The 72,089-nt window shown below is 35.5% G+C and overlaps 1 pseudogene; it reads left to right on the top strand.

The window, feature by feature from the left end:
* Positions 1–46,693: 46,693 nt before the first annotated feature.
* On the top strand, positions 46,694–47,234 carry LOC112932179 (large ribosomal subunit protein eL18-like; annotated as a pseudogene).
* Positions 47,235–72,089: the final 24,855 nt, after the last annotated feature.

Genomic DNA, 72,089 nt, shown 5'->3' with positions numbered 1-72,089 from the left:
TGAAACCATTACTACCTGGAAAATCTTATGGTATATTCTATCCAAGGACTTTCTGTAAGGTTGATATTGATCTGCAGCTCGTTCTGTCTATAATGAACACATGATCACAATTCAATTTGTAAATAACTATACTCTGCATTTTTTAAGTATAGAAATACATTACACAGTGCTGTTAAGAGAAAAAGAGAAAAATCAACATGTGCTTAAATTAAACATGACTTTTGAATGTCAGTGTAGAATTAGAATAGCAAAATTATGCAAATTTAAATAATCAGAAGCAAACCACCCTAGGAACAGTTTTTGAATTGTTTTATTGTTAACAATACATTCTGCATGTATACTGTAGTTACTAAATTGCAAGTCTGCATTACTAAAATGAAACTAGAAATGTGAATGTCTTTTACGAGGCATTTTAACCCTTGGAATCAGAAAGATATACAATAGTTAATTGCATGAAAGGTCAGATTGTAAATTATACAGGCTGAAAACCGAGAGGCATAAAATATGAATACTTTAAAAGATGTCTCATTTCAAGGTACCTGAGAATCAAAAGTATAAATTATAAGAGCATTCCCTCCTACACTTTAATCAAAATACTGCTGCAAAGGAAGAATTTGTAGCACAGAAAAAGGGCTTAGAATGGAATAGAGCGTTACTGAATTATCTACTCCTTTAAAATCAATATAAAGTAAGGTGGGAATCAGTATGAAAAATGTGGGTGGCATGGTTTCAAGTAGTGAAGTAGTTCACACAGCTGTGATGATCCCAGAAGGATGGAAAGAGTTTCAGAAATAAGGCATCGATTCTGTGTTCAAAGAAGAAAACAGAGAACAGATGGTTCTCTAGTCAGCTGGCGCGTTTTGAACATCACGCTTCCTGTTGTGTGATCTTGTTGCTGTGTTGAATTAACTGAAAGCCAGTGATTTAAATACAGGACATTTTGCAACCTTGGTGCGGGCCCACCAGTGGTCAGTAGGTCTCCCGATCATAGTGACCATAGCTCATGGTCCCTAAACATGAGCACAGGAGTAGGTAGGAGCCTCTTTACATTAGGGCCGCAGTGGAAAGAAAGCAAACCAAAATGTCATACTTAGAATGAACATATTTGCTTTTGCATTTTTAGCTTTATAGTTTTAAACAATTTTTGATCATAGGAAACTGCCAGACAAAGTCCAGAGGGGTCTCATATGCCCTTTACCTAGTTTCCCAATATGGTTACATTATACATGATTATCCCCAAACCAGGAAAATGAAATCCACACGATGTCTGTGCTTAGTTCTATGTCATTCCTTCACTTGTATAGATGTGTGGAAGTGCCCCTGAAATCAAGATACGTATCTCCTTTGTCACCACAAGATTCCCTGGTGCTAGCCCCTCAGTTACACGTGACACTTTCCCCCAAATACCTACTCATTGGCAATCACTGTTTAATTTTCCATTTATAATTTTGCCATTTCAAGGTATGCTCAGTATAAATAGAACCATACATATGTGACATTTCCATGTAGGCTCCTATTATTCGGTGTAAATGCCTTGAACTCCATCCGGGTTAGCACGTACAAACATCTGGTACTTTTCATTGCTAGTAGATTCTGTGGTATAGATGTGCCACAGCTTGCTTAGCTACTCACCTTTAGACAAATTTTGGATGTTTCCACTTTGGGTTATTACAAACGGTTGATATGAGTAGTCATGTGAAAGTTTAATGCAGAAATAAGTTTCCATTTATCATCCAGTACTGTGATTGCTGGATCATGATAAGTATAGTTTCTTAAGAAATTGCCAAACTATCTTCCAATTTGGCTTTTCCACTTTACATTACCCTCATTTATTGTCAGCACTATTTTTTTTAGTGTTAACTAAACTGTTCTAATAGGTGATATTTCATTGTACTTTGCCAGGTCCTTTGGAAATATTTTTCCTCAATGTTATTCTGATTTTTTTATCCTGTTAACAGCTATTTTCATAATAAAAGTTTTAAATTTTGTACAGTTCAATTGAAGGATGGAAAGGAAAAAGTAAAATTCTATTAATACATGATGTAATTGTCCATGTAGAAAATCTTAGGGAATTGAAAAAAAAAAAAACCTATAAAAATAGACAAATTTAGTAAATTAAGAGATTGAAATGTTAAAATACAAAATTCAATGCAAAATATTGGAAAACTGAATTTTAAAAATGCCATTTACAATTTCATGAAAAACAGAATAATTAGGAATTAATTTGATAAAATTTTGTAATATGTCTGCACTGAAAACATTCATAAAAATAGTATCTAATAAAAAGATGTATATTTTGTTGATAGATTGAAAGATTCAATATTGTTATTTTGTCTGTTGTCCCAAAATTGATTTAAAAAAATCAATGCAATCTTGATCAAAATCCCTACAGATTTCTATCTTAGAGGTTCACAATGTGGTTTCATAAAAATAAAAATTTTTAAATGGGTCTCTAAAAATTTTTGTTCTCTGTTTAGTTTGTTCTGTTTCCTTTTTTTTTAAATTTTCTGAGTTTTTTGGATTATTTTTTATAAATCCCTTTATGTCCTTTTTATTTTGCTCTTATTTGCGTCAACCCTTTGTGTATTATTTTAGAGCACTCTTAGTACTTACCTTCTACACATTTAACTTATTAAGATCTACAATCAAAGATATTATGTCACCTCGCATATAATATAACTTACAAAATACATTTTCATTTGTCTCCTCTTGGCCTTTGTGTTTTTATCGTCATAGACTTTACAGTTATGTCTATCATAAACCTGACACTGGACTGTTGCCACATTTTGCTTTAAAAAGATAATTATCTTTTTTTTTTTTAAAGATTTTATTTATTTATCATGAGAGACACAGAGAGAGGCAGAGACACGGGCAGAGGGAGAAGCAGGCTCCATGCAGGAGCCCAATATGGGACTCGATCCCAGATCCCGGGATTATGTCCTGAGCTGAAAGCAGACACCCAGCTGCTGAGCCACCCAGGCATCCCGATAATTATCTTTTAAACAAGTTTAAATACTCATTTGTATCCAAGTAATCACCATTTCAGTTGCTCATCATTCCTTTGTGTAAAACCAGATTTCCATAAGGTATCATTTTCTTCTGCATAAATGGCTTATTTTATTACCTACTAAAATGCAATTCTGTGATGAATTCTTTTAGGCTTTGCTTGCCTGAAAAAGTCTTTAATTAATTCAAATTCTTTTTTCAAGGATATTTTGTTGGGTGTAAATTTTCAATTGACTATTTTTGTCTGTCATTGCTTTAAAGATGCTCCAATGCCTTCTGGCTTATACTCTTTTTTAATGATACTCTACTGTCATTCTTATCCTTGTTCTTTTGTATATAGTATGTCTTTTTCCTCTGGCTACCTTTTATTTATTGCTAATTTTGAGCAATGTATTATAGTTAGCTATGCTGTATTGTTTTTCTCCATGTTTCATCTGCTTATATTGCACTTAGCTTCTTGAATCTATACGTTTTATACCCTTCATCAATTTGGAAAAATTTTACCCATTATTTTTTCAAATATATTTTCTGTCTCTTCCTCTTTCTATCCTTCTTTTGAAACTCTATGCACACAAATTCTAATTTTCTTGATCTTTCCACAACATATTGCTGCTGTTTATTTTTCCAGAATTTTTCTCTTATTTTGGATTAATTCTATTACTCTGCTTTCATGTTCACTACTCTTTCCTTATACAATGATCTAATCTAGTGTTAATTTTGTTGACACAAATGAACAAATCCTTTTTTTTTTTTTATTAAAAAAAATGGAGAGTTTTATATGAGCCCAAGTTAGGACAGCTGTCTAGGATATACACTCTTTATCAAAAAAAAAGAGTGCTTTGGGGAAGGAATATTTAGAAAAGGGTTATATAAATTTTTTCATTAAGAGTTGCAAATCATGACAAAAAGCATTCTAGAAATTACAGATCTTATCATAAGCTTTTAGTACATGAAGGAATGCCTGGCTCCAATCTTATGGGGACTAGGAAGGTTTTACTCTTCATGTCTGGAATGTTTCTTTTTAGGTTATTTGTTAATGAAGCATATATATAATACGTGCTCAGGGCAGAAGTAGAGGCTGTGCTTTGAGGTTTTCCTGACTCTAGTAATGACTAAAGTACGGCTTCTGTGAGGGTCTGTGAGCAGGATCTACAAATATTAGAAGTCAAAAATTTTCTTTATCACTTCCATTCATCTTTTTTATTTTTAATGATCTTACACATGTTAATATCTCAAGAAGTTAGTTCAACTTGGTCTTTTATATAAGTTCCATGTGTAAATAACATTATTTCCTCTAACTTCTTCAATATGTGAAGCAACATGTGAACATATGAAGAATAGACACACATGGTAGAAATAATTGAAAGATTAATTATAATGATATTCTTTTAACTAACTTTTCAATTATTTCTACCATGTGTATCTATTCTTCATCATTTTGTAGTAACTGATTTTCCTTCCTATTATTGATTGTGGTTTCTAGCTTCTTTGTATGCTTAGTAGTTTTTGCTTAGATCCCAGATATTGTCGATTTAAATTTTTGGTAGCTTATGGTATTTTTGTATTTCTATAAATACTCTTGGTTATTTGGCTTGTCCTATTTGTATATTCCATGAGTTAAAAATAGTTTTTTTATATATATTTTTAAGGGTAGGTATAAAATAAAAGACTACAGATAGCCTTCAAAATATAAAAATATTTACTGGATGGTCATTTAGAGAACAGGTTTTCTGAGTCCTGCTCTACCCGATGCATTACAAATTTGAGGTTTTCCATTATGGCTGGTAGAAACATAGTTTTGTTTTGTTTTATTTTGTTTTGTTTTGTTTTGTTTTTAAAACATATATTCCTCATTCTATCAAAATTGAAAAAAAAACAGCTCTAAGTAATTCAGAATCACTTTTATGGCACAAAGACAGTATTGCATGGATTGTTATTGATGCACAATATTTTTTCCTTCTAATTCTCTAAACTGTGTTTGCAAATTTCTATAACATTGGCAAAAACACTCAGATCATGATAAACAGGCATATTTTTCTTATGGCTGATCTTAGGGGGGTGCTTCTATAGTTTCTTCCTCAGCTGAAATTCTCAATAAAGGATTTTGGTATATAATCTTTATAATACTAGGATATTCCTTCTCTGCTCCTCATTTGGTCAGAAGGTTTATTATAAGTATTTATTGAATTTTATCAATTACTTTCTCAGTATGTTTGACATTGTCTCCTTTGATACATCAGTGTAGTGAAAACAGTGATTCATTTTTTTCTGTTCTTGTTCTTGAAAACATGCCTTTAAAGTGGAGACTTTATTAGGACTGGGTACAGATCATGGTACAGTAGTCCAGGATTGGTGGCAACAACAATACCAGGACTTAGAGATGAGGAATTCTGGAAGTCTTATAGAAGAAATTGTCTACTGATGGTTACCATTAAAGAGTTTATGAGTCTTTCCTGAAATAGCGGGTATAAACAATCAAATCATTTGCTTAAACTACACTGAAAAGAAGTGCAATTGAAGACGTCTAATAGCAAGATCAAGTTAATGTAATCAGTAAGGTGGGGTTTTGGTATTTAGTGTCCAGACTGAGTGAGAGTGATAGTTTTGGTCCTCAAATTTATTCCCTTATTGTTACTGCATATCAACGTTTCCTCATGTCAATATACCTTTTATTTCAGAGTATAGCAAACTCACTAGTCCTTAAGTTTGATTATTTCATTATACAGAGGATGTTAATTCACTCAGTAATTTTCTCTTTTATCTTGTGCCTGCAGACCTAGAATTTTTATGTGCTTTGCCACGTAGGAAGAAGGCCCTAGACTAAGACACATATCAGGCTACATTTTTTTTTTCAAGCTACATTTTTGATGCAAGTCACCTAATGCACATGTAGATGATCTCCACACACTTGTTCCTTCACTGGCTCCTGAATACATTGATCACATGTGAGTTCCCTGTGGTGACTTAGTTTCTGAACTCCTGGCCCATGCCACAGGAGTCACCAGATGACTCCGTATCTTTCACTTTAATTTCATACTAATTCCTTGATTTGCTCTGTTGGATTCCAGTGTTTCATCCACAATTTGTTCTCTTCTACAATAATACATATATATCTGCTATATCCATTAAATTCCATTAGAATTATACATGTTTGTCTTTTGCCCTAATTTTCTGGATTCTGAGAGTTATTGCACACTCTGAACAATACTCTACTACTGTCTCAAGGAAGACATTATCAGCTAACTCTGAGAAATATTTTCTTTTCAGGGAGGGGAGAAACTCTTAAATGAATTGAAAGTTTTTGTGATCTTAGATGCTGTTTAAATTATTATTTGGTTTAGTAAGTTTTTCAACTTTTAAATTATTCACAATAGTTTGTCAATATCAGATATAAATAAGACTGTTTACTTGTTTAGTCTTCACATCTTCTACTTAACAAAATGCAAAAACACGTTGGGTTTTTTCCTTAAGATTCATTTATTTTTGAGAGACAGAGAAAGGGAGAGCACATGAGCAGGGGGGAGAGATTGTGGGAGGGGGAGAGAGAAAATCTCAAGCAGACTCCCCACTAAATGCAAGGTCTAATGCAGGACTGAATTTCATGATCCTGAGATCATGACCTGAGCTGAAATCAGAGTCAGACACTAAACTGACTGAGCCACCCTGGCAGCACAATGTTGTTGAGTTTTCTTAATCCATCATTCTGGGATGCTCAGAAATGTATTTAAATGCTTTATTTTTATAAAAAAGACAGAAAAAGATGTCTCCTTGTACTCTGTATCAAAGAAGTACTTGTTTATAGAAGTTCTCAGAGTTTATTGGAGCTCACACAGTTTAGCTCATTTGTTCCCCATCACAGCCTTTTGAAGCCAAGAGGGTATCGTGACCCTCTTCAAGTGACAATTCTACATACAAACAAATAAACCTCTACAAGTAAGAGATTATGTGTTTTGTCTTAACTCCCACAATAAATGATTTCCAAAGCTAGGACTGTGTGTTAGACACTAATTTTAAAACTTAAACACTGTACAAGATCAGGACCATATACTCTTCCCATTGGAAAAAAATGTTTTCCAAATTTCAAAAATTTCCTTTCACAGGTAAAAAAATAAAAATGAGCAATAAAATCTACTTACTAAGATTTAGATTGTTCTAATTTGAGAGGCTTAGACAATGTTTAGAGAAGAACATAATTTCCCTTTGTTAGATTAATGGCTCCATTTAAAATCCTAAATTTTGAGCAAATGCCTTCAATTCTGCAAAATTGCAAAGAATTAAAACAATTAAACTCTTTAATCCACTGCCAAGCCAGAATTTAACACAAGGCATTTTAAATTCTACCATTGTTTACTGTTGCTCAGATATTTTAGTATCTTCACTTCTAATTGCTATTGCTTTACTCAGAGCACATCACTCACTTTACGTCCTAACATACTCAGCATGGCATTTTCCCTAGAATGTGCTAGGTGACATTAAAAAGCAATGATAGCAACTGTGTGATAAGTATTTGATATTTTAGTATCATGTATTCATAGCATTTATCTAAAAAGCTGTTATAAAAAATATATGCCTCTCAAAGTATATCACTTACAATTTAAAGAGTATCAATTTATCCTGCTGCCCATACATTATTCATGATAGTTATGCACACCACTCTGTAACTATGACTGGAAGGTAAGTGCAACCGTAAATGACTCTGGGTGCTTAAAAATATTTCTGTAGAAGTTAAAACACTTAACTTTTTTTTTCCCCTGAAAACTTGTAAATGTGTTGTTAGAGTAGGATTGATTATCTGTAGTTTGAAAGTGTGGATTATTATAGATAAGAGGTATCCACTATCAACACTAAAATTTAGAAGTGGTATTATGACTGCTAGCATTGATTGTGAAGATGCACATCTTCCAGGAGACACTGGTATCTCTTCATATTTCCAGCAAGAAAGATTTGGGGACAGCCTTCCTGTTATTTGAGAGAGAGGAAGTAATCACCATGCAGTGAACTTGCCCCATCCCTACTGCACTGTCCTCCTAGGGCTAACTCTGTTGGTCCTGGGACATAGAAAACCATCTGTTCAGAATATGAAGAAGATGCCCAGGAATATGCCTCATGTAGTTTGACAATTTGGGTCCTAGTTAAAAGTTGAACTTGTAAAAAAAAAAGTTGAACTTGTGGTTCAAAGGGGAAAAAGGGGACCAAAATTGTTTTCAGTTCACCAAGTACTTTCACGTTTTTCCTCCCACTCATCTGTCTCCTTGGTGATGCTGTGGAGAGGCTGAGAGGGAAGTTGAAGGGAGCAGACTACATTCGACAGGCAGAGAAAGTATGGAGTCCTGGGTGCCCCAGAGGAGTTTGCATCTATTCTGAAGCAAAGGGGGAATTAAAGCATTATCCCTCCCTCATCCGCCACCGGATTGAACTAATATGCTTCCCTAAATGTCTACTCAATTTCAGAGTTGTGACTCAGCCACCAAAGGTAATGGACTCAAGGACACTTTAAATCAGGTTTATTGCTTCAACCTTTAATTTTACACTCTAATAACACTATCTTTTACTTGCAGAGGTAAATATCTTATTGATTCTCTTCAACAACTTTACACCTTTAGTTTACTTCACCTGTATCTACAGATGAGCACAGAACATAAAGTGATTAAAAGTCAGGACATATGGCTGGACGAAATAATCTGATGTTCAATTGTGTTTCACATGAAATAAGTTAAAGCCATCGATTTTCCCATGAGTTCTTATAAAATCTTCATTAACAAAGTTCCAGATATGAAGTATGCCATTGCCAAAAAAAAAAAAAAAAAGTTTAGAGAGTGCAAATTCTGTTCTAACTAGTTACTAAGAACATCTTTGGAGTATCTTGTGTGTCTGAAATCACAGGGCTAGCTATGCTTTCCATGCTGACAGGATAAGGCTCTGACTCCTGATTTTGGCTCAGATCATGACCTCAAGGTTGTGACATCAAGCACCATCTCAAGCTCCACACTGAATGTGGAGCCTGCTTAAGATTCGCTCCCTCCATCTCCCTCATCCTCTTCCCCCCCCAAAACAAACAAACAAATAGGAGAATATTTGCTTTATTCATTAGCTTTTCATAGTGACTAGGTTCATATCTGGAACAATGCAATAAGATTTTGTATGATGCAGTCATATGTTGAGAAATACAGCCGTAGAATGGAAAATTGAAATTAAGTTTGTAAAATGAAGTTTTCAATGATTCTGAAACAGGAAGAAGAAAATAATAAGCAATAATCCTACTTAAAATTTTTTCAAATGAGCATTCTTCTCTAGATATGAAAAGGAAAAGACACAAATAGGAAAGGACAAATCTAGAAAATATTTTTTAGTAAAATCTTGCGAATGAATGTTTGTCTATTTACATCCTTTCATTATTATCTTTTGGGAAGCGTCTGGGGATTTTATTTATCATGTCACATATGCTATATTTTATACTTCTAGGAATATTTTTCCTCAATAGTGCTCAGCGGAGACAGTAAAATGAGATTCAATATTTTAAAGGCAGTTCCAGGAGATTTGGATGTAAAGGGATGAGATTTGGAAGAAAGGCAGGCAGGGACAGGGGAACCCTGTCCTGAGAGGAAACCACCCTTAAAAGGATTTTACACCATCTTGGAAGGAGCCCTCCACCCTTTCCCATATGTAGGTAGATGACAAAAACCTGAGTGGCTGACAGGCTTATGGAGGGTTAATCAGATTAAATAGCCCACCAACAAGTCCATAAAAACCCTTAGACTTAGAAACTCCCATGCAGCCCGTTCAGGTCCCCTCCCTCTTTGGGAGTTTTATACTATCACTCAATAAACTTTGCTGGCCATCACTCTTCTTCTGGTCTACCTCTTTGTTCTTTGAAGCCACGGGACCAAGAACCCTGGGCACCAAAGGAAAAGAAATCCTGCGACAGTTACACAGAAGAAAGACAAACGGAGGCTTTCACAGAATTCATGAATTTCATGATACAATTTCATTGTGATTAAAAATGTGATTTGTCATGGCAATATGTAGTCCAATAAATAGAAGTTATTTAAGAAATACAAAACTAAAGTGAAAAAAGGGAAGGAACCAATCAATAAGACCTGAGAACATGTTAAACATTTGCAGAGTCCCCAGCATCAGTGTGAATTACCAGCTGTGGTTGTTGTTGTTAAAGGCCTCTCTTCCAGTCACTAACGCAATATGATTGACGTCTCTTCTGTTGACAGTTTGCTTACCACCATCACAACATTTGGTTCATCCGAATATATATTCCCTTATAGTAAAGATTTGATATTTACTATTCTTCAAAGAAACCATGATTCCTGGCAAAGAAGGCAGACAGAAAAGTAGGCTATTTTTGGCCAAAAGCAACAACATACTTTTCAAAATGGAAAACAATGATTACAAATGAGTGGAACACATCTAACAGTGGCAAGATGTGTGAGCAAGGTTGATTCAGGATATGATGGGTTGGTTGTGAAATAAATATGTGTTTCTAATTTGGGGGTATATTAAAAAATATAAACTATGCAAAATATCTAGTGTACTATTTATTGAGTAACTATTAGTATACAAAAGGCCAAAATCAAATAGGCTGTTCCTATAAAAAGAATGCATAATATTCATGTAACTGGTATATTAACATATCATATTTTATTGCATTTAATCATGAATACCAACTATTTTTCAATAACTACACCCCTAAAATGATGTATGGAAAATATTGCCTTTCTCCTATTGAGTAGTAGCTCACTAAAAAGTTAATTGCTGGAATCCATCAGCTCTTAATCAGTTTTGATTATTATAATTTACCTTGTAGTTAATAACTACACCATTTCAAGATTTTAACTCCAAATTTGCTTCAAACCTTGCCTCTTCCTCTTTACCTTCTCTCTTTTTTTTCATTATTTATTTATTTATTTATTTTAGAGCGTGAGATCATGAGCAGGAGGCACAGAGATAGGGAGAAGGAATCTCAAGCAGGCTCTGAGTTGAGCATGGAATCCAACCTAAGGCTCAGTCTCACAACCCTGAGATCATGACCCTGAAATTACAACTTAGCCAAAACCAAAAGCCGGACACTCAACTGCCTGGGTCACTCAAGTGCCCCTTCACCTCCTCCTTTTTAAACAAACCTTCTAGGCATTAGGCATAGGAGGAGAAGCTTGACCATATAAAAGAATATATGTTACCTTCACATATGATATAGTCTTATCATTAAAAGGGGATGAGTTTAAAGACAAATCCAAGCAAGAAATTTTTATTCTTTAGGGAATTATTGTTATCTTATATAAATGTTCCTTTAAATTGAGCATAGATGATGAAATTAATGAAAGGACAATATTTTTATTTATATTTGTAATACCCAAACCACATATTTAAGTAGCATTGTATTTCTAAGTATATACAGCCAAATACCTTTCTGTTTAATTGAAAGATGCAAAAATGAACCCTAACAAACCAAATAAGTCAATAATAATCAACCAATCAATTGTACCTATATTAACTTAGGTATTTTTATTCTATATTTTTGCCTATTTAAAAACCTTAGAAAACAATATATACATATTTTTTTTTCTTTTTTCTGTACATTTAATGCCCTACCATATCAACATACCACATTTTATTTATTCTTTGCCTACTAGCCAATTTTTTACTATATATGCTCCTTATCTCATGTGCCCTAGTGCTTCTCTAGGGTAGACACAAGAATTATAAATATGTAGATACAGGGTTTGCCCAGGTTCAGTGTTACTACATTCTTCTAAATTATCCTTCAAAGTGATATACCAATTTATATCAAAGGCAAAATTACCCATTTTCTCATCACCAGCACTTAATATTGTAAAAGCATTCATTTATGTTGACAATAGATGGAAAAAGCTCATTACAATTTTATTTTTAAAGACTTTTTAAAAATTTATTCATTCATGAGAGACACAGAGAGAGAGGAAGAGACGTAGGCAGGAGGAGAAGCAGGCTCCCTGCAGGGAGCACGATGTGGGACTCGATCCCGAGACTGGAATCACACCCTGAGCCAAAGGCAGACACTCAACTGCTGAGCCACCCAGGCATCCCTACAATTTTAATGCCTAATATTCTTGTGTATAATGAAATCAAGCAAAAAGTAAAAATAAAAAATAAAAAAATGAAATCAAGCAACTTTTAATTATAGCATCAGCTATTTAAGAGCCATTTTGTTCCGACTTGCTTCATCATAACATTTGCCCACTTTTCAACTTATTTTAATTTGATTGCTTCTAATTAACTTGAAATGCTATAAGACAAGTTTATGAGTATTTTGAAGTATTTATGCTCTTGTTATGCTCATTAATTTGTCTCTAATGCATAAGTCTGTGTGTCTTCTGTATCCATGTGTGTAGTTTATGCAGCATATTTAGTGTGTGTATGTGTAGTCTATTTAACCTTTTTCAACATAGTTTTATGAATAAGGCATTCAATTATTTCAAAATGATTTATTGGGGAATATCATTCTATTTCTTTAAATAGATTCAAATTCCTGCTGCAATAGATAGGATTATTAAATCACTCACCCTACCTGTCTTTATTTAACTTTGAATTCAGCTTATCCAAAATTAGATGAAGTATTTGACTGCATAATCCTTGTGGAATCAATGCTAAGAACAAATAGAACTGCAAAATAATAATAATAATAATAATAATAATAATAACAATAATAATAAAAATATTTACAGTAATAATATTGTTAGTGGTAGCATTGGTATGTTTGTTTTCATTCTTTGATTTATGATTTTTTGGGATAAAGCAAATTTAGTAATTATCCTATCATCATTGAGAATGATAATTTTCTGCAGAGGAGATGAGAAAGGTGTCAACTGAAGGTGAGTGAGATTATGCGAAAATACTCTAGTCCTAAATTTGACCTACAAGTGTCATGATGTAGAATATCACAAATATACATACACAGAAGACTTTCACTGATAGGAGGGAGAAGTCTTTGGCAAACTAACCATTATACCAAGGATAACTCAAAAAGTAGAATGAAACACAAACATGTTTGCAAATGTACAAGATTTGCTGAATCAATAAATGCTAAAGGGCCAAGAATCTACAGGGAGACCAAGCTGAAAAGGTGAGATCACAGTCTTCCCTGCTTTTCCCTGAGGACATTTGCTGACATTGATCACAACTAAGTAGTTGAGCATCCAGATTTTCACTAATTTTTCCAGGAACAGTCACTGCTGGAAACAAGAAACCAAAAAAGATTTTGACTATCTCTCAAAGAAGAAAGACAAAGATGAAGACCTGGACATTTCCTCTGAGACATTTGCCAAATTCTGTATTCTCTAGAAAAAAGGTCAGGGCAGCCCTGGTGGCTCAGTGGTTTAGCGCAGCCTTCAGCCCAGGGTGTGATCCTGGAGACCCAGGATCAAGTCCCACATCGGGCTCCCTGCATGGAGCCTGCTGCTCCCTCTGCCTGTGTCTCTGCCTCTATCTCTCTCTGTGTGTCCCTCATAAATAAATAAATAAAATCTTAAAAAAAAAAAAAAAAAAAAAAGAAAAGAGGTCAAAGCTTTGTGGGTTTGGGTTAGGGTTCAAGGCTTCCAAGGGAAGGGGCTGATGTGAGTAGCAAGAGGAGTAAATCAGCCTAGACTGAAATTAGCTAATCATGAAAACATTTCTAGGACTAACTTGACTGGACCTAGAATGGAGAATTGTGTGCCTACCAATCATGGTCTTCAACCAGACGCACACTTTTGATTCCTAGTCATGGGGCCAGTGCAGTATAAATCAGGCAATGTTTCCATGATGTGGATGCCTTAGGAACTTGTCTCACAGTTACTTGGGCTTTCATTGTCCCCAAGGCCTATTTTAAAAGTATTCAGTCATTGGGCCAGTATCCTAGCCAAATTAATGACAGAACAACTGAAGTTTTCCACAGAGTTTTACCATTTCTCAGTCTTGTTATAAGCCATGAACAGAGTAATCCAAAGTCTGTTCTGACATTTCTTCCATAGAAGAGGGTTTCCTCTCTCAGAAACACTCTTGCATCTAGTAGTTCACCAGTCTAGTCTGAGCACAGACTCTAAAGTTTGGGTCTTGTGATCCTAGAAACCAAAAAACACTAAGCAGTGGAGGGCCAGCCCTATTCAGGGAGAAAGCATGGTTTTCCATTGTTGTTAAAAATGTTAGCATCTGGGCAGCCCACGTGGCTCAGCGCTTTAGCACCACCTTCAGCCAGGCCTGATCCTGGAGACCCGGGATCGAGTCCCACGTCAGGCTCCCTTCATGGGTCCTGCTTCTCCCTCTGCCTGTGTCTCTGCCTCTCTCTCTCTCTCTCTCTCTCTCTCTCCCTGTATCTCATGAATAAATTTTAAAAAAAGTTAGCATCTGTCTTTGTCATCTTGGACTGCTGCAATAGAATACTATACACTGAGTAGCTAATAAAAAAATAGAAATTTATTTCTCACAGTTTCTGGAGTCTGGGAAGTTGAAGAGCAAGGCATGAACCAACCCACAGATTGGGTGTCCAGTGAGAATCTACTTCCTGATTTATAGTTTGGCTGTGTCCTTACAAGGCAGAAGAAACAAGGGAGCTCTCTGGAGTCTCTTTTATAAGGCACTAATTCCATTCATGAAGGTGGAGCCATAGATTACCTTTCATACAGTTCATATTGGACTTTATCACATGAAAGTGTTATATATAAGCTGTGTTTGTTGATCTGGAATTATTCTGGTATTGAAAGTATTTTAAAAGAATTAAAATGTTTCAAGGAACTAAAGATAGCTGTTCATCTAAAACTCTGAATTTTAAACCTGAAAGAATATTAAAATTTCAACTAATACCTGCATAGTAGCCAGCACCAAACCAGGATGTGTTCTGGAGAGTGTCAGTGAAGGCCATGTGTCTCTTGCTCTGTTGGAATAGCTTGATGCAAAATGCTCCCACTAAAAAAGAATAAGAAAAATGAGATAAAATGCAAAGTAAATAATAAAAATGTCCTAGCTATCAAAGATATTGAGAACAAACTTATAAAGAGATGTGATTAACATGTTATAAAAGACAGATTACAACATGAAGAATGTAATAATAAGGGACTCAAAGGATGGATTTCATAGCACAATGAACACAGCAGGGGAGAAAATTAATGAATTGGAAGATAGGTACTGAACATGTTTCCAATAAAATCTATTAAATTTCTTTAGCTATTACCAACACAGTGAATGTAATTTAAGAAAAATTAACTAAGATTGTGCATTTGTATATTTTACTCATTTCTAAAGGATTCATATTTATCCTTCTATTGTACTAAATCACCCCGGATTTTTTCAGAAAGTAAAAGCCATACATAATCCTAAAAATAATCATTTGGATGTATATCTATACACAGTATACATCTTTACTATCTTAAATAATAATTTAATACCAAAATATCATAAAATATATATGACCATATCTTCTACTTAATAAAACAAATTCAAGTTTGACTACAGGTCCATATAAAAAAGTCAAATTTTTCACTTGGCCACTCCATTTAGTGACTTAGTACATGGTTTTTCTGGGTTGTTGTTGTTTGTTTGTTGTTTTTTGAGACATCTTTTTTTTTTTTTTAAGAATTTGTTTATTCTTGAAAAACACAGAGAGAGAGAGAGAGAGAGAAAGAGAGAGGCAGAGACCTAGGCAGAGGGAGAAGCAGGTTCCCTATGGGGAGCCCAATGCGGTCTCCTTCCCAGGACCCCGGGATCATGCCCTGAGCCAAAGGCAGTGTTCAACTGCTGAGCCACCCAGGTGCCCCTTGAGACATCTTTGAATCCAACCAAATTATTTACTTTATCTTAATTTTAACTACTCAGCCACTTCAAGGTCTATTTGAATAAGTTGCTTCATTTATTTCTCAGAATTATCCTCGTTCTTTTTATATCTTATTTCCATTTACTTTCAGTTTCTGTTCAACTTATGATTCAAGTGTTTCTCTATTTTAAATCAAATTTAGCACTCTGAGCTTTCACTTTTATCTTTGTGTCTGAGTTCAGGTTGTGTCTTTGTCAGTTTGGCCTGCTACAACAGAGTACCATAGACTGGGTGGCTTAAACAACAAACATTTATTTCTCATAGTTCTGGAGGCAGGAAGACCAACATCAAGGTGACGACAAGGTAGAGTTTACTCAGATGCCTCTTTATCTGGAATGTAAGTGGCCACCATCTCTCTGAGGGCTCATACGACCTCTTTTTTTCTGCTTGTTTAGGGAGAGAGAGAGTGAATTCTGACTCTTGTCTTCTTATAAGAATGCTAGCATCATCAAAGAAGTTCTACCTTCAGGACCTTACAATCTCATGACTTCCCAATGGCTCAATTTCCAACTACTATTGATGTAGGACCGAGTTAGGGGCAGATGGGGCTAGACAGGGAACGATAGGGTAAAGGCCCCAGAGTTAGGTTTCTGCCCATCCCAAGAAAACACAGATCGGAAAGTAAAAACAAACAGAATAAACCGGTCTCCCTAGCTCCAAAATATTAAGTAGCATCATCCCCCCTTTTAATGGCTACTAAGAGATCATAGAAATATGTCATTAAGGTATTATGAATAGTCCCTACTCAAACCAAGATGGCACAAGAATCTCAAGGCCTACCTGACTAGTCTCACAGAAATCCCAGATATAGTAAAATGTTATGGGGGAGATTTTTTAAAAAGATTTTATTTATTTATTCATGAGAGGTAAAGAGAAAGAGAGAGAGAGAGAGAGAGGCAGAGACACAGGCAGAGGGAGAAGCAGGCTCCATGCAGGGAGCCCAATGTGGGATTCGATCCCGGGTCTCCAGGATCACGCCCTGGGCAGAAGGCAGGGGCTAAACCGCTGCGCCACCCAGGGATCCCAGGAGGAGATATTAACCAGAGAGAAGGGAATACTTTGTATGGGCCATTATATTTACAAAAACACCTTGTTTGTTATTATGATAGTTACAAGTCCACAATGTTTGTTCTAAATGTCCACCCTGATATTGACAAGAAATTTACCAAGTGCTCTGATCAGGTTCCTATAAAAGAGGCCATAAAAGCCCTCAGTGGCAACTCTGTCGGGGCCCCTCTCCCTTTTGAGAGCTTTTCTGTATCTCTGTTTAATAAACTTCTATCGCTTTGCTCACTCTCTGTTGTCTGCAAGATTCATTCTTCAACTCCATAAGATAAGAGCCAAGCTCTCCCATATCATTATCATATTGGGGATTAGAGCTTCAAGATATGAAGAGAAGTGGGGCAAGTCACAAACATTCAGAAACTAGCACACTTTCTCAGTAATTTGACCTATCCTTCTGAATTTTCTAGATTTTAAATAACTGTCAGTTAATTCAAGCTGTTGTTTCAGCTATTATCAACAAGACTAAATTTTCTTTAATCCTTCTACACTTGTAAAGCAAGAAAGAAAATAAGTAGTTTGCCAGTTTAATGTGCCTCGTAAAGATAAGTTGGATAAATTCATAAGATATTACTTTGTCAGGAGGCACATTATTAAGTGTTCAATTTAGGTCAAAATTAACTGGGCTTCAAACATTGTGTGGGTCATTGATCTAGGTATCACTTCGTGTCATTATTAAAGTCTTTGATTCTGTGATTCCCTGAGCACTTATGATGACCACAATACTATGACCCTGGAAGAATAATAGAAAAACAACAAATATTACTAGAATTAAATAGAAATGGATGCACACTGGTGAAGTATAAGCATACCTTATTTTATTGTGCTTCACCTTATTGTATTTTGCAGATACTGATTTTTTTTTTATTACAGACTTAAGTTTCAAGACTTCAGTAATTGCAGATGTGATAGAAAGAGCAAGAGAACTAGAATTAGAAGTGAATCTGAAGGTGTGACTGAATTGATGCAATCTCATGATAAAACTTTAATGGATGAGGAGTTATTTCTTAAGAATGATCAAACAAAGTAGTTTCTTGAGGTGGAATCTACTCCTGGTGAACATGCTGTGAATATTGTTTAATTGACAAGAAAGGATTTGTAATAAACTTAATTGATGAAGTAGCATCAGAGTTTGAGAGGATTGAGTCCAATTTGAAAGAAGTTCTACTGTGGATAAAATGCTATCAAACAGCATCACATGCTACAGAGAAGTCATTTGTGAAAGGAAGAGTCAATTAGTGTGGCAAACTTCTTTATCTTCTTCTTAAAATAAATTGCAGCTTATCTCATGGGACCTTGGGAAAATGTGGAGGAGGAGTACCCTAACTCATGTTTACAACCGGATATCACCTATATCAAAGTCAATAAACCGAAGAGCAATCCAAAGACTGGAAGAACAATCTCCACATCTAAATACAGAGAAGAAATTTCATCTGAATTATTAAAAGGGAAGGTCAGAAAGCCATTAAGGAGGTTTCCCATAAAAGGGAGGGACTTGCATGCACATAGTGGCAGAAAAATGGGCCCTCACATCAAGATGCTCACAGGGAAGCCTAATACCCCTAATATTCAGCTTTAAAAACCAGAGGGGCTGAATTCTGTGAGTTTGTAAAAGCAGTGGGACTTGGAGCCTGGAACTTTAAAAGTCAGTTGACTCAGCACTGGGTGAGCCCAGACGGTGAGTGGTAGCTGGGTATCTACCATTAAAGAGACAGAAGCCTGTGCTGAGAGGCAACATAAAGACTGTAATTTACACACCAGGAACAAGTGGAAGATAAATCTCTTCCTACAGATTTCACAACATCACAGCATCTTGGGCAGGAGAGACTTTCCTCCCCTGCTCCCAGCATAAACACAGAACCACCTGCAGGAAGTAGTGCTGTGCAGACACTTGCTACCTAACATGCCAGCAATGAGTAAAGCCTACAGATTCTCCTGAGGACTCACCCACTCCAAAAATTACTGTTAGGTTGGCCCTGAACTATAGCAAATCTGTTAGTGCTTGCAGCATGCTCTCAGTCCACAGCTGCCTCCATGCAACCTATGCAGTTACCAATCAGCACCCTGCTGCTGCATCACACCCAGCTTTGCACCCCCAGTTACTCCAGTGCATAGCCCCAGGAGCTGCACAATTTCAGGAAATCTGGCATAGGACTAGTGGCCCAATGCAAATTTTGCTAATACCACCAGTCTGCTCCCAAGTTCCCTGGTGGGCATGTTCCCTTAGAGCTAGCCTGGCTGGGTCCCACTAACACCACAGCACAGTCCATAACAGGCAAAGAGTCACTGCAGACAACTGCACTGAAAGGAAAAGTGACTCAGACACAATAGCAGGGAATAAGCAACAAACGTAGGATATTCTCCTGAAGTGTCAGGGTCTGATGAACAGGGTTATACTGCATTGCAGGGCACTCTAGGATCCCTTTTTCATCACATCACCACTTTCAAGAGCAAAAGATAAGCTGACTTTCTTACCAGAGATAAACAGACACAGAGAAGGAGACAAAATGAAGAGACAGAAAAATTTATCTCAAATGAAAGATTAGGATATAGCCAATATCTAAGCAAAACAGATATAAGTAACATGCTTGATAGAGTATTTAAAGTAATATACATAGTTAATGTAATCCCTATCAAAATGTCAGCAGCATTTTTTACAGACCTGGAGCATACAATCCTAAAATTAGTATAGAACCACAAAAGACCACTAGCCAAAGCAATCTTGAAAAAGAAAATCAAAGATGGAAACATCACAATTCCAAACTTGAGGGTATATTACAACGCTGTAGTCATCGAAACAGTATAGTACTGGAACAAAAATAGACACATGGATCAGTGAAACAGAATAGAAAACCCAAAAATGGAGCCACAACTCTATGGTCAACTAATCTTCAACAAAGCAGGAAAGAATATCCAATGGAAAAAAAGGACAGTCTCTTCTACAAATGGTGTTGGGAAAACTAGACACCTACATGCAAAAGAGGAAAACTCAACCACTTTCTTATACCATACCCAAAAATAAATTCAAAATGGATGAAAGACCTAAATATGAAACCCGAAACCATAAAAATCCTAGAAAAGAGCTCTGGTAGTAATTTCTCTGACATCAACAGTCTTTTCTCTTTTCATTTTGGTGAGTCTGGCTAGGCGGGTTACCAATGTTCTTCTTTCAAAGAACCAGCTCCTAGTTCCACTGAATCTGTTCTATTGTTGTTTTGCTTGCTTCTATATCATTTATTTCTGCTCTGATCTTTATAATTTCCCTTCTGCTGGCTTTAGGCTTCAGGCTTTAGGCTTTATTTGCTGTTCCTTTTCTAGCTCCTTTAGGTGTAAGGTTAGGTTGTATAAATTTGAGACTTCTCTTGTTTTTTGAGGTGATCACTTTTGTTTAATCCCCAAAATTTGCTGCCTCCCCAAAATTTTGGGCCATCATGGTTTCATTTCCATTTGTTTCCATGTATTTTTTTTTTATTTCTTCTTTAATTTACTAGTGAATCCATTCATTCTTTAGTAAGATATTATTTAACCCTCATGTATTTGTGGTCTGTCCAAATTTTTTCTTGTAGATGACTTCAAGTTACATAGTGTTGTGGGCTGAAAATATGCATGGTGTATTTTCAAAATTTTTGTACTTTTGAGTATTTATTACCCAGCTTATATTTTGGAGAATGTCCAGTGTGCACTTGAAAAGAATGTGTATTCTCTGCCTTAGGATGGAATGTTCTGAATATATCTGTGAAGTTCATCTGGTCTAGTGTGTCATTCAAAGCCATTATTTCTTTGTTGATTTTCTGCTTAGATAATCTGTCCATTGCTGTGGGTGGGATGTTAAAGTCCCCTACTATTATTGTATTATTATCAGTGTGTTCCTTTATGTTTGTTTTTAATTTATTTGTATATCTGGGGGCTCCTGAGTTGGGAGCATAAATATTTACAATTGTTAGACTTTGTTATCCAACCCCTTCATTATGATATAGTTCCCTTCATCATATCTTGTTATGGTTTGGTTTAAAATATGTTTTGTCTGATATAAGAATTACTACTCAACCTTTATTCTGATGAATAGCCAAAGTAATATTGAAAAAGAAAAGCAAACCTGGCAACATCACAATTCCAGACTTCAAGCTATATTACAAAGCTGTAGTCATCAGGACACAGTATGGTACTGGCACAAAAACAGACACATGAATCAATGAAACAGAATAGAAAACACAGAAATGGCCCCACAACTATATGGTCCTTGACAAAGCAGGGAAGAATATCTGATGGGGAAAAAAAAGTCTCTTCAACAAATGTTGTTGGGTAAACTGGACAGCCACATGCAGAAGAATGAGACTGGCCCACTTTCTTACACCATACACTAAAATAAATTCAAAATGGGGACCGTGTGTGGCTTAATGGTTGAGCATCTGCCTTCGGCTCAGGGCATGACCCCACGGTCCTGGATCCAGTCCCACATTGGCCTCTCTGCAGGGAAACTGCTTCTCCCTCTGCATATATCTCTGCTTCTCTATGTGTGAATCTCTCATGAACCAATAAATAAAATCTTTAAAGAAGTAAGATAAATTAAAAATGGATGAAACACCTAAATATGAAATAGGAAACTACTGAAATCCTAGAGGAGAACACAGGCAGAAACCTCTTTGACATTGGCCATAGCAACTTTTTACTAGACACGTCACCAGAGGCAAGACAAATAAAACCAAAAATGAACTATTGGGACTTCACCAATATTAAAAATTTCTGCACAGCAAAGAAAATAATCAACAAACCTAAACGGTAACCTATGGAATGGGAGAAGATATTGGCAAATGACATATCTGATAAAGGGCTGGTATTCTGATATGCCTGAGCGGCTCAGTGGTTGAACTTCTGCCTTTGGCTCAGGGCATGATCCCAGAGTCCTGGGATAAGTGCTGCATCAGGCTCCCTGCATGAAGCCTGCCTCTCCCTCTGCCTGTGTATCTGCCTCTCTCTGTGTGTGTGTCTCTCATGAATAAATAAATAAAATATTTTACAGAAAAAAGGGTTGGTATCCAAAATCTGTAAATAACTTATCAAATACAACACCCGCTAAACAAAAACTACAGTTAAGATGTGGGCAGAAGACAAAAACTGACTTTTTTCCCAAGGAAGATGTACAAATGGCTACAGACATATGAATAGATGCTCAACATCACTCATGACCAGCAAACTACAAATCAAGGGATGCCTAGGTGGCTCAGCTGTTGGGCGTCTGCCTTTCGCTCAGGGTGTGATCCCAGAGTCCTGGGATCGAGTGCCACATCAGGCTCCCTGCATGGAGCCTGCTTCTCCCTCTGCCTATGTCTCTGCTTTTATCTTTCTGTGTCTGTCATGACTAAATAAATAAAATCTTTAAAGAAATGGTTTTCAAATCAAAACTACGATGAGATACCACCTCAGTCAAGATGGCTAAAATCAACACAGGAAGCAACAGCTGTTCGTGAGGATGCAGAGGAAGGGGGATCTTCTTACACAGTTGGTGGGAATGCAAACTGGTGCAGCCACCCTGGAGAACAGAATGGAGGTTCCTCAATAAGTTAAAAATAGAACTATTCTATGATCCAACAAGTGCACTACTAGGAATTTATCCAAAGGAAACAAATATGCTGATTCGAAAGGACACATGCACCCCAATGTTTGTAGCAGCATTCTCAGCAATAGTCAAATTATGGGAAGAGTCCAGATGTCAATTGACGGATGAATGGATAAAGAATAAGTGATGTATATACACACTCACATACATATATAATGGAATATTAAACAGCCATCAAAAAGAATATCTTGCCATTTGCAATGACATGGATGGAGTTAGAGTGTATTATGCTAAGGGAAATTAGTCAGAGAAGGACAAATACCTTATGATTTCACTCATATGTGGAATTTAAGAAGTAAACCAGATGAATATGGAAAGGAAGAAAAAGAGAGAGAGATGGAGGCAAACTATAAGAGACTATTAACTATAAAGAACAAACTGAGGGTTTACTGGAGGGGGGGAGTATATGATGGGCTAAATGAGTGATGGTATCAACAAGAGCATTTGTGAGGAGTACTGGGTTCTATATGTAAGTGATGAATCACTAAATTCTACTCCTGAAACCAATATTACACTGTATGTTACCTAACTAGAATTTATTTATTTTTTTTTTTTTAATTTTTATTTATTTATGATAGGAACACAGTGAGAGAGAGAGGCAGAGACACAGGCAGAGGGAGAAGCAAGCTCCATGCACCGGGAGCCCGACGTGGGATTCGATCCCGGATCTCCAGGATCGCGCCCTGGGCCAAAGGCAGGCGCCAAACCGCTGCGCCACCCAGGGATCCCCCTAACTAGAATTTAAATAAAAATTTGAAACAATGAGACATGGGTGGTTCAGTGGTTGAGTGTCTGCCTTTGGCTCAGGTCATGATCCCTGGGTCCTGAGATCAAGTCCCACATAAGGTTACTACAGGGAGCCTGCTCCTCCCTCTGCCTGTGTCTCTGCCTCTTTCTGTCTCTCATGAATAAATAAATAAAATCTTAAAAAAAAACTTGAAACAAAAATAAAAATAAAAAATAAGAATGAAGAGTAGGCAGAAGACATGCACAGACATTTCTCCAAAGATATTCAGATGGCCAACAGACACATGAAAAGATATTCAACACTTACCAACAAGGGAAGTACAGATCAAAAGTACACCTGTCAAAATGTCTAAAACCAACAGCACAAAAACCAACAAGTCTTGCAAGATATGGAGAAAAAGGAACACTCATGCCATTGGTGGCAATGCAAAGCGGTGCAACCAGTATGGAAAACAGGTGATTCCTCAAAAAGTTAAAAATAGAACTACCCTACAGATCCATTAATCATACTACTGCATATTTACCCAAAGAATACAAAATATTAATGCAAAGAGATACATGCACCCCTATGTTTATAACAGCATTATTTAAAATAGCCAAGACAGAGAAGCAGCCCATGTCAATTGATTGATAAATGAATAAAGAAGTATATATACATACATATATATACACACACACATGCACACACATATATGTAAAAAGAATGAAATCTTTCCATTTGTGTTGACATGGATGGAGGTAAAGATTATACTACTAAGTGAAATAAGTCAGTCATATACAAATGCCATATGATTTCACTTATATGTGGAATTTAAGAAACTAAACAAATGAGCAAAAGGAAAAGTGTGAGAGAAACCAAGAAACAGATTCTAAATTATAGAAAACAAACTAATGGTTACTATAGGAGAGGGGGTAGGGGGTTGGGTAAAATAGGTGTTGGGGACTAAGGTTGGGTTGAGCATTGACATATAGAAGTGCTGAATCACTATATTGTATACCTGCACTAATATAACACTGTGTGTTAGCTAATTAGAATTAAAATTAAAACTTCAAAAAGAGTTTTTCTCTCTTTTTTAAAATTTATTTTAGAGAGAGAGAGAACATGAGTAGGAGGGGTAGAGGGAGATAGAGAGACAGAATCTAAAGCAGACTCTGTGCTGAGTGCAGAGCCCTATGCAGGGCCTGATCTCATGATGGTGGGATCACGACCTGAGCCAAAACCAAGAGTCAGGTGCTTAACCAACTGCATAACTCAGTTGCCCTCTCTTCCCCCAGAAAACACTTATCTCTTAATGAAAGAAAATAAATAAACAAACAAACAAATAAATAAATACTAAAATTGAAAAAAAGAAATCATCATAGCCTCCTCAATCTTTAGCCACTACCATCCTGATCAGTCAGCAGCCCTAGATATCGAGGCAAGTCCCTCCACCAGAGGAAAGGTCACAATTCCATGAGCTCAGAAGACAGTTAGAATTTTTTAGCAATAAAGTATTTTTAAATTAAGGAATATATATTGTTTTTTAGACATAATAGTATTGCACACACACCAGACTGCGGTATAGTATAAACATAACTTTTATATACACAGGTAAAGTAAAAAATTCATTGACTTTGTTGTGATATTTGCTTTCTTGTGGTGGTTTGGAACTGAATCCACAATTTTTCAGAGCTGTGCCTTATAGTTTATTAATATAGTTCTAAGAAAACAAGAAATGTTGTTTCTTCAATTTAAAAAGTCTAAGAATAAATTGTTATGTTCCAATGTGGGAGTTTTATAGCTTACACAAATATCAGTATCATTTAATAAAGTTCTAATTTTATTTGATATATTTGAAACACCACATTTGATTAAAAGGTAGCTAGAAGCTAGAATGGTAGCCTTAAATATTAATAAGCTATATAGATGTTTATATGCGGATTTATTGCATACACTATCTACTAGAAATAAGCATTCTGGGCCATTTTGTAAGCTTTCCTTCATGTTAAACATTTAATTAAAATTTATCAAAGCCTAATTAAATAGTTGGATTTAGATGATAAATGGAAATTCAAGCATTATCTCATCAATGCAATTCTGTAAAATTTAATACATGCCCACACAATACATTTTTAAAACTACACACAAGAAAAGATCTGATTTACTTGTTTTAGTCTGTGAAAGCTTTAACACACTGTACCTTGAGAGAAGAGACTGAATAAGTAGTAAATATTTTTGTCCACAGATGTCCCCACATGTCTCAGTCATTGGTGGTGTCTTCCTTCATTATAAATGTGATGACCCACGTTTCCTATCCACATTCAACATCAGCAAACTCAAGGTCAGTTTATTCTGAAATAATTTTGAGTTTTCCTCTAGAGCAGACCGGGGAAGGGTGTTCTCCTGTCAGATGTGACCTGCCACAGAGGCTGCTCTATTTTCATGGTGGTCTTGGGCTTCTCTTTGATCAGGTCTTTCTCTCCATACTTGCTCTCCATTTCACACTGCTGAGAATTTATCCTGAGTCCTCAACTGTCTATGCATACTCCCCTCATGTCACAATTAACCCATGTCTGACAACAAAGAAGTATTTTTAAGGCTTTTTTAAAGTACTAGGGTAGGGAAGAAGCAGAGATAACAGAAATTATCTATCCAGAGGAGGGAAAACAAATTTAATGGTTCTTCATTCATTCAATTCTATTCATTCTGCCTCCTATGGGTCAGCGCTGTGGCAATAATCTGCCTAATGATGGTCATTATCAACATCTATAAGGAAGAAATCGTTAGTACCACTTACGGTGTTAGGTGTTAGAGTTGTAAGACTTGTGTCAAAAGTTGGGTCTCCCACTGTCAGCTCTTTGACCTTGAGTAGCTTATTTAAAATTCCCAAACCTAAATAATATTTCCTGTATTGGTTAGTGATACCAGTAAAAGCAATCTTGTAAGAGTGTTAGGAAAAGTAAAGGACATAATGTATAATGTATTCTTAGCAGTGTCCACAACAAATTAACATTTCATAAATGTTAGCTATTACCGTTATTTTATTTTATTATTCTAATAAAAAAATACAGTCATCATTATATAATAGATGCTGGTGAATTCCTTTTGGTCACTGGGTTTTCTACTGTTAGTTGCATGCATGAGTAAATTGAACAGTATTGCTGGCTATGTCAGCACAGAGCTCTAAGAATAGGGTGTCCTAGACAACTAAAAAGCCTTAGGACCTAGCCAAGAATCTTGACTTAACCAGAGGAACTTTCTAAGTTGATCCAGAAAATAAACTGTGCCACAACAGTCCATCCCATCTACACAGGTGAGCTGCAGACATACGTGTATCAATAGCAACAGTCACTTCCAACAACCTCCTCCTTTGTTCATGTTCCATTTGGGTCTTTTATTTCTCTCTTTTTAGTCTTGATTCTCCCTTCTGATTAACTAGCCACACCAAGTTTTTCCACCTTATCTCTGAAAACTGTCTCTAACTCAAGCTTTGGCTCTTTCAAAGGCAACTTAGTTGCTGTGAGTAGGATGTTTTGCCCTGTCTGAGGTACTTGTTATTCAAATCTTGGTCCTAACTCATGAATACAGCTTAGCTCCCTTAGCCATGAATGAAGAGGTAACGATGGTCAGGCCATAGCCACTGCTTCTAGTGAGATTCCTTTCCAACCTAGCTCTGTTTTTATTCAAGAACTAAACCTTTTATTTTTTTTGAACTCACCAATAATTATCTCTTCACAAATTATCCATAACAATACTGTACATTCTGTGAAGCAGAGACTAGTAAAAATACCCCTTTATAAACTCACCTATGTAATATTTGTCCTTTTGGTAAATGACATACTGTAATATTTGACCAACCATTAAGAAAGTTTGTGATGAATACTAAAATATATACAATTTCCCATGTAAACATTACAATTGAAATGCAAAAAAATAATTTAACTTAAAAAAACATTCATATCTTAAAAATTACCAAAACTTGAAGAAAATGTTTGTTGTACACTGTTGGCAATAACCAATTTTGCAACAGACACCCTCTTTGTTTTTTGTTTTTTTTTCTTACCTTATTTCTTTCATATATGTTAGCCATTATAGGAAGCAGGACTCTAGATTCAAAGTGCTGCTGATTATTATGCTCTACTCTATCAGTTTACATATTCATCAACCTTTCCCTCCTTGTCTTTCATTTCACAGTTCAGGAGAGGGAGCATCCATATACAATGCCCTCAGAGTGCTGGTTTAAAGTTAACCACAATATCCTTCTTTATTATGGTTACTTAATAAAATCAGCATTAAGTTTAGCATGGCAACCCTGAGTAAATGACCTGGAGACCCACCTCCTTTGCGCCTGTCCCTGCCCCTCCTGGCACTATTTGTCGCACTGTGGTGTGCCTTTTTTTCCGCATCTGTGCAGAGTAAAGATAGCAGTGTCTGCTCACAGATCCCAATATAAACACTGAGAAGTGTTTGTAGACAGTGCTAGGTTTTCTGGTTGGTGGTGTTATTATAGAAGTGGAATAGAATACAGTTTTAAGATAACCAGCATGATGTCCTCGATTTCTTCAAAGAAACTTGCTATCCAGAAAAGTTCAATGATCTGATTGTCAGAGGGAAATAAGTAAATTTATGAGTAATGAAAACAAATTATAGTGGTGTTCTCATCGCATATGTTACATTTATTGGTGAATCTCTTTTCATCAAGAAGCTTTAAAATGTCATGAAACATTTCAAGTATATTTTATTGACTTCTTACATTTTGCATTAGACAGATTGACTTGAGGGCCAATTCCTACATGTAAGGAACTAAGGAACTAGCTTCTCACCTAAGGCCATTAGTAGAAGCATTGGGAGCATTTTGGACCAAATGGAAACAATGCAACTATGATATGTTTTGAATAAATGGAAAACTGGGAAAGATTAAGAAAACTAACTAGCACAAAGAGCTAGAGATTATGAGAAGTGAATTTTTTTTTTTTTTTTTTTTTTTTTTTTGAGAAGTGAATTTGAATGTGCATTCTGACACTAGCTGGTCAGGTCAGAGTTGATATTACACCTGAATACATTCTCAAGATAGAAAAGGAAACTGCCACAGGAGAAATACTCCCATTTCTTGAAGGCTGCTGAATGTTCTGTACCCTTAAAACAGTTTTCTACAAAGAAAAGCCTGTGTATGGTAAGGAGAGCAGATGTTGTTGTCAGAAAACACTTCCAATTACATTTCATATGCTCCTGTGTTGTAGAAAATTTGAGACTGTTTTGTAGGTTATGTGGGAAAAAGGAAATAGAAATTTGCTTAACTTACCCTCTGGTCTAATGATTCGAGGTCTACAAGCCTAAACTCATAAGAAAGAAAATTAAGTAAACTATGTATGATAATGATAAATGAACATAATGCTAATTTTCAGCATTTAACCAATGTGAATAAAGGGAGATACAATATTTGATGGTTTAGCAGTGACAGAGTCATTACTTTTCAGCAGATAATTTATGTATACCAGTTAAGTAGGGGAAAAAAGTCATTATTTTCTTTGATGAAAAATCTCATAAAGTCAATATTATACCTTTTATAAAATTAAATAAAAATATTTGAATGTGCCCAGTTTGAAAGTGGAATGGCATATTGCCATTCTCATAAAGCACAGTTGTAACTGGCTTTTTAACCAATTGAATGACACACACAAATATTTTTATCTGACATGTGGTTCTTGTGTACCATCACTGACCCTGAATCTTTGATTGTCTGATAGCCACTGAAGACGCAGGGCACTATTAACACAGGCATGATTATCCCAAGATATAGATTGTATCTGTGAATAAAAAGAAATAAAATGAACCCCCTTAATTCAAATTAAGATATAGCAAACAAACCACATTAAACTGCCTGAAATAGTTATGAGTAATATAGTAAATTTTGGTTTGACATGGCAGTCTGTTATGTTATCAATTATAATTTGTGTTTTCAACTAATGAGACAAAAATGCTTTATATAACTGCTACAGATTGAATGCTGTATCAGGTACAAATGGGCAGTATTTACAATACACACTCACATGTGCACATATCCATACAAGTATTAAACTACAAGGAACTTAAAATCCTTTTGAAAAGACAAAATATAGACATATTTCAAGTGTTAAAATGATCAAATCACCATATTAATATTGTTATTTCTATATGATTTCACATAGGTTTGATCTTCAAGCAAGTAAAGGATCTAACACGAATGCTGTATATAATTAAGTAGACATGTAAAATAAACGCATTCTCTTATTTAATTCAGTTATCTTTCCATGTTAATCTCTGTAATTACTTCCTAGCTGTGAGGAATATCAAGAAACTCAATTTCAGTCATAATTAATTTTATTTTTTCTTTTAAAGGTTATTAGTTTCAAAAAAATGTGTCCCTGCACTGGCCATTAAAAAAAATCAATATTTCACTTTTTAATGTAATATTTTTGGTGTTTAAGCATGTCAGGACCACAAAACTTGAGTCTCCTACATCTGTTCCAGATTGCCATGGGCCTCTGAATCCACGGATTGAGACGTAAAGCCTGCAAAGCTAGGAAGCATGCCTCTGCAGGAATTGTACTGCTCCTTGGCATAAAAGAAATAGCAACGACAGCACTGTGGCATCCAGTACTGATTTCTGTTTTGCTTTGGATGCTACACTTGCTACCCCATGTCTTTGCATAATTTTCTTAGCATCTATAAACTTTACCTGTTTCATCTGTAAATGTGAAATGACCTCACCTCACCTGCTCATTTTTCAGGGTTTCATGGGTGTGACTGTCAAAGCATGAAAATCTATCTTAAGGTGATTAGTTTGTCCTCAATAGAATGTAAGCCTCACACATGCACAATATGTGGAACATAAATGTTAAATAATCGAATTTATTAAAATGCGAGTCACATGGGAGAGTGACCTAAACCATTTGTGGATGAGGTAAGTTTATTAATTTAGTTTAGGATAGGAATGCTAATCATATATCTAAGTGAAACAGTAGAATTTTCTCAGTAGGCAATTGGATGTGCGTGTGTCTGAGATAGATAGAAAGAGACAGAATAGGGAAAAAGAGAGAGAGAGACAAAATGTATACCTGTGTTGTTTGTTCTAAGACTAGAGTCAGACACTGGAGAGTTTTTTGCTTTTAAATGATCATTGAAGCTGTTGAATGATATGAGAAAGATTTGGCATAGAACCTTAAGAAACATCAAGACTTATGAGATAGATTAAAAGAAAAATATATGAGAAGATAAGAAAAAAAGCATGTATATCAGAAACAATGCAAAATTCAAATTTTTTCTTAACAAGAACTGGTCTGTAATGTTGAATTTGCTGACAAGTTCTATCAGTGAGGCTAGGCCAGGTTATGCTGTGGTAACAAGGAGCATCCAAATCTTTGAGGCACAAACAACGAAGGAGATACATGCATCCCACACACTTACTTGCTGGTAACACAGGCCTGGGAAACATCACCACTTCAGTGTTAACTTGTCACCATACCAGAGAGATGCAAATGCTCTTAGGTTTGTGCACAAGAGAAGCTGTTTAACCCAGAAACACAAAATCTCTTTAGCACACAAATCACAAAATCCCACCTGACCACAAAGAGCCCTTAGACAATCCTGACCATGTTCCAGGAAGCAGATGATGTTGAAAGACAAATTTTTAGCAAAAAAACACAAGAACTGTCATGGTCATAGAATAAGATGTGCCCTTAAAAACGTACATTGGATTGAGTGAACACAGAAATCACTAAAGACAATGGGGACACGAGTGTCCTTAGAAAACCGTCCCTGACAAGGCTGATGAAGTTGGGAGTACATTCCAGGTCACTGGCTAGACTGAGGGGAAATAACCTTGTCTACTGAAACCAGAAGGAAGAAAGAACAGATCTGGTGGCAGAAAATCAAGACAAAGTTTTGCTTATGGATTACATTGTTCTGTGAGGTAGATGGTTCCTTGAAGATAAGCAAAAAAGATCACAAATCTGAGTATTTTATGGAATTTTGAGTCACGTGGAGGATAGAAGAAAGAGAATGGTAGGAATTGCAATTTGTAAGAATTGCATCAGTCACATAAACTGTGAAATATTGAACAGTCTGGACATAGTGTTCTCTCCTGTTTGGTTTCTCTCAGTTACTTTTTAAAGCTGTTTTCATCTCTGCTTCCACAATACTTAGAAAAGTTATCACATTATAGGTTTATCAGCTTTTTCACTATGGGTGATAAGATTATTTTATGATTACATTTTCTTCTCAGCAATTTTTGTATATGATAAAGTTTTATTTGAATTTCATTTAATATACATATATAAGGTCATATATTAATTCTAATGTTTTTAAACAATTTTATAGCTTCTTTTCTTTTTAATGTAAGCTCTACACCCAACGTGAGGATCGAACTCACAAGTCCAAGATCAAGAGTTTCATGGTTTACTGACTTACTGGCTGAGCCCTCCAGGTGCATTTTAACAAGCCCTAAATTACCTGACGCAATAGTGATCATCTGAACATTATAATTGTGCCTCCTTTCTGATATATAATATTAATATATTAATATTAATAATTAATATTTATTACCCAGATGCATACATATATACCCATTTTTTTTTAGTATCTTAGAATTATCCAACAATGACCCAAAAATATCTTCCCCTTTGAGATACAAGAAATAATTTGGGGTCACTTTCAATACCTAGATTCCATCAATTTCACCTTTTATTAACAGAGATTTTTATTTCTCTTTCTCATCCCCTCCCTTTTCTCTTCCCCTCCCTCTCTGCCTCTCTCTCTCCTTTCTCATTTTAAAGATGCAGTCTTCAGGTTTAGCTTTGAATTTTACACCCAAGTTTTCCCTGATAGCTAAAATTGTGTCTTCCCAGTGAATTATCAGGAGCAATTTTTGTCAATGTACCACTGCAATTGTTAAAATGTGTGATAATCAAAAATAAATGTATCATATTCCAATTTTATAAAATTACTTACATAATAAATGATGTTCATCATTACTATGATATTTTGTGTTGCTTGGTTCACCATAGGGAGTATCATTTTTGCAAAATTGAGTAGAAATGAAATTTATAAGCTGAAAAATAGAGAAGGAGATATCATGTGAAAACTAAAAATGGATTCTTTGGTCAAATATTTTGGGAAACACGGGATGAAACAAAATTGAACAGGATTCTTCATCCCAGAATTTCTTAAACCCTTCACGTACCAAGGTGACTTTTCAAGAAGAGAAACAGATTAGTTGAGCCTCTTAGTAGGAGTAGAAATGCTCCATTTTTTTTTTCTTTTTCTTTTAAGACCATCTCTAAAAACCAATGTTCTGGAAAATCCACTTAAAAATAATTAGAATGAAACATTTTATCTTACTTAGGTATTTTTGCTATTGACTGTGTTTTTCTAACCAGGAGTTGCCATTATTAAATTCAATTATAATTGTTTCAATAATTGTAAAGTCTTTATTTTTATTTTCAAAATGTTACATTTGGATATCATATTTCATCAAGACTGGTGAATTCCGGGCAGCCCGGGTAGCTCAGTGGTTTAGTACCTCCTTCAGCCCAGGGCATGGTCCTGGAGACCAGGGATCGAGTCCCACTTCAGGCACCCTGCATGGATCCTGCTTTTCCCTCTGCCTGTCTCTACCCCCCTGCCCCGTGTCTTTCATAAATAAATAAAATCTTTAAAAGAAATAAAAAATAAAGAATAAAAAAAAAAGACTGGTGAATTCCTTTTTGTAGCAGCAACTTATTACTGCACTAAATTCTCTTTTGTTATTATTATCGTTGTTGTTTTTTCATAGGTTGTTGGGAGAAAGTACTTTTTCTTCTTCCCACCTGGGTCTACCAATAATGGGCCTGCAAATTAATGAGAATGAACAGATTAACAGGCGAAAGGACAAAGTCTATTTAGGTGTGCCCATGGGAGTTGACTAATGAGTATCTGGCTTGCTGAATAGGGAGAGTTAAAGATTTACATGTCAGCTGAACAAGAAGGAGAGCTGGAATTTCAAGTGGATAGCACGGGAGGTTCTAGTGGGCTTTTTTGAGACCAATGGTCAGCTGACTTCTTGCTTTTTGATGCGAGGGCTCAGGCTTTTCCCAAATTAGGAAACTCCCCCTCTGGGGACAGAGAGATGGCATCAATGGCAGTTATATTTCCAGCAGGCTCTGCTTAAGTATAGATATTTCTTTCTATGATTGCTGATTGTTCAGATATTTTCAATTTAATTTTCATGTCACTTCGATAGCCTTTTATTAATTTGTTTAGCTTACAGATTTTTTCTTTGATGATGTTTTTTTTCTTTTAAAAAGTCATCTGTCATAAAATTAACCAATAATCAAACTCAATAAAAACACATTCCAAGAAACAAATGTAGAATTGAGTAAGTCACTAAAAGATTCACAATTGATTTTGGTACCTTTTCCTTCTCAAATTGACATCTGAATGGAGATTATCTGCTCATCGGTGCATCGGTGCATCGTAGGCTTTTATCTGTAGCACATTAAGGGACTGAAGACAAAGGTTTTGTCCTCACCATCAGGTTCTATGACATAAAGAAGATGATATCCATCCTAGAAAGTCCAGGACAGGGATCCCTGGGTGGCGCAGCGGTTTGGCGCCTGCCTTTGGCCCAGGGCGCGATCCTGGAGACCCGGGATCGAATCCCACATCAGGCTCCCGGTGCATGGAGCCTGCTTCTCCCTCCGCCTGTGTCTCTGCCTCTCTCTCTCTCTCTGTGACTATCATAAAAAAAAAAAAAAAAAAAAAAAAAAAGTCCAGGACAGGTTGTTGTTGTCACTTCCTCCCCAAATTATGGTATTAGTGCCTCTGCATGCCCATTCCTAGAGTTCCAGAATCCCTTCATCCCTGCTATGATAGGCAGAATTCTAAGGCATTCCCATAACTGTGTCAAAATGTACAAACCCTGTTAATTTCCTGTCATGGTGTGTAAGGGAAACTCATAAATAATATGGAATAGCATTTTTATGGTTATGTGATATTATTTGGCAGAAGGGATTTTGCAGATGTAATTAAGGTCCCTGATCAGTTGGCTCTGAGTTAATACAAAAGGAGATTATCTTGGGTGGGTCTAACCTAATTCAATAAGGCTTTAAAAGGGGTTGGAGAGATTTGGGAAGTGAAAGAGACTCTCCCTCTGGCCTAGAAGACAGAACCCTGTCATGAGGGGAGGGGCTATGTGGCAGGGATCTGGGCAGTCTCTGGGACTTGGTGGGGTTCCTGGATGGTCATAGCATGAACACAAGGGTGTCACTTATAAACCTGCGAGGAAATGAATTCTGCCAACAACCAGTGAGCTTTGAAGAAGACCTCAAGCTTCAAATGAGATCACAGCCCCAGCTAACAATTTGATTTCAGTGAAGACCCTGAAAAGAGCCTTAGCTAAGCCATGCCCAGACCATTGGCCTATGGGAACTGCAAAATAATACATTTGTGCTGTTCTAAAATACTAAGTTTGTGATGATTTGTTATGCAGCAATAGAAAATGAATATACTTTGTCTCTCACCTATTCTTTCTATATCCCCCAGTCTCTGACTATATTCAGGTATATTTGAATACTCAAATGGAATGGGAAATTGGTGGTAGCAGATTCGTATTGCCTCAACATGTATTGTCATGCTTGAAGATGAGGGAGCCAACTGGCAAAATTTTGTTACTTAGAATTGTCAGCTAGTAACACCAATGCAGTTGAGCTTTACATTTTATTTCCCAACTTCTGCCTTCTTAGTACCAATTATATTCCTGAACTTAGACATCGAAATTAGAGAACATTTTCCAATATTATGACATATAGTCAATCTATTTTCCTATTTTCAGTAGTGATGCATGTGTATACCCATGTGTGTGTCTATATGTGTATTTCTCATTTTTAATCAATAGTCTAATATAAGATTTAGTTATTTTTATTTTTTTCTTTTAAGATGAATATAGAAACAGAAGCATCCAAAAGAAATGTTCACATCCAAAATTGTTGAAAAACCGCTTCAACCTACCCAGATACTAGGTGTAATAATTATGGAAGTGAGAGGCCATGCTGCCTCTTATTTACATTATATCTCGTTTTTCCACCACCACAGCAAGCTGTACAAACTTAAAGAGCTTCTTTTCCTTATGATGCTAGTTCACGCCATCATTAGCTTGGTTTTTGTAGGTGGAAGCACCTCCCACATACCAGTTGTCACACTGAACCCATGGGCAAGCAGCTAAGGAGATTTGTCAGTTTTGGTGTGTCACATAGCCCAAGTGTTATTTACCTTAATCCTAGTTCACTCTTTAAGCTTACATTTCACATACAATTTCTGGTAGCTGAATTCATGTTGTGATGATTAATTATATGTGTCAGATTGGCTGGGCCACAATGCCCAGATATTTGGCCAAACTTCATTCTAAATTTTTCTATGATGCCATTATTTATTGTTATTTTTTGGATGAGATTAACATTTCAATCACCAGACTTTGAGTAAAACAGATTACCCTCCATGGTGTGGGTGAACCTCATCTAATCAGTTGAAGACCTGAAAAGATCAAATACTGACCTTCCCCAAGCAAGAAGGAATTGTGTCCGCAGACTGCTTCAGGACTCAGACTGCAACTCTGCTCGTTGACCAGTAGGCTGGACACATTTTGGACTTGCCATTCTCCACAATTCCATGAGCCAATCCCTTAAATTTGGCAGCTCAACTTATCTAGTATTTAGCTTCTATGTTAATTATAGTAAAACAGAAAATTACTTAGAAGAATATATTGATGAATATTTAGTCTAATAAAATTTCAACATATATAATATGTAGGTACATAGGTGCATATATTTGTATGTGAGTATATAATTTGTGTGAAAATATATACTCACGGTAACCGCATAGAGCCTTGAGTTCATAATAAATACTGTAGCTAAGTTTCTGGATTTGAGGAATGTTAGACACTTTATTTTATTTAAAATTTATATGTGGTAAGTTTTACCTTTATAAATTGTACAGTTTGATGACTTTTTTATTTTTTATTTTAGTTTGATGCCTTTTTAAACAAATACTAGAATATCTGCACCACCATCTGAAGTGGGTCTCCTGCCTTTTTCAGTCAAAACCTCTTACCTAGCCTTGGCCCTCATCTAATACAATATGGATTAGATTTTCTTGTTCTACAATTTATTTAAAATGAAATCTTAAGTCTGCATAGAGTGTGCTTTTCTTCTTTGTTAAGTAAAATATTTGGGTCATCCATTTTGCTGTGTCCATGAAGTTCTTTCCTTTCTTATTCTTGAGCAGTTTCCATCATGTGAACACAGGACAGTTCATTTGTTCCTTGCCTGTTAAACAGTTGGGTTTTATTTTCCAGGTTTGGGCTCTTACAAATAGAATTCTTATAAACATTTTGTAGAAGACTTGTGTGGATATACATTTTCATCTCTTTTAGGCAAACAGTTATAAGAATTGTTGGCAGCCCGGGTGGCTCAGTGGTTTAGTACCTCCTTCAGCCCAGGGCCTGATCCTAGAGACCCGGGATCAAGTCCCACCTCAGGCTCCCTGCATGGAGCCTGCTCCTCCCTCTGCCTGTGTCTCTGCCTCTCTCCATCTCTCTCTGTGTCTCTCATGAATAAATAATCTTAAAAAAAAAAGAATTTTTGGGTCAAATGGTGAGAGTAGGATTTTTATAAGAAATTGCTAAACTATTTTGTGAAGTTGATGTTCCATATCATGCTCCCATCAGCAATATATGAAAGTTCTAACTGCTCCATATTTACCCTAATATTTGGTGTTTTCACTCATTTTATTTTTAATAGTGTTCGAGGTTGGGCATTTCTGTAATGACTGATCATGTTTAGCACTTTTCATGTGCTGATTAGCATTCAGATATCTTATTTTATGAAACATCTTTTCAAATTTTTGCCTTTTAAAATAGAAGTGTTTCCATTATCACTGAATTGCAGGTGTATTTATATATTGTGTACAAAGTCTTTGTTAGCTATATGCTTTGCAAATAGATTCTTTTGTCAGTTGTTCACTCTCATTTTCTTAGTGGTATATTTTGAAGAGGACAAGCTTTGAATTTAGAATAACCCCAATTTATTAATTCATTATCTTGATGGTTCACTTATTTTTGTTTTATGTAAGGAACTTTGCATATACTACAGTGATAAAAAATAAACATATAAGCAAACAGAGAAACTAGCAAATTACTATGCCTCCTACCTGAAGTTTATCATTTGAACTCTTACATTTAGGTCCATGATACAATTATACATGGAGTGAGGTAAATTTCAGGTTTTGTTTTTATTATTTTTATATGGATATCTAGTGGTTCCTATACCATTTTTTAAATATTGTTTCTTTTTTTTTTTTTAAAAAAGATTATTGTTTCTATATGGAATTTCGTTGGCACTAGAAGAAAAAACTAATTGACAAGTATGCATATATCTAAACATCAATTCTTTTGTCAATAGTACTATGTTTTGATTATAGTTGGTTTTGTTGTAAATCTTAAAATTAAGTAATATCTTTTCATTTTGACCTTTTCAGAATCACTTTGGCTATTCTGGGTCCATTGACTTTCCAAACAAATTTTGAATAAACTTATCCATTTTGAAAACAAAAACAAACAAACAAACAAAAAAAACTCCCTCAATTTCTTTATATTGTAATTGCATTCAATCATAGATTGCATTAGGAAAAAATGACAACTTAACAATATTGAGCCTTTTAGTCATGAACAAAGTACATCTCTCTATTTATTTAGGTATTTTTACTTTAGTTATGTTTTATAATTTGTAGACTGCTGGATGGGTTTGGGTGTCATGACTTTTTTTTTACTTTTCCATTTTATTAATTTCTATTTTTGTTTTATTATTATCTCACTATTGATTTAATGTGTTCTTTTTCATCCAGTACTTAGAAGATTAGATCATTTATTTTAGCACTTTGCTTTGTACAAGTCTTTAAAATTGTCTCCTTCAATGCACAGCTTTAGCTGCCTCTTGTAAGTTTTGATACAGCAATGTATTATTTTCATTCAATTCACAATATTTTCTAATCTTTCTTGTGATTTGCTTTTCCAGTATTAAATTATTAAAAAATTAAAATTTTAATTTCCAAATATTTGAAAGCTTTTCAGATGCTTTTCAGATATTGATTTATATCTTCACTCCATTGAGATCAAAGAATATACTTTCTGTAATTTAGACCATTTTAAAATGACTGACATCTATTTTCTGCCTTAGCATATCAATTATTATAGTTTTAAAACAATCTTTATTATACTGTTGTTGAGTAGAGCTTTCTATAAATGTCAATTAGGTTTGGTTTTGTTGTTTGTCTTGTTTTGATCAGTGTAGATCAAATTTTCTATATCTTTATGGATTTTTCTTTCCACTTGTCCTATTTTATACAGAAAGGATTACTTCAAGCTCTACCCACAATATTTGTTTTTTTTTTTTCTTTTGAGTTAAATCAGTTTTTCTTAATGTAATTTGAAACTCTATTATTAGTCACATGCATATCTATCATTACAAAATGTTCACTTTATCCAAGAAAATGTACCTGCCCTAAAGTCTACTTTGTCTGATAGTAGTAAGACAGTGGATTTAGCCTTATTATTTGTTTTTACATAGATGCCTTTTTCTAATCTTTTATTTTTTAACTTATTTATGTCTTTATATGTAAAATGAAGGCTTTTGCACAACACTTTATCCATTCTGACAACCTTGCCTTTTCCCTGTGCATTTAGACTATCTACACTCAAAGTAATAATTGCTATTATTGGCTTCATTTCAACCATTTTGACATTTGTGTTTTATTTGCCATGTGTGTACTTTGCTACTTCATCTTCTTTGTAATAAGAAGTTTCATCTTCTCTACTAGATTTTTAACTGTACTTTTTTTTTTGGTATGTTTTCTATGGCAACTCTAGTTTTTATAACAGGCATTTTAATTTCTTACAGTGTCATCTAATATTCTAGGACATTATGATGCAATTTGTGACATAAGAAACTTTTAACCCTGTATTTCAATTTCCTACCCTTATTCTCTGTGTTTCTGTGATTATAAATTTTACTTTTCATATTATATAAAATCCACAATATAATTCATTTTCTTTTAAACATTTAAAATCATTTAAAATTTAAAAATAAGAAAAAAAATCTTATATTTCTTCATAAATTTAGCATCTCCACCTTTTCCAGTAGTGCTGATATCCTACAGAGTAATTCTCTCAGCTTTTGCTTCTCTGAAAATGTTTTTCTTTATTTTTTACATGGTATAAATCTAAATGGATAGTTTTCCTTTTCTTCCAGCATTTTAAAGGTGTCATTCCATTGTCACTTGGCTTCTGTTATTTTTGATGAGATCTTTATAAAAATTCTTACATTTGTCCTTTATATTATGGATATTTCTCTTCTTTTATTCCTTTTTTTCTCCATATTACTGGTTTTCAAAAAATTAATTATGGGGATCCCTGGGTGGCTGAGTGGTTTAGCGCTTGCCTTCAGCCTGGAGCGTGATCCTGGAGTCTCAGGATCAAGTCCCATGTCCGGCTCCCTGCATGGAGCCTGCTTCTCCCTCTGCAAGTCTCTCTGCCTCTCTCTCTCTCTCTCTTTCTCTCTGTGTCTCTCATGATAAATAAAATCTTTAAAAAATTAATTATGATGTGTTTTAATATGTTTTCCTTTGTGTTTTATTGTTTGTTGCTTTTTGAGTTGTTATTTAATAATTTTCCTAATACTTGGAAAATATTCGATCATATTATCTCCACGCGTTTTTCACCACTCTTCCCCCTTCCTGAAACTCCAGTTTCATACCTTAGTCCTCTCCATCTTGTCCTCATGTCACTGAGTCCCTGCTCATTTTAAATTCACTAATCTATTTTTTTCTTTTGCAGTATATAATTTGTTAGTAATTCTTTAAAGGAAAAATTTTTACTTCAAATATAATATTTTTACTTCCAGAACTTTCATTTACTTCTTTCCTAGATCTTCAATTTTGTCTTATTATGTTTGTTTCCCTTTAAAGCTTTGAGCATTTAAAAATATTTATAAATATAATACTATAAAAGTCTTACCTTCTAGTTGCAGTGTGTTTGCCCTTTATTTAATTACTTTTTATTTCTATTAACTGATTTTCCTCCTATTTCTGGTTTATACTTCCTGCTTCTTGGCATGTCTAGTAATTTTTTAGTGCCTGTGGGACACTTTTTTTGTTTGAGTCCTTTTTGTTGAGTTCTATCTGTAAACATGTTTTACAAAGTGTTAAATTAATTTTGGCTTACAGTTTATCATTTGTATACCAGCTACATGCTCTTTAAAATAGCTATTAAGCTTTCTTTAGGGGAAATCTAAAATAGTCTTTAGGCTTGGTGAAGCATTACTACTATGTGAACCTTCTGATACATCTACTAAATATTTATGTATTCAATGAGGTTTCTCCATTGTGTCTCATGAGTATTAAAACATTTTCAGCCATTTATGAACTCTGAAAATTGTTCATCTGTTAGATCCTTGGTAATTGTTCTCTTCTTGATAGGTTTCATCTCCCAAGATTTGTAGTTTCACCTACACATTTGCAGATTCATGTTCAGCTAGAGACTTACGGTGATCCCATGAAGGTTCTAGAGTTTTTCTGCAGAGCTTCCTTTTCTCCGGTATTTTTTCCCACAAAATCTGGACACTTTGGAATACCCAAAAAGTCAGTATACCTTAACTCAGAAAGAATAATGGGATTTGTTCAGATTTCCCCTTCTTAAATCTAGAAAGGGAAAATTATAAATTGTATCTAGATTTAAATCTGTCTTTGCAATGATCAATTCATTTCTCTTTTGAAGCACAGTTGTATACTGCGTGTAGTCCCAATTATCCAAAAACAGTAATTTCATATAATTTGTCTAGTTTTCTACTTTTGTGAGATGGAAAATCAAAACATATACTCCTTCATAGACAGAATTGAACTAATCTATTTTTATTTATTTTCTTCCTGATGTCAAAATAATAAAAGAACATTTATTTGGCATTTACTCTCAACCAGGCAGTTTTCTATGTATTTTAGAGTCATTTAATATTATTTTCTCCATTTTCCAACCAAATAAAACTTAGCCATATAAAGTGTATGTGAATTTTCTTGAGATCATATAACAAGAAAAGTGATAAACTCTTTGATGCAAGGCATTCTGACTCCAGAACCTCCACTCTTTATCACTCAATTTGCATCCATCTATAAGCATATCATATTTACTTAAATTATGGGGCTATGAAACATGTTATTTGAATTACTTGATTTCCAAGAGATGGAACTTTGTGATCTCTCTCACTACAACTTTTTTGTTCAATACCAATCAATTCCTCAATCTTCATTGAAATTGCTCTTCACTAATGTCAAGACCTCTGGGTCCTTATCCTCTTCCCATTCTTAAAGTCAATCAGGATCCTCCCTTTACCTATACACCCCTATAGCTTTTACAAACACATTCCTTATTTTCCCCTCTGCTTTCATATTGTGTTCTCCTAACTTATTATTTCTTCTGGGATCTCCAGTTTGAAGAAATTTGCTATAGAGGACCACAGGACCATATCTATTGTTTGTATTCCATTCTCCAATTAATTACCAGAACAGGATAGGCAAGATAGACAAAAGGGATACAATGCTTAGAATCAAACTCAATCCCTTCAATGTGGAAAGTTCAAAGAAAATTTGACCTATTTTTAATGTTGACTGTATTAAAACCCGTGCCTTACAAGGTTATGCAACAGTAATTTCTAGGTATGAGTTTATTTTCCATTAGCCTTATCATCATATATTTTGTCTAACTTTCATGCCTTCTGTACCCTGGAGACATGATTATGACATACTGCATCACACATCTCCATGATCCTCTTAGTTCTAGCAAGAAGAAAAACAAGGAGAAGAGCAAAGTATTTTGTTTCTAATCCATCATGTCGTGTTACTCCTCTTTCAAGTTGCTCTACTCACACAGCTCCAGCTCTCATAAGGCATCAATAATGCCATTTCCTTTCGTTGCCCTTCAAGTACAGGGAAATAATAAATTCCTGCTGTAGTTCGTCCACAGATAAGATATTAATTCAATAAACTTTTCCTACACTCTTATAGTAAAATGTCATTAAATTATCTTTTAATCCCAGCCTAGAGTGTCTTTTGGGTCCTGCTGGGACTCTGCCAGATAAATCATGCCAGACAAAAATTCATCAATTAGCATGTATAATAATCTTCAACAATTTTCTAGAACACTACTGAGGATTACGATCATGAGTGCAATCTATGTGAGAGATGATTTTATAAATAGCAGGATATCAGTCATAAGCTTTGGGATGCCTGGGTGGATCAGGGGTTGAAGTGTCTGCCTTTGGCTCAGAGCATGATCCTAGAATCCAGAATCAAGTCTGGCATCAGGCTCCCTGTGGGAAACCTGCTTCTCCCTCTGCCTATGTCTCTGCCTTCTCTGTGTCTCTCATGAATAAACAAATAAAATCTTTAAAAATGAAACAGAACAAAACAAAACAAACAAACAAACAAACAAAAAGAAAAAGAGCTTTGGTACAGGAAAATCTCCAATCTTTGTAAGGAGGAACTAGTGATACTAAGGTTTATTTCCAGATCTAACAGAGGACCATGGTACCTTCATATTAGCAAAACAAGAACCTCAAACATGGAATAAAACTGGATGATTTGGCTAGCTGAAGAAAAAACAAGAAGAAACATAGAAACAAAAATTAAACTTAAAAAAATTGAAAGCTCAGTTGGGTAACCCAGAAAACTGCAGAGGAAGTGAACATAGAAACATTCCAAAGGACAGGGTAATGGTAGCATGGATTTGTGGGCCTCTCTCTCAACTATACTGGTATTAGAGTAAGATTGGCCTGAGACTGTCTCAATTTGGTTAGTTTATAATTTCATCCTAAAGTAATAATAGTATTCCCTTTTATTCTGACAAAGTGTCATTCTATATTAAGATGATATAATTCCCAGAACTTCATCCTTTCTCTATCAGTATTTCTTGATCTCATTAGGAAGACTGTTACTGGTTCAGGCTGGTCAGGTATCTGGATCATCAACCATCAGAAGGAAAAGATCAGAGGGCACAGATTTAGTCCACTGATGAGTCTCTGCTAATTCTTAGCCACTCTCATTAGTGTCAACTATGGCTTTGTGTTCTGCGTTAGAAACATAAGAGGTAATAATTAGGTTTAAAAACAAACATGAATGTAGTATAACCAAAATCTGATTTTGAGAAGCTTCATTAGCAGCTTGATGGACAATGGGTAGTTGTGTGGAGACACCACTGGAAGGAATAGTAGACCCTACAAAAATTTGGGAAAGACATCATATAAACACAACTTTAAACACTGGAAATAGAAAGTAGAAATATATTTTCTGTAAATGAATTATCAAGTATTAGCAATATTTTGAATGTAGGGATGAAAGATACAGACAGAAAGTAGTCAAATGCAACTTTAGGTTTCCAGGCTAAATGACTGAATGCATATCCGTATCATTGACTAAGATCAATAAAATTAAAGGAGACAGACACATCTTTAGGCAAAAGAAAGCATGTGCAGTATTTGACATAATAAAAATAGTTGTCTTAGTGGACTTCAAGTTTTATCTCAGTGATATAAAACTCTGGTAAGAATATAGTTCCCACTCTTACAATAAGAAAAAAGCTGCATTAACATGCAAACTTAGTGATTTGTCCAAAGATTAGGTTGCAGAGCAAACAAATAACAGGTAATGTGGAGAGATGTTGGTGCCTGCAGGGGGAAATACAACTCAACATACTTGGTGGGTATGTTGCCTAATGCCATGTAAGCCAGTTAGAAGATTGGTCTAGAAATTTTAAATAAATTTTAAAAGACACAGGCTTAATTCCCCACCACTACACTAATAAGTACAAGAAAAAGCATAGCAGCGGAGAAGATTGTATTGTCTGCTAAGGGTATATTTTCCCTGGGGAGCAGTGTGAAAGAAAGATCCACAACCTAGTGAAGAGTCCCAAAGACAAGCAGGGAGCAAACACTGAGTAAAATCCTTTAGCAAATTAACTCACTCCATAAACAAAATATATCAAAAGAGCAACTTGAAGGCTCTAGTACTCTGAGGGTTACTAAAACAATAATAAACCTCAAACACAGTCCAGCTACTGACAATATCAACACAAATCCCCAATTAAAATCTTAACAGAAGGAAAGTCATAAACAAACATACTTCTGTATTTACTTTCATGTATACATATGATTTTCAACCAAAAATAACGAGGCATAACAAAAGGCAAAAAATTTTTTTCTGAAGACAAACTAATCTTCAGAATCAAAATTAAGTAACATACAGATAGTGAAACTAACATAAAAGGGATTTTAAATATTATTAATATGCCAAATTCTCCAATGGAGAGAGTAGAAAGTATATAAGATCAAATGTAAATCACTTCAGCAGATATATGGAAACTCTAAGAATTATATAAATGGAAATTTCAGATTTTTTTAAACCACAGAAATACTGAAGAATGCTGTTGATAAGCTTATCAGAAGACTACATAGTTGAGGAAATTATCAGTGAACTTAGAAACAGGTTAATAGAAATTTTACAAAATGAAATGGAAAGGAAAAAAGAAGTAAAAAAATTCAACAAAGAACTCAAGAACTGTGGGAAAATATCAATAGTTTAACAAATTAGATTCCTAGCTGGAAAAAAAGGGAGAAAATAGAGTATAAGAAATAGATAACAGTAAAAGAAATGGCTCAGAAAAAATGCAAATCAGTGGCAGGCACCAAACCACAGAAGTTCAGAAAACAACAAGTAGGATAATAAATACAAAATAAACAAACACTGCCCATATAGCATGTTATATTTAAACTTCCCCAAATTAAAGACCAAAAGAAAACCTTGAAGGAAAGCTGAGGGGCGAACATTACCAGCATAATTATTATTTACAGAGGAAGAAAGATCAGAATTACAAGAGACAGTTTTCCAGAAAAACCATCTCTCAAGCAAAATTTGAGAGCATTGATTGTCAACAGAGATATTCTATAAGAAGGTATTTCTTCAGGAATAAGAAATATGAAATAAGGATGTAAGAGATTCAGGAACATTGGAGTGCTTGGTGACAATGATATGCAAGGGACTTTTTAGGGAACTGAGTGGTACTGAGGTGATGCATATACAGTCATTCATGTCAAGTCCCATACAACCGTACATCACAAACAGAACATTACTCTCTGAAACTTTTTAAAAATCAACCAGAATGTTGGTATTTTTTACTAGATATGTAAGACTGAAGACAAAAATTTGTGCATAAGGAGTGTACTCTACTTGATAAATTCTGATGCTACTTTACAGTATTGAACAAATAAGTAAGTAGTATACATACTTATATTTCTAGCTTCCTTACTGAGTAGGCCTAGAAAAAGTAAGACCCTAGTAACAATGAAAACTCCTAGAACACAGCTCTTATTATTCCAAAGCCACTCCTGGATTAAACTAAAGAGAGATCCTTGGAGAAATGCTGATTGTAAACCTGGGAAGGGACAAAATACAAGATGTACCTGGAGCATGTTGTAGTGTAAGATAGTAAGGTGATGCTTTAAAAAAAAAGGCAAGCGAAGAATCCAGTTCAAAAGGACACAGCAGCCAATGTGAAAGAGCTCCCAGTGGCCAAAGTTGTAAGAATTTGAGCAACAAAATAAATAATGATGGTATTAAATTATAACCTAAATGTGTAAAATAAATATGCAAGACTCCATACTGATATAAGGAAATGATTGAATAAATTAATGAGGGAGAAAGGACAACTTTTCCTTACAGGAGAGTTTTAAATATTAACTTTGGAAGGACCAAGAGAAGCAGAAAATCACTATTGGAAAACCATCATGCTGCTGCCAAGTTCCACTAAGAAATACTAAAATTGGTGGGGAAAACTTTAAGTAGAAAAACAATAGCTGGGTAGCATAAAAATATCTCCCACAAATAAAGTAATACATTATTTGTTCTGATGTTCTAATATAATCCCATAAATTCTCTGATATTTCCCTCTTCAGAATGTGGGCCTTAATCCACCTGCCTTGAGTGTGGCTGGAAATAGGGGCTCACTTCCAAGAAATAGGGTTTTGAAAAGGAGAAAATATACTAACTTTACAATGGAGAAACCAGGAAGACACCATGTCAAACAAGGGTTTACGTTTAACATAACTAAAATAAGTTATGTTGATGTCACGCACCTGGAAGTACTAAAAGGAAAAGATGCTTCACCTTTGTGGCATGCCTTCCCAGTTTTTTATAGCCCCTGCCTAATCATGAAAAAACATGAGGCAAATTCAAATTGAAAAATTCTTGAAATTATTTACCAATACTTTTCAAAAATATCTTCATGAAAACGTGAAAACTTTTTGGTTCTCTTTCCAGACCTGGCTGACAAGGAGGTTCCATCATGGGAGTCAGCATCCACCACAAGGAGGAGCCCAAGTGCCAGGACATCTACCTGAGACTGTGGGTCAATTTGCACAGGTTTCTTTCCCCATTAGCCTACACCACCTTTAGCCAACTTGTGTTGAAGTGGTTGTTCATGTGTTGCACCAACCCGCTTCCTCAGCCCCAATCCTGGATGATCCAGAAGATGAAGCTGCCTGACTGGGAAAACAAAATAGCTGTTGCTGTAGGTACTATAACTTATGATGTGCATGCACAGGAGGTGCCCAAACTGAAGGTGTGTACGCTGCGCAGGAATAGCCATGCCTGGAGTTACATCCTCAATTTGGGGCAAGAGCCTCACCTTCAACCATGTGGACCTAGACTCTCTCAAGAACTGTGGTACTATCTTGGTCTCTGGTCCAGACAGGCGCTGAGAAGTATACAGGAATTTCAGTAAGGCCCCAAGAATCCCATATAGCCACAACAAACTCCACTTGCAATCCAAGGGCTAGAAGTTCCAGTGCCACCGAGGCTCCAGAGCCAGCCAGTACAAAAACTAACCACAGATCCTGCCTTATTATTAAAACGATTTTGGATATTGGGGAAGTTTTTAAAAATTTATATTGATAGAGCAAGAATGTGCACGCCAATAGGGGAAATAGGAGGGGGAAAGGGAAAAACCGACTTCATGCTGAGTAAGGATCCTGAGGCTAGCTCCATCCCAGGACCCTAATATCATAACCTGAATTCAGATGAATTGTCCTTTGACTGAAGTCAGATGCTTAATGGACTGAGCCACCCAGGTGACCAAAAGGAAAAATTTTTGAAAAAAGAAATAGTGTTTTGCTGAGGTTGCTAGAATATCATTACATACTTCCCATAGACGGCAAGTTCTCGTAACAAAGCCAACTTCTTTGGTATCTGTAATTTAAAATGTGAGGGCCAACACAGCTGAAGCATGCATAAGGAGCACAGTACAAAGTCCAGTGAATCAATTCACAGTCTGAATGTGTGAAAATAGGGAGAGTAGGCCAATATTTTTTCCTTACACAGGTATTTCTTTTGTAATAATTAAAAATTAAATTAAGTAGCTAAATTTTCTATTCTTCACCAATGCATTAAATTTGTATTTAGAGTAACAGAATATGAAAGAAATTGCTATTGATTTTTTTTTATAGTACAGTTTCCTGCTTTCAGATTATTCCTACTGGAGTTTATTTAAAAAGTCATAAAATTGAACCTCAAGTAGCAAATTTGAACATAATATTTCAAATAGGCATAAGAAATTAGTCCCATAATTCTGAAAATTCATGATAATGGAATAAAATGTTAACATATAAGCCAGTAATTCTATATACAAAATAAATCTACAAAATTAACCCTGTTACTGGCCTTGATTGAAACCTAAAAACCTTTTTATAAAATAAACAATGATTTTGAGAATTGTGGTGTTTATAAAGAAAATTTTGTAAACAAATTTTAAAAGCTACATGGTTGGTCATCATTAAAAATAAAGTTAGTAATGTATGTTGGAAAAAATAAAACAGTTCTGAAATAAAAGCACTAATAAAATCATTTAAATTAACAATTCATTAAATATGCTGTTTTTAAAAACTATTTCGGAAAGTAAATACTGGATGATTGAGTAGAAATACTTTCCTTATTTCTCCCATTAAATATAGCTGAAACACCTGGACATTCTATATAAAACACATATAAACAGATACTGAAAAGTATAGAAAATACGGGACTTGAAAATGACATGACGGAGAGTTCCCTGGTTTTTTTTTTTTCTGTTCTTTCATACTTCTCAGACTGAGTTCTGAGAAGCCATCAATGTGAAAACACTAACAGGCACAGATAAAAATGTCCTTTACTCTCTCTAGTCAAAGGACAAGGAATGGGGCAACCTCAAAAGGCATAAAACTTAGATAATAACCAAACTGGTCTGGACAAACACCAGAGAAAAGCTGCAGCTCCAGCCATACCAACAAAGGCCAAGTGGGGAGCTTAGATTCCACCCTTGATGAACTGCACTGAGATACCCTGTTTGTGCTGTGGTGGAAAATTATACAAAGCTTAGCTTAAATTTTAAAGATCTCAAATCAACAACCTAACTTAATACCTTATGAGACTATATGAATAAGAAAAAGCTAAACAGAAAGCCAACTGAATGAAGGAAATAATAAAGATGAGATCAGAGCTAAATGAAGCAAAAACAGAAAAACAAAACAAAACAAAACAAAAAACAACAAAAAAAGCAAACCAAGAGTTAATTCTTTGAAAGCACTACCAAAATTGAGGAACCTTTATCTAGAATGACCAAGGGAAAAAGAGAGAAGAGAAAAACAAGTTTAAAAAGAGTTTGAAGGGGATCCCTGGATGGCGCAGAGGTTTGGCGCCTGCCTTTGGCCTAGGGCGCGATCCTGGAGACCCGGGATCGAGTCCCACGTTGGGCTCCCAGTGCATGGAGCCTGCTTCTCCCTCTGCCTGTGTCTCTGCCCCTCTCTGTGTGTGTGACTATCATAAATAAATAAAAATTAAAAGAAAATTGAAGCCTTATTTCTTAAAAAAAAAAGAGTTGGAAGAAGCAAAATTACAAATAGTTTTGCAAAGATAAAGGACTATGTACAATTGTAGGCCAATGAAATGGATAACTTATGTAAAATGAACAGTTTTGAAATGCACAAACTACCAAGATTGAATCACAATGAAACAAAAAATCTTAATAAATCTATAACCAGTATGGAGATTGAATAAGTATCAAAAATCTCTCAACAACAACAACAACAAAAAACCCAAGGCCAAATGGCTTCATTCTACTGAGTTTGAATTCTACCAAACACTTAATGGAACTAAACAGAGAGCCCCAAAATAGCCCCATGCAACATAGTCAAATAACTTTTTAAAAGCAATTTAATAGAGGAAGGCTAACCTTTTCAACAAATGGTGCTGGTGTAATTGAATATCCATAAGTTTTTTTTTTTTTAAAGGAGATGATATAAACTTCACAAATTAAAAGGAGAAAATTAAAGTTGTTTATAGATTTATACATAAATGTAAAACTATAGCACTTTAGAAGATAACAGGAAAAATCCGTGGTACCAAGCATGTATGGCCTGGTGAAAAGTTCTTAGGCTTGACAACAAAAACATAAAGTACATAAAGCAAAAACATTTAATAAACAAAAATTCATGCAATTCAAATATTTGATCTACAGAAGACTCTTAAAAAGATGAAAAGACAAATTAGACCCTGAGAAGGTACTGTGAAATTACAAATTTTACAAGGGACTCATTTTTAGAATAAATAAAGAACTCTCAAAATCAACCATAAAATAACAAACAACCTAAATGGAGTACTGTTAGATGATATACGTAGGTCACTCTGCAGTGTGTATCTTATATTTATAGCACATCTCAGTGGAGATTAGCCGTACTGCAAGTGTTCAAAAACATGTGTGGCTAATCGCTTCCATATTGTACAAAGCATATTTAGATCTTCCATAAACATAGCCCCCTTCCCTTGGCAAACATTTTATTCATGCTTTAGAAGAGCCATGTTTCTCCAGAATAATTGATAACTTCCGCATCACGTTCCTCAGCCCCATGCCCATCACTAATGGATCACAACACTCTTTATGCTATGCCAGGATATGGTCTTGGAACCTCTCCCAGCTGCCCTCCAGGCAGCAGAACAACTGATCGGCATGTTACTTGGAGAGGAGGCCGTCCTGAGGAGCAATGGAAAGTAGGGTGCAGATGGTGACTATGAGCATTTTTCAGGTCTTTTAACTTCAATTGTTTCAGACAGCTGTCTTTTTGTATTCTTTTCTCCTCTCTCATACTTTTTCATATATGAAGTGATGTTGGAAAGGTCAAGAGCTTTTGGGGGACGGGGGAAGCAGAGCACATGATTACATGTAGTAAATGACAGGCAGATAAAAAGCCCAAACCAACTGTGTTTAAGCATGATAAAATGACTCTCAAAGCCCATGGAGCTGAAATAACCCTCATTAGAAGTGTTATAATTCTCAGGGGACCAAACATCAACTAAATATTTAGGGTAGAAAACAGGAGTCAGTGAAATTGTATAATACCAATCCATAAGTAAACTTGAAACTTGGTACATAAAAGTACATAAACACATACAAGTAAACATTTGCAACCAAAATTCAAGGTTGTATATGTAAATAATTCATATTTTCCACGGTTCATTTTATGTTCAATATAAATGGCTCTTCCTCCTCCCTTCTCCTTGCCATGTACAATTGGAGAACCCCAAAGAATTATGAAGTCAGCATCCTAACTTATTTTCTTATCTCTTGTCTTGCCTCCCCAACCCCCTTCCCACTCCTGCTTACCTCATCTTCTCCCCCAGAGAGATGTGAGATAATTCCATGTTGTTATCTTACCTAAAGTTCTTGAAGAAGTCTCCGTTGTCTAACATTTCTCCATTAAGTAGCTAATCATTGTAGAAAAAAACCTTAATAGGAAGATTCCAAGTTTCCTTTTCAGTTTTTCTTCTAAATTCTAAAAACATAACTCTACATTCTGCTTCACAGAAATTACCACTAGCTTTTATGAAAAATGCAAACACGTAAAAAGCTCTCAATAATATCTATCTGCTTGTACCTGACATAACTGTATTTCCCCTTAACTTTTCTAGTCTTGAGTAAACTCATTTGTCTGTGATCAAGTACCATTCTTCGCAAGGCATTTCAAGAAAAAGTGTCTAAAGCCCCTCCTTTTCTAACATATGCTAGAGCAAAGAGCCAGCTCTTCCTGTGTGTTCCTCAATTTTTTATAGTTAATGTGTAGGAGCAGTTTTAATGTTTAATAAAGTGAGTATTTGAGTACCCTGCACTAAACATTATTAAAGGGTAGGCCATTTCTATTCATATTTTACTTCCATTACCTGGCACACTGTTCAATAAATATTTGCTAAATGAGTAAATGAGTATTGAATATGCCTCACTGTGGACATGACATAAATTTTTCTCTAAAACAATATGTAAAAATGACCTATGACAATAAATGCAAGGCCAAGAAATGGTGATTTAGTACTAGGACATATTTTATATCTTGTACAACTGATGTCTTTGCTTCCTTTCATCAATATTGCAATTCATTTAGATGCAATCATATGCTCTGTAAATCTTAGTTTTCTGAAGTTCATGTATCAAATCATGGTCTCCAGCTTTAAATATTTTTGGTTTTTATCCCTTTGCAACCATAATTCAAATTGCCTTTTAAAAACATTCAACACTTTGAGGATAAAAATGTGTATTATTAGAAGATTAATGATTACAAATAGTAGCTATGATCGATGTCTGATCTTTCATAAATGAAGAGTTATCCTTACCAAACTTATGATCTAATCATTCATTTTATATTATAATATAATGTGCATTATATATTATAAAATATATGTTTTATATACGTGTAGATACACATATATTTGTATATGTGGACATATACCTATATTTGTACATGTATATGTAAATGTATATATCTATATATATTTTATATTTGTATATATTCATAAATATATAAATTTTAATAATATATATAATGAATTAATTATAGTTAATTTCAGAACCTAGATTTTTTTTATTTGTTTCTGGGGAAATTGTGATTATAATTCTATCATTTTTAGAGCAGAAAAATGCTTTTGTGTACATGGCTAGTGCTGATATCTAATTATCAAGTAAGCAGCGCTTACTAATGAGAAGAACAAATCCATAGCCCTTCAGTGATTGTGGAAGTAAATATGGAAATCTAAAACTACAAGATAACAGAGTTAGGATGCAAGAGTGCACTGCAAATAGTTCAAGATACAAAACCACATAGTAAATTCAAAGAATATCAGATGCTTCAAGGGAAATATCAGTACGAAAAGAAGACCTGTGTTTGTTGAATCAATTGACAAATATTTTGGATACATTTTCTCTTTCGAATGTATTTAGAATAATCACAGAATTAGATTATTTCCCATCTGACTGGAGTGGTTTCCCTTCCTTCCTCAGTCTAGTAACATACTGCTTTCCCTTTGCCATACACTGAGTTTCTCCATTTCTTTCACTTTCATATGATTCTGTTCCTATTTCTGTTATAGCACTTAACACCTTTTGCTGCAAATTATCTGTTTCTATTTCTCTCCCTCCACCATTATAATAAAATCTCTTCAAGTTTAGGGAGTGGATTTCAATTAAAAAAAATCTAAGCAAATCCTAGCACTGTGCCGTTACATTGCTAGCACTTGGTTCTTAATAACTCTTTGTGTTTTTTGTTCGAAGCAATGATTGGTGTAACTGCAAAGTGCACAGATATGGTCAACTATTAGCTCCTATAGGAAGTGAAAACGCCACAGGTTAGCTGCAAGAGAACTCCCTGAATTTCAGAAAGTTCTAGTCACAAGGTGAATACTATATCCACAAGTCTTAGATTTCTAACACCTGAATTATTAGAACCCAGCAAATTGCAAAGTTTCTTTACTCTAAAACAGTTGTAAAGGATTCCTTTACAATGACAAAGAATCACTTCTGAAATTAAGTGTGAGAACATGCTAGAAGAAACATGGTTGCCTTTTTCAGAGAAATTTCTCAATATGAATACATTATAAGAGGATATTAATGGAAAGCAGAGACTTAGATACTAAAAATTCAAAAGAATATGAAAGCTCAAAGGGAGGTTTAAGACCACAAGGCAGAAATTTCAAAGTAATAGGACAGAAACCATTTCACGGGCTATAAAACCCAAAAGGAAGATATAAAGTGGTAGGGAGTAGCACTGAGGGTCTATTCTTTGAAAATATCTCTTTGCTTAAAGAGATAATCTATACCTAAGTCTCCTCTCCTGCCCATCAGGAAGGAGAATAAGGGATTCTGTTTTTTTTTTTTTTTTCTTTCCTTTTTTCTTTTCATTTGAAGTCTAGAAAGAAAATAAGACCACTAGGGACTTATCCCTACAGTTTGGGGATGTAGTGGACTACTGTCTGACTCACAACAAATCCGAGAGATCAGGACTAGGCACTTTCTCTAACACCTGAGTATGAGAGAGATGGGTTAGCTGGGATTTTCTTGCACTCTAAATGTTGACTGGGCCAAGCACGCATAGGTGTAAGTGGTGTGGGCAAGGAACAGAGGCCATGGACACCCTTGTTAAAGTTTGTATGGGGACTTTCTGAAATGGTAGCATTAAAGAATAGAATGATTGGAAGGGCAGGGGCAAGGGATCTAGAAAGAAACCTCAGGAAAAAAGAAAACCATTCTTGTACCTATAGGGAAAGAATTAAGCTTTGAGCTTCTGCAGGCTGGAAGTGTAGGAACCCATTTTATGATGGGCCATGTCAAGAAAGAATATTCTGACCTTTTATTTAAAGTGGGATTGGGAAAAAAATAAAGTGGGATTGGGGAAGGAAGTGTGTGACAATAAGAAAATAGGTAATAATGCTTGTTTCTAGAATTATGGCCCCATTTACAGTAAGCTTCTATGTGGAGAAAGGGAGTGCGCTGGGACAATGAATGTAACTTAAAGCTACTATGGAGCTCTTATTACTTGAAAGCAAGCATAAAAGTAAGTTATGCCACTTCCTGGAACAGGTTAGATGAAGACAAAAGTAAAACTAATTTCTATTTACATTTCTCAGGTTGTGCTTTTTGGACACAGCAGGTACAGTTTGCTTTAATAACCAGCTAAGTGATTGTTTAAATAGTATTTAATAATTTAATATGAAATGTTTTATGTTACAGGGAAAGTTGTAATTATATCGTTCATGTGCTTTTGTAATAGAAATTAAATCCAGACGAACATAGGCATTTTAAAAGGCAGGAGTTTGTGCGTGGGTTTCTAACCTCCTTTTGTCAACGCTCAGCTCAAGCCTTAGTACGAGGATGTCAGCCAGGTTTGCTTAAGATTGCCCCCTGGAGAAAGAAACTGCTACATTCCATTTCTCTGGACTCATAGACAAGAGAAAGAAAAAACTTCTGTTTCCTTAAATAATTTCAATTCAATATAGTTTATGTTCAGTGAAATTCAGAGATCCCAGATGTACAATTCAAGCAGAAACTGTTCTGACAAATTAAGTAAAGAAGAAAGTAATCTGATCTTTTTTGTGTACCCTAGGCTGCTTTTACTCCACATTGTTCAGTTTTTAAATGTGTTGCTTTTCTTATTAATTACTCCCAGAAAGTTCATTGTATTTGTATCGGCAACTGCTCAAATTTCTTAATTAAAAAATAAACAACGTCATAATACAGCTGACCTTTGAATAACGCAAGGGTTAGAGGTACTAATCTTCATCTAGTAGGAAATTCCACATATGACTTTTGACTTCCCCAAAACTTCTAATAGCCTACTGTTAACCAGAAACCTTACCAATAACTTAGTCAATTAATGCATAATTTGTGTGTTATATTATTGTACACTTTGTTCTTGCAATAAAGGGACCTAGGAAAAAGAAAATGTTATTAAGGAAACCATAAGGAAGAGAAAATACATTTACAATAATGTACTGCTAAAAAATAAAATTTCCCATAACTGTTGAATCACTGTATTGTACATAACACTCTAAAACTATACTAGAATCAAAATATTAAAAAATAAGAGGCAAAAAAAAAATCCGCCTATAACTGGACTGCATAGTTCCAACCTCTGTTGTTCAAGGGTCAACTTTACATCATGACAGTATTTACTTGTCAACATGAGTTTAAGTATTGAATAGGGCCAGCCTATCAGTTTCTGTTTCTCTTTCTGTTTAGGATGTTAGTGGTATATGTCATATTGAAGCATAACTCTACTATTATAGGAAATATTTTTTAATTATTTTATTTATTTATTCATGAAAGACAGAGGGAGGGGGAGAGAGAGAGAGAGAAAGAGAGAGAGAGAGAGAGGAGACAGCAGGAGAAGGAGGCTCCATGCAGGGAGTCATGTGGGACTCAGTCCTGGGACTCCAGGATCCCACCCTGGGCTGAAGGAAGGTGCTAAACCGCTGAGCCACCCAAGCATCTACAGGAATTTTTTTTTTTAAAGATTTATTGATTTATTTATGAGAGAGAGAGAGAGAGAGAGAGAGGCAGAGACACAGGCAGAGGGAGAAGCAGGCTCCATGCACTGGGAGCCCAACGTGGGACTCGATCCCGGGTCTCCAGGATTGCACCCTGGGCCAAAGGCAGGCACCACACCACTGAGCCACCCAGGGACCCCCCCCCCCTTTTTTAAAAGATTTATTTATTTATTTATGATAGACAGAGAGAGAGAGAGAGGCAGAGTAGGAAATATTTTTTGATTAGAGTTAAGGATATAAACAAAGTTTCCTTCCATTAGGCTAAGATATCAAGGTTACAACAAATTCTTTTTGGTAGAAATGGTAAATATAGGCCTGATTGGTTTGATTTGCTTTCAATATTTATTTAATATTTAATACTTTATTGAATAAAATGAATAAATTATATGTAATAATTTATAAGTTTAATATGTACAGCATGTTATTTTGATATATTTATATATTGTGATATGATTGCCATGAGAGCAATATTAATTATATTATATAATTATAGTTCAATATTGTTGCCTATATTCATTACACTGTCATTAAATTTCTGTGTCTTATTACTACTCATTACAGTTACACCCTTAAACACCATCAATCTTTCTCCATCCCCTCATCCTCTTTCAACTAGCATTTTACTCTCTGTTTTTTTACAGGTTTTTTTTTTTTTTTTTAGATTCCACATATAAGTGATATCATAGATACTTGTATTTTGTAGAGGAAGAGAAACAATTAACAAAAAGCAAAGAATACCTACAAAATGGGAGAAAACTTTTACAAACCGTATATCATTTAAGGGGTTAATATCCAAAATTTATAAAGAACTCATATAATTTAATGGCAACAACAACAAAAACTTGATTAAAAAATGATCAGAAGAACAAAATAGACATTTTTCCAAAAAAGATATACAATAGCCAACGGGCACATGAAAAAAAGCTCATCACTAATCATCAGGGAAATGCAAATCAAAACCACAATGAGGTATTACCTTACACCTGTTGGGATGGCTATTGTCAAGAAGACAAGAGATAACAGATGCTGGTGAGAATATGGTAAAAAGGGAACACTTAAACATTGTTGGTGGGAATGTAAATTGTCCCAACCCCTACAGAAAATAATATGAAGTCTCCACAAAAACAAAATAAAGATCAATCCATCATATAATCCAACAATTCCACTTTTGGGGATATCTTCTAAAGACAAGAAAACAGTATTTCAATGAAATATATACAAATGAAATACTGTTTTCTTGTCTTTAGAAGATATCCCCAAAAGTGGAATTGTTGGATTATATGATGGATTGATCTTTATTGATCATTTTTGATGTTCTATATCTATCAATGGAATATTATTCATCCATGTGAAAGGCAGATATCTTGCTATTTGCAACAGTATGGATGAACCTTGAGCACATTATAGAGTTCTCTGGTGGACCCTGAGCTGAATGAGGTAAGTCAGACAGAAAAAGATAAGTACTGACTTATTTTAGATTTTATTTATTCATTTATGAGAGACACAGAGAGAGGCAGAGACATAGGCAGAGGAAGAAGCAGGATCCCTGCAGGGAACCTGATGCAGGGCTCGATTCCAGGACCCCCAAGATATACAACATGAGCCAAAGGCAGACACTCAACAACTGAGTCACCCAGGTGGCATATATATACATACCTTAGTAATTTAAATGTATAATATTGATCTTTCTCATTTTAATTTCTCTACCTGTCCTCCAGGGATAAATTTAGACATCATGAAGGAAGCAAATGTCTTGGTGAGTATGACCTAACTATAGTTTGGGGTGAATGGTAATAAGTGTATGAAGTAACAATCTCTATAAAAGAGAATAGAGCTGAAGTGATGGAATAGAATCCAGCAATAGAGAAGACTATAAGTCACTAAGCATTCCCACTGTATAACAAGCTAATTGTTGTTTATGAGGTTCCATCTGCTGAACTTTTGGGTGTGAAGAAAGCAATTTAGAACACCAAGTATGTATTAACATTAACACATTCATATTTCTAATTTCATTTCCTAATGTTTCTTCACAGTTTTTTTTGCTTCGAACGTCAGCTATATTACACAGTTGACCCTTGAACAACATGGGTTTGAATTGTGTGGGTATACTGATACATAGATTTGTTGTATTTTCTCTTCTTTATGATTTTAATTTTCTTTTCTGTAGCTTACTTTATTGTAATATATATATATATAGTACATATTAGTATTATACTATATATAGTATAAATATATATATATAGTACATATAACATACAAAATATGTCTTAATGGACTGGCATCCACCTGATGCACAAACTATTCTCTGGAGGATAAGACAAAAATGAGTAAAATACATAAGCTGACATTTCTCAGCAACAGAAATGATATCATCATATAAACATGATTAAAATGCTCAACCTTTACTGTGAAATTATGAACAGAGTAAGATATTATTTTACAACCAATATATTGGCAAAAAGTAAAGGAAGCATGGTACAAGTATACATATAAAAACCAATTTAGCACACTTTGCAAAGCATGTACAAAAATGGCCTTAACAGTATTCTTCATAAAGACCAAGAATGGAAAACAATCAAATATCAATTGCGAATCCAATGTATGTGTAATTAATGGTACTGTTACAAAATGGCATGCTATAGAGAAGTAAACATTATAGAGAAGCAAATACAGTACAAGTACAAAATAATTGCACAGATAAATCTTTTTTATTATTATTTGAGAGAGAGCAGAAGCACAAGTAGGAGGAGGAGCAGAGGGGGGAGGGAGAGGGAGAGAATCTTAGGCAGACTCTGCGTTGAGCATGGAGGGGGCTCAGATTATGACCTGACCCAAACCAAGAGTTGGACACTCAATGACTGAGCCACAATGGCTTCCCCACAGCTCACTGGCACAGATAGATCTTAAACATCATATCTAAACAAAAATGAAAACTACACTCAATGTGATAGCATTTTCTAATGCTTAATAACAAGCTAAACAAAGCAATATATGCTTTAGAATATATACATACATGATTGAACCATTTTTTAGCAAGACAAAAGAATGATAAACACAAAATCAAGATAAAGTCACCTGAGAAGATAAGATTGAGACCAGCAATCCAGAAGGCCAAGGGAGGGGGGTACCATTGTAGTTCTTCAACTGGTAGTGAGTCAATACATGCTCATTTAGATAGATAGATGATAGATAATAGATGATAGGCATCGATTATAGAGATGTGTCTCTCCCTCTCTCTATAGATAGATGATAGATAGATAGATAGATAGATAGATAGATAGATAGATAGATAATAGATAGACAGATATACACATATATATGAGAATATATATAAGATATATATGATATATATAATATTATATATGTGTGTGTATAAATTACACACTGTAATGTAATATATCACGTATAAAATTCATTTCTATGTACAAGTTTAATAAAATAATTTTACTAAGAAGGCTGTCAAAAAGATTGCCTTTTTAAAAAGAAGAGAAAGAGAAGGAGTACTATCTGAAGGCACTGCAACGATAGCAGGTAACTGGAGCTTTCAGATAAACTACTATTCCAGCTGGAAGGAAGAAGCATATCAATAGGATGCACCAGGTTTAACTTTCACTCATGGCCTTCATTTTATTTTCCTTTTCTCACAGAGGGAGAGAAACAGACCCTGGCAGGCGTGCCTCCTCCAGTCTGTCAGTTTTCCCTGCAGTTTATGGGGGCCTAAAGGAATGTCCCAGAAGAGAACGTTAGCTACCATGTATGGGAAGATGATACCTAGTGGGAAAAGCTGGAAACTTTTAGATGTTTGTAGCAGAGGTGAAATAAGCCCAGAGACAGCCATGGTTCCAAACCTCTAAGAAACAAAGTGGCTTGAGGCCGTATATTGCCAAAGCCATTCCTGGAGAAGTAGCTCTTTGAGCACCAGAATGACAGGCAAACAGTCACAATTCTGGAGGAATAAAAATGCAGTGAAATTATAACCAAGCTGAAGGTAACACTGTAGGTTTAATTTAAAAACAGAATTGGTATAAGGGTGTATTTGCCAACTTGATGTCTCTCTCTCTCTTTCTCTCTTTTTATCTTTGGCATTCTTGATACAAATAGGAAATTTCCTCTGAAATTTTAAAGAAATTTGAGTTATATAACTATCCCAAAGAAACATGCTGACTATAAAAGCTCATTTAAGATTGACAATACAGGGATGCCTGGGTGGCTCAGTTGATTAAGCATCTGCCTTTGGTTCAGGTCATGATCCCAAGGTCCTGGGATCAAGTCCTGTATCTGGCTCCCTGCTCAGTGGGGAGTCTACTTCTCCCTCTGCCACTCTCCCTCCTTGTGGTTTCTTTCTCAAATAAATAAATATTTTTTTAAAAAAATAAAGAAAAATATAATTTTTTTAAAAAAGATTGGCTATATATTCTGTGAATGGTTATGGAATTTCTAGCTCTCTGGCATAATTAGTACAATGTATAACAAACTAGAATTATCAGTACAATGTACAAAAAAAAAGTCATTTTCTGGCAGAAGTCATAAACTATGTCCTTAGAAACTCTCAGATTCTTAGAGGTAGTCTCAGAGATTAACTGAGGGATTAACCTGCTTAAGTATGACCATTCCACCCTTATCGTTTATAATTCACTTGGATCGACTGTTTTGCTTCAAACTAGTCCCCCAAGGAGGAGTCAGGCAGCGCAGCAACCAAGGTAATGACAAACCTGAACTCTTCAAAGAATGTAACGTAGCATTCACTCATTCAATGTAAGCATTCACATTTTTATGGACTGTATAGGATATGTCAGGCAAACTAGTGGGGACCAGAGAAAATGATAAATGTGATATGTTGCATATTAAATGTCATATTATCACTGTGTCTCCGGGAAGATCATACACTATTCTGAATTTATTTTTCATTATGGTTTTTAAAGTTGGATGTTGATTAAACACCACTGCCCACTACATAGAAATATGATAAAGATAAAAACATCATACTTGAAACTTGCATCAGTTTTAGGAAATGTCACAATAATGAATTTGTTTCTAAGATGTGGAGTAATTTGAGAAGATACAATGGAAAAGATAGGTCTAATGGAAACTTCAATAAAGTTGTCATTTCTCAATCACATAGAAACAAATATATGAAGAGAATTCATATTTAAATTAAATTAAATTAAATTATATTTGAGGATTCAGCAAGAAGTTGGAGACAATGGTATAGATGTAATGCATGTATAGATGCAGAGAATTAATGACTTACATTGGTGACAGTGTTTACCTAGTTAGAAAAAAAAAAAAACCTGAATACTGACAGTGATTGCCTTATGACTCCATGCTATGAAGCTGCATGTTAATAGCCAAGAAATTCCACATATTATTCCCAGCAAGCAGAGCAGAATATACCATTTCAACCTTGAAGCCAAAAAGGGCATGTCTTGTTAGGGAAGAGCATTAGTTATTTCATCTTCCACATAGTGTGAGCTGTATATATTTCAAGGTTTCACATTTTTCTGATTGGATGGAAAAAACATCCAATTGTATTGCCATCTGTTTGCTTTTGCATATACTTGTTGATTTGTTGGGGGAAAATAACTACTTATTTCCAATATTTCTGGAAAATAAATAGAGTGAACCATTAGTTAAATTCAGTAAGACCTACATTATAACATTTTAATGATCCTCCTACATTTTATATTTTAGTGATCCTCCACTTTAGAAAATGTCAATGACAGTAAGTAAATAATGTGAGTAGATCTCGATCTTTATTTATACCATTTGACATGTGTGCAATGAAAATATATACAGATGGCCCAGCTGACATTCTAGGTCTAACATACTGCCCTTCTTGCCTTGATATGGTGCTTAGCATTCCAGGCTGATGGTACCTTTGGGTTCTGAGAGATGAATGGGCGACATGGATACGCAAATAGAAAAACTTTAGAGAGAGGAAATTGAACAAAATCAAGAGAAGAAAGAAGAAAAGCATAACTATTTAAAATAAAGTCAGACAAGTGCTAGAGAAAAAGATATGAGTATTAGAAAACAAAGTGACCCCTGGAAAGCTTTCTGAGCAATATATGGAATGTCGGTCCAGAGCCAGGCTTTGGCACGACTTACTGAGGCAGCTACTGTTAGAGGTTATCCAACAAGTACCAGCAGGTCATTTTAGAACAGCTGACCTTCCATGTCATCATTTGGGTCCACATTTAAGTGACACTTTAAATTAATGGTCTCCATGTCTCCACTTAGGTCCTCTGAGAATTAGGAACCCAGAAGATACTCCCTGTGCAAGAGATTTATAGGGAATCCCAGGGATAGATAAAATGAATGGAAATAGGAGTACACAGGGAACCTGGAGACTCCAGTCAGGTGTAACTCCTGTAAAAGATAAAGGAGAAGAAGGAAGGTATGATAGAGAGATCTTCCCACTGCAATGCCCTTCTTTAAAAAAAAAAAAAATTATTTATTCATGAAAGACACAGAGAGAGGCAGAGACACAGGCAGGGGGAGAAGCAGGCTCCCTGCAGGGAACCCAGTGTGGGACTCTATCCCAGGACCCCAGGATCATGCCCTGAGCCCAAGGCAGAGTCTCAACCACTGAGCCACCCAGGTGCCCCTGAAATGCCCTTCGGAGACAGTTCCCCAGGCCAATAAAACGTAACCCTCAACGACTGCTGTTGAGCCCCCATGCAGGGCAGAGTGGCCTGACTCTGCCATCCTGCCTTCTTGGTCCGTGCCTCGGAGGGTGGCCTCTGTAGGATCCTGAGCCAGCTTGCTCCCTACAGTTCATTTACAGATGCACATGTGCCCTTACAGAGTGCCTCGGACAGCCCTGGCTCACCCACAGAAAATGAAGACCTCAATGCAAGTGTAAACAGGATGCACAAGCCTCATGAGAAGTGATACAGAAAGGAAACTATTGAGTAAGGAGTTAAGCCTAGATGTGATCTGTTGGTGTTGGTCAGGTGACAGGTCACAAAAACACAATGTAGACTAGTTTGAGGAAGAAGAAGTTTGGTTTGACCATGCTCATGTGGGTTGAGTGGGTGGAGGCATGAGAAAATAAATGTGTTTTTCTCCATTTTGGCTACATTTTCAAGTGGGGTCTCTCCATCTATCTCTTGTCTCCCAGATCCCAAAAGCTCAGCCAAAGGCTATGCACCACAGGTGGAGTCACAAGCTCATTCCTCAACAATGAGAATTAGACCAGAGTGCTCGGATCACACCACCTTAAGTTGGAGGGAAATATGCAATTTGCACAAAATTCGAGGACTGGGATGGTGACTAGAGGGAAGGGTGTTTTCTCTAAAGAGAAGTTTTCATGGCAAGAAAAAGAAAAGAGTATTAGATATGGAGGGTGGAATGAGGGATTTTTTTTGATTTTATGAACAATATTTGTTAACAGAAATCAAAATTACTGTCCAAAGTGATAACATATCAAAGAAATATATATCAAAATATTCTGCCATTATTAATAGTTTTTAACATCTTTATTGCATTTACAATATGTGGAACATTATAGGGATTTACAGTAGAGGCCGAACATCCCAGCCCTTAAAAACTGAGTAGGAAAGATTGAATGAACCATACGTAAATGTCTTTGAACACAAGCATTAGAGACACTCATATGATTACAATTTTATAGGCTTATACAAGTAACTGCTACTATATTATATCACATAATATAACAGGCAGGAAGGATAAAACACAGTAGGAGAGTCACTAAGGTGTGAAATAACTACAGCGAGGCGGTACTAAACAAAAAGACAACATGGAAAATGTGATTTGTAAAGGCGAAAGTGTCCTGCGAAGACAGAGCTATCCCCTATCACAGCCATGAGGTAGAATTCTTCCCACCCCGTTTTCGGGTTTCTTCCACCACAGTGGAAGACCCTGAGTACAGGTGTTGTGTGTGTAGAAATCACCAGATACCTGCGGGTGCCAAAATAAAAGGAATGTTGGATAAATAGTATACAGGCTTGAGAATTTTTTTTCTGAAGATAGTCCCGGGAGGCATAAGGTGGGACGTTGGCTGACTTTTCCCTGAAGTGACCAGTCCTGAGAACACTGCTCAGTGAACAAGATAGACTCAATAACCATCTATTGCATAGGCAGCCTTAGGAGTTAATAACTGCAAACATTGCCGGAAGGTGAATCTGTAATCAAATCAAGGGATCTACCCATATCTTACCATATAGAACTATACTCAGGAGAAAACACCATCAGATCTCCCACCTCCAAAGAAAAGTAAATAGAAAAAAAAAAAAAAAAGCACTAAAGACCAAGTCCAGATTATAATATTGTCAAATAGAAACAACAAGTCAAAATCCAAATAGAAGACAGGAACAATGCATATGGTTGTGTTCTTTGATGATGTGACACACACAAAGAACTAGGAACTTGGTTTTCAGTTTATTTTAACATTGTTATGCCCTTTTGATACTACAGTGATGAGGCAATTGAGCGACTAAACAAAATAGATTCTCGTACATAGACTAGATGACTTAGAATTGTTAATTTAACTTTAAGTAGGGAAATTTTGTTCTTAATTTTATAACAATGTAACATGAAAAAAAAATTACTTGTGAGAAAACCGTATTTCCCCAAGCTTCAAAAGAACAAATATATGAAAGAAGGTGGAGGGAATCTCAGCTTTACCACTGTGGGTAGCTGCATTAGTCAGGTTACAGGAGACTACACCGCAGAATAAATAAAACTCAGAATTGCAACGGCTTAGTATAGCAAATACTTATTTCTCATTGACATCACAACCTTAAGTAGGCCAGAGACGATTGTCCCTTACTGGCAACTATTTCTTTTCCTCACATGCCTCATCTCAAAGTGTTTTTGTTCCAGCTGTGAAGACCTAAAACAGAGTATATGTGAATTTATATCCACTTCAAATGGGCTTATTCTGAAAGTAACACACATCCCTTCTGCTCATATCCTATTGGCCCAAGGCCTGAACCTAAATGTAAAACAATCTGGGAAATGTAAGAAAACACTAGGGAATCCTGGATCATTTTCCCTGCTGCAGTACCAATCCAGAAAAATTGAGCTTAATTTTTCCATTTGACTGGAAATATAATTAGCAATAAGATGTTTCCATAATGGAATTATTTATTTTCTTGTGCTAGTTTCTTAAGAATGTTTTTTTCTCTGGACACCTGGGTGGCCCAGCGGCTGACCCTCTGCCTTTGGCTCAGGTCATGATCCCGGGGTCCTGGGTTTAAGTCCCGCATCAGGCTCCCTGCATGGAGCCTGCTTCTCCCTCTGCCTGTGTCTCTGTCTCTCTCTCTGTGTGTCTCATGAATAAATAAGTAAAATCTTTAAAAAAAAAAAAGTTTTTTCTCTGTTGTTTTTTTCACAAAATGACCTTTGAAATAATATTTTTAGTCATGTGTGTAATTATATATCAAATATATATGCTATACACAAACATATTCCTAAAATGCACATGCAATATATTGAAATGTAAAGATAAAAAGTAGAATAAAAAAATCCACAATTCTAGTTTGACTCATTTATTTAATTTATTTGAAAACCTGAAGGCTTTTGTGGAAATACAATTCTATTTTTAAAGTTACAAGTCCACAGCTTATTGAAGGATTGGTCCTAGGGCAATTGAATTACTATGAATAAGGCCAAGTTTGGGGGCTTGTTTATTGTTTTTATTTAATCTTAATTTTAATATTACACACAAAATTTAACATAGTCAATATGTGTTTTCCAAAATTATCATACTTGACATTTTACATTTAGATGCCTCAATAAAATATACTGCTGACAATTACATGAACTATTTTATTCTATGATGATATATTTGAAAATAATACTTATAGGGACACCTGGGTGGCTTAGCGGTTGAGCATCTGCCTTCGGCTCAGGTCCCACATCGGGCTCCCTGCATGGAGCCTGCTTCTCCCTCTGCCTGTGTCTCTGCCTCTCTCTCTCTGTCTCTCATGAATAAATAAATAAAATAAAATAAAATAAAATAAAATAAAATAAAATAAAATAAAATAAAAGTGGGATGCCTGGGTGGCTCAGCCATTGAGCCTCTGCCTTTGGCTCAGAGTGTGATCCTGGGATCTGGGATCGAGTCCTGCATCAGACTCCCTGCAAGGAGCCTGCTTCTCCCTCTACCTGTGCCTCTGACTCTCTCTCTGTATCTCATGAATAAATAAATAAATCTTTAAAAAATTAAAAAAATAATAAAAATAAAAATAAAGTAATATTTATAGTTCTTATATTAATGCTTATCATTTAATCACAACCATTAATGCAATTGAAATTTGTTTTATTCAAAATATCTTCCAACTGAACAAATTTTTATCCATCCACTATTTGCAATTTAAACACGTTTATAATGTTAACCAAAATACACAAAGTGGTAAATTAAATTTCTTAAGCCAGAATATTTTACATACTAAAATACATTTTAAATATGTGGATATTTTAATGTTTGCAGTATCCATATCAGTCACATATTCTGAATTTTTAAAAGGTCTAGTTTCTTATTGCAAAATTTGTCCCTATCAAATATAAAATTATTTTAGCATGATCTTTTCTGATTTAATAACTTTTACTGCTTGAAATGCTTTAGCTCCATAAATGTAAGAACACGTACTTTTAATTCATAAACTTCGGTTGAGTGCTCCATATGACATTATTGTGTTGCAAAGCAAATGTTCATTACCTCTGTTGAGAATCAATTTCTTCCAGTAGATAAAATTCAGGAAGAACTAAAACAATTATTTGACGATCACCTTTTTCCCCTGTGATTCCACTTGAGGGAAAGAATGGGCTACATATTTGGCAATGTCAGAACCTACTTAGACGTTCTGTATTTGTTCATGTAATCACACAGTTGCAAGAGACCACACACCACATTGACTTGATATTAGATCTTTATTTTCATGTTATTATCATGAATGCTGTTTTTATTAAAAGATAGAACAATTCTGTAATTCCAGCAGAGCACAAATATCCTGTTTGCTTATTAGAATTTGACTCTTCTTTACCCACGAGGGATTCTATCCTCTGAAACTCTGTACATATGTACCATGCCAAGAGGCAGGACTCGATCCAGGACTGCATCGACGCAGTACTCGATCCCAGATCCCAGGATCACACTCTGAGCCAAAGGCAGAGGCTCAATGGCTGAGCCACCAAGGCATCCCACTTATTTTATTTTATTCTATTTTATTTTATTTTATTTTATTTTATTTTATTTTATTTTATTATTTATTTTATTTTATTTTATTTTATTTTATTTTATTTTATTTTACTTTATTTATTCATGAGAGACAGAGAGAGAGAGGCAGAGACACAGGCAGAGGGAGAAGCAGGCTCCATGCAGGGAGCCCGATGTGGGACCTGAGCCGAAGGCAGATGCTCAACCCCTAAGCCACCCAATATATGATAAAATATACCATCATAGAGTAAAATGATGAGACATTAAAATCCAAAAACCATCAGGGTAGACCATACATGCCCTGGTGGGGACTGTCTATGCCATGCCCAATTTCTGTCAAGCACCTATATATTAGAATATAAGATGCCAAACACCTGGGCATTTGGAAACATCAGCGACCATGAACCTTTTAAGTGTGGCAAGAGAGAAAAAAGATGCGATAGGGAAAATCACGAAGAATCGTATAAAAATAATTGAGAGAAAGACCAAGACAGAGGCAGAGAACACGTCAGACCATTCTATAAAGCGGTTTCACCGGCTGTCACTTTAGAGGGTTCGCATCAGCATCTTCTGGAAAGCCGGTGAGCATGCAGAGAGCCAGGCCGTGGCAGGAAGGCGTGACCTAGGTCGTGGTCTCCAAGGTCCTGACCTTGCAGCCCGGAGCCAGCGCTTGGTGCAGCGCGGGGGTGGCCGAGAGGAGCTTCAGGGATGGAGGCAGCCAAGGGGGGCCCCTGCGGACCCCGGGCCTCCTTGGGTTAGAGCATCAAGAGCCGTTTCAGGGAGTCACGCGTCGATATAAATCTAGTCCATTCATCGTGATTCAATTTTTTTTTTAATTTTTTTTTAATTTTTATTTATTTATGAGAGTCCCAGACCGAGACTGTCAGCAGGGGTTCGCCCACCCGTATGCATAGGACGTTTATATCACATAGTTCGGGATCCCTCAGCTCGAAAAAATCACAATGTTCTACCTAATCAATATCTGATATTGACTTGATCGCGTTTGAGAGCCTCTTGCTTGTCTTTGAAGTGTAGAGTATTAATTTTGGTTCTAAATTCATAGCTCATTGTAATGCTTTAATAGAAATTACTGGGGTAAAAGTCTGGTTGACTGGGCCAACTGGCCTATTATGAAGATGGATGTACTAGAAAATCAGGGCATTTCGGGGCCCCTGGGCGGCCCCGGGGAGGGGGGGAGCCTGCGGGGGGCTCTCAGCTCTGCAGAAAGTTTGCCTCTCCCTCCCCTCTGCCCTTCCCCCACGCATGCCCGCTCTCTCTCTCACTCACTCACTCTCTCAAATAAATAAATGAAATCTTCAAAAAAAAAAATAGTGCATTTCTTTATATATCACTGTTTTTTTTGCTTTTTTTAAATGATATTGCGAAATTGTTTCTTTGCTCTGGTTGTAGGAAGTTGGTTTCTTAGGGTGCGGTCTGGGATTGTCTGTGGTCATCACTAAATTCTTGAATAACATCACTGAGTCAGTGAACTCATACAGTATTTCCCCTCTTAGACATAAGGCTGAGCTTAGCGTTCTTAGAGTAATATAAATCCACAAATAAGGCAGATATATCTATCTTTTTAAGTATATAAGCTCTTCTAGAGCTTATATCTTCATTTTCTGCGATATAATTGCAATGCTAAAACTTTACAAACAAAAGTAGATACTATTAATAATATATATATATATATATATATATATATATTTTTTTTTTTTTTTTTTTTTTTTTTTTTGTGGGGCACCTGGGTGTGCTCAGCAGGTTAAGCATCTGCCTTTGGCTCAGGCCATGATCCCAAGTCTGGTGCCAGGCTCCCTGCTCAGTAGGGGAGCCTGCTTTTCTCTTTCCCTTTGCTTGCTGCTCACCTGCTTGTGCTCTCTCTCTTTCTGTGTGAAATAGATAAGATCTTTTAAAAATCATAATTATGATATTTCCTTGTTGGCTAGTTGGTATAGTCTGAGTTCTATTTTAAGCCATCCATATACATTATTTCCTTTCTCTCCACAGTCCTGTGAGGTGGGCTTAGAGATAAAGAAAGTGGTGTTGTTCCTACATTACAAACATAGGAGGTAGAAGAGCAGGGGTAAAATCAGGCTTTTGGACAAAATAGCCTCTGCTCCAATCACTGTGGCACATGCTCCAATTCCAAATGTTCATTGAATGAAACAGGCACATCAAGGACATTGTCAGTAAGTGGTAAAAGGGAAATATCAGACTACTCTTGCCTATAAAAAATGACTGGTAAATCTACAGTAAGCTTTAGTTTAAAAATTATTAATTAATAAGAATTAAGCTCTATTTATCTAGTGTGCTTAAATGACACGAGTTAATTCACTACATTTGTATTTATATTAATATAAAATTAAAAACATCACACATTTTATATATTAGATCTTTATATCTATTTTTAAAATCTGTAAAACTGTAGCTGCTCACAATAGTAAATAAGATACTAACACTATAAATTACTCATGAGTTGTTAAAATTTCAGAATTTGAATACTACAGTATACCATGTTTTAAATAATCATGTGATCATTACTCTATTCATTACATGGATTTCAAGTACCACAGAGCTGGAAGGTAGACAAAATCATCTTCACAGTCTGATGAGGAAGACTGAACACCTAAAAAAAATGTCCATATGTACCTATAGAAAAACATGCATGATTGTAATGAATAGTGTAAAAGAGAAATCTCTTACCTGGTTTTATAATAAGGATGTCTGAGGAAACAAACTTAAGATAAAATCTTAAGGAAAATCAGGATTATTCAATAAAAAAAGGGAGGTGGAAAAGGAAGTATCATGGATAAGGTTATATTGACGGAAATATTTCAAAATTAAGAAATTGCAGGAAATACCTGTGGCTATATTATTATAAGAAAAATTGTGGATTAGTGGTGGGAGGGACATATTTTAAAATAAAGCCGTTTCTGGTCACATCAAGAAGTCTGGCAGTGAGAAGCCATTGGATAATCTGCAAGATGAGGAATGGCACAAATTCAATGTACTTTTTATAGTGGTCATCCGAATGCTCTTACATGCCTTTGAGGGAAGCTCGACATCAGACTGCTGGTGAGGCGGGGAATTATAGCAACGGGAAAAAGCAGTAAAATCTGAGAAGTTTAGAACTGATAAGGCTCAGTAACTGGACCTCTGGTTAGGAATAAAATATTGTCAAGTCTTAGTTTTAATATGAAACAAAGTTTGTGCCACCATTTTGTTGTCACTAAAATAAAAAGGCAGATAATTATGTTTGGGAAAGTTCATAAATTCTGTGGGAGTCTCTGAAGAAGAAAGACAGTAGGGCTGAGTGAGTGGTCCAAAAAATAACGGCTGAAAACTTCTCAAACTAAGTGAATGATACAGACCAACAGATCTAAAAAGCTTAGTGAAACTTGTACAGAATATTCCTAAAGAAATCCACGCACAGACACACGACATTAAACTTCTGAAAAAGCAAGACAAGAAAAAACCTTGAAAACAGGCAAAGATGAATGATATATTACTTATTGGGAAATACCAATCTGAATAAAAGAGAATCTTCATCTGAGGCCACGGAGGCCAGAAAGAAGTACACACTCTTTTTACAATAGCAAAGGAGAAAAATTATTAAACATAAGTGCTTTACCTGGTGAAATTATTCATCAGGAACGAAGGGAATACAAGAAGAAAAAAATGAGGGAATCTGTTACTAATAAAATGACTATGAAAGATTGGGTAAAGCAAGAACTTCCAATACAAAGGAAATGACTAAAAATACGAAAAATTAGCAAGGATTACAGTGAAAGAAGGAACAGGTTTTGTTTGTTCGTGTTTACCTTTTGACTCCATTTATCTATTTTCTCCCACCTTCTACCTTCACCCCTACCTCTGGCAACCACCAATCTGTTCTCTGTACCTATGATAGTTGCTTTTATTCTTTTTCACTCCATATAAATGAAATCAAACAGTATTTGTCTTTCTCTGCCAGACTTATTTCACTTACCATAATATGTTATTGCAAAGGACAAAATTTCATTCTTTTTCCTGGCCAAAGAATATCCCATTATATTCTTGGAATATACATATATATACATAATTTTGATATCTGATTTTTCTTGCTATTGATATCAATAGAAGTTTTTTTTTTTTCTCTTAAGTTCTAATTTTCTTGGTTCCTCACAAAGGGTGATTTTTTTTTTTTTTCGTTGAACTCTATCACTTAGTCTATTCTGTTTGGAGACTCTGGTCCAATTTGGATCTTTTTATTTTAGCAGGTGCTCATTATGTTTAGGTTCACTCTGTATAGTCCAAGCCTTCTTCTGTGGGATGTGGTTTGGAAAACAACTTAATTTTCAGAGAATTTCTGATTTTGTTTGGTCTGCTTGTATCATCTGGTGCTGTTTAGTCTTCCACTGGTCCCTCTGGCACTACCTGCAGAACAGGAGTTTCCCAAGGGAAGACAGATGAATTGCTGCAATGGGGAATGAGAGCCTTGGACATACAAAAACGACGAGTCTCTTCTCCATGGGTATTTGTAGTTCTTCTGTTATGAGTATCTGGGAGTATTTCCCAGGCCGAGCTGCCTTCTGTGATGGGATTCTTCTTGCCAGTATTGCTTGGCCTTCCAGTATCTCTTGCTTGAAGGTGGGAAATCTCAGGTTGGTGGTAGAAGAGAGCCATTACCCTTGCCGTTTATTGTAATCAAGGCTCCTAACGGATCTTCCTACTAGTGGTTGCGGCTCACCTGGGGTTGTCAAAAAAAGTCCCATTCTACTGAGAAGGTGAGCCTGCTGTGGCTAGCGTGTATGTCAAAAATTCTATGGTCTAGATTGTCTTCTTTTGTGAGCGAAGGGATGAAAGGGAACCTGCTGCATAACTATTCCTCTTCTAGGCTCCCAAATGCATTCATCTTCCTCTACCAACTTGTAAACTTCCCCTTTGATTTCACCCCACGTTATTTCCCGGGTTTATAGCTTTGTTTCACAGGAAGAGCAGAGAGAGTCAGGCCTATGTCATTTTATCTAGAAAGGAAGACTCCAATGTGGCTGCAATTTGCAGTCCAGTATTTAATTTTCTTGCAGACCTCTCATAACTCATCCAAATCCTCTTATATCCTGGTTTTACTTCCTTTTAGCCCCTACCTGTGTCTCTTTTCATAGCTCTTTCTGCTACCTTC

Source organism: Vulpes vulpes, chromosome 13 (genome assembly GCF_048418805.1).
Source record: "Vulpes vulpes isolate BD-2025 chromosome 13, VulVul3, whole genome shotgun sequence".
Classification (NCBI taxonomy): Eukaryota; Metazoa; Chordata; class Mammalia; order Carnivora; family Canidae; genus Vulpes; species Vulpes vulpes.
This window is presented reverse-complemented; position numbering and strand designations above follow the sequence as displayed.